We start from the raw sequence: 72089 nt of genomic DNA, 5'->3' as shown, positions 1-72089 counted from the left end.
GTCCTCGCGCGTCTCCTCCTCATCCACAATCTTCTTCTCCATCACATGGACTTCATACTCCACCCCACCACCATCAGTCTCAACGCTCGGCCGAGCTTGATAAACCGAGGAGGGCTGCGTTTCAGCTGCCTCATCGTCCACAACAGCCTTAGAATGCTTCCCGCCATCCACCACATGCTTGTGGTCCCTCTGCACCTCCTTCACCACCTCCTGCTGGTACTCCACGTCTTCCAATTCGGGAATTCCCTCTTCGTCTCTCACCTCCTTCAAGTCCCGACTCGGAGTGTAGGCAGAGTAGTACTTTTCCTGAACCTCGAATGGGTTTAAAAAATCCCAAGCTGAAGCTCTTGGCGGCGAAGGTGGCGGAGGAGGTGGCTTAGACGAGGTCGAAGCCGAAGCCTGTGGCGACGGTGCTCCATATCGGACCGGCGGAGAAGAATTACCGTAATTAGTATACCCACTACTCCCTCCGCCGTAATTATACGCACCACCGTAATTGTTAAACCCACCGCCGTAATCGGCATAAGGATTAGAGACAGCGTCTGGATAACTACTTGAATTTTGATATCCATCATACGAATTCGAAGAAGAAGATTCCCCCAATTGAAACACGTTTTCAGGGCTCACGGGTTTCTGCCGATGCACCACAGATGGCGTCGCTTTGTTCTTCATGTAATTCATGCGCATAAACCCATCTGGGTACGAATTGAAACCCTCCTGCCCGCCGTCCTCCATGTAATCAATATGACCGCCGTAGTGAGTATCGTGCAGTGGCGACGAGTGGCCGGAGTGGTGGAGCGAGCCGGAATCATCGTCGGAAGAGTGAAAGTGGAGATGAGACCCGGAATTTGAATTTGAGTGAGAGTGGCGCAGCGGCGAGGATTTGGTCTCGCCTTTTCTGGCCGGCGGGAGGTTGAGGTGGGGTGAGGACGGCGACCCGGATGAATTGCCCACCTCCTGCTCGATAAATTGATGCAGAGAGCGGCCGATTTCTCTGAGGGAGCTAATATAAGCGATGTGGGCCTCGGCGAGGGCGTAGCGCTGGTGAATCGCCTCGTCGAGGAAGCCGCAGCGCTCCCGGCATAAGGCAACGGCCGGAAGTTCGTCGGGCTTGGAGCTCGTGCAACCCATCAAGCGGGAAGAGAAGGCAACTTTATCAGTCTACGGTGAAAAATAGGTAGTGGGTTAAGGCGAGATCAGCTGAAACATGGCGGGCGGATTGGGATTAGGATTCTAGTAGCTGTTGGGTGTTACTGTCTGTTTGTTTCTCGGGAAAATTTCGAACTTAGGGTTTGTGGGGAGGAAGATAAAAGAAAAGTAAACGGGAACGAAGGACAAAGGAGAGGAAGGAGAAGGGAATCTTTGCCAGCGCGGAGTTTGTCGTCGGCTTGCAGCAGAGAGAGACAGAAAGCAGAGAGAAGAGAGAGGAGAGTGCACAGTGTGTTTGTGTTTATGTGAGAGAGAGTGAGGAGAGGGAGAGGGAGAGGGAGGGAGAGCGAGAGGGAGAATGTATTGTATTGCTTTTAACAAAACTTTCCGTTGAGAAGACCAAATTAATTCTATTAAAAAAATAATTAAAATAAAACACCTTTTTTTTAACAAATATAAAACACCTAATGCTAAATTAATTTCGTTAAAAAATAATTAAAATAAAAGTTATAGACAAAATAGTATATTAAATACAAAATAATAGTAAATTATTTTTTTAAAACCTCAAAAGCAAGAAATCATATCAGTTGTCCATTTTTTTTCAAATTAAATAAATTTTTAGTGATAACTTAATTATTTAAAAATAGTCTCAAAAAATATAAAATTATTTTCATTGACGAAAATTATTTAAAGGTCATCACCAAAAATGAAACACTGTAGTGACTCTTTTATATTTATTTTTACATTATATATTTCAGATTTATAATAAGTGCATGCACAATTAATGGCTAATATTTCAAATTTTTATTGGGTGTACTTTTTAGGGCTATATCTTTTTATTTTAAACATATTTTAAGTTTGGGTAACAACCAGATCAGTGGGGAGATTTTTGAGAAATTGAGATGGTTTATGGTTAGAGACGCACATAATTGGAAATTCAAATTATAAAATTTCTGTTTTGAAATTTGACCAAGAAAAAATAAATTAATTGAATTATTTGGGTTTTGGAAGGTCTTAAAAATAGGACAAAACGAGATTGGGATTTGCTTTGACGGAAAGTTTGACGCTTGTAGCCGCCACCATATTTTCTCGCGGGTTCCATTCCGGAAGTACCCTTGTAATTTTCTTGGGGATTTTCAAGGTGGTTTGAGTTTACCTTTCTTTTCAATTTAGGTAATGATGATGAAGGTTTTCACTTTTCACTGTGGACTAATTTGTGTTTGTTTTTACAGATTTAGATAATGTTACGAGAAATTTTATAAATTTTTTTTGAAAGTGGGATTCTTTATAGATCTTTTATCTTTTCATAATTTAACGTCAATTATTGTGTAAACATTATATAATATTGTGCAAAATACATAAGGTGGCAGAAAATCTATGAAGAGTCTTGCTTTTGCTTTTGAAAGAGCCTCTTTAGAATTTCTCTGACGTTATTGGTGCGTGTGGGATTAATGATTAATTAAGAGGACAATTATTATCATAATCTTAATGGTTTTATTTTAACATAGTTTCAAGTTGGTTGGACTCAAATTTCAGTTATGAATATAAGGTTTAACTAGTTGCAGATGAAGAATTAACTGGCCAATTTTACCAATTATTAGATTTGTGTAATTATGTGATTCTAAAATGCAATTAAATTACCATTGTTTTGCCTAATCATAAAAGAATCGTGACAAATTGGCCATCCTCATTGAACATGGTAAATTGGGTTGTTAGTTTTTCTTCCAATAAGATCTGCACGAGAAGTGGATGGCTGCGTTTGAGCTAAAGCTGTTAACACCCATTCTATGAAATGGGTATCTCACATATAATTCATGTGTCATTCACGTGATATAAGAATTCGAGAGTAGACGTTTGCATTGTGAATTTTAAGGGTCTAGGCTGATTCACACATTCTGCAACGAAAAAAGTTCATAATTGAACATTTTTGCAAAATACGCAGTATGATCGTTCCATATTAATTAGAGGATTGAATGAGTGTGCCAAATACCTCAACCACAATCCAATCTGCAACTCAAAATCAATGAGCATTGCCTCAAAAGAGGTAAAGAGATAGAGAGGAAAGAAAAGGTGAGAAAAAAGAGACAAACATATGAGATGGGTTGGCATTTGGCATTTCAAAGATAGCATATTAGCATCATATGCACACATTAGGGCTATGAAAGGTAGCTAAAGGTGAAGAGAAGGTTGGGACCATATAACAAGAATTCCAATTCCATTCAGGGGTCTTGAACTCCAAAAGAGCATCCATTTTGCAATTTGTAATTTGCAATTTGCAATGCCAGTGTCTAGCAGCAACCAGAAATGTTTTCCTCTTATTTCTTAATCATCTTTGTCCACATTCAATAATGGTACTTGGTGACTATGTCTGTAACTAAACTAGAAGACTAATTTTGTTTAATTTTTAGGTTACAATAAGATGAAGAAAAGGATCGGCGATTTCTCGATTTATGCACTAATCTTGTTCATATCGTTTCAATTTTAGTAGATATCCCCGAAGGAACGTGCCTAATTGCCTCTATATATAAACAGCCTAATCTTTTTTCCATTGTAGGGGAAGTCACAAGAACTAGTAATTTACTGAGATTTCATATATGTCAAGGGAGCATATTTGATGCTTCCATATTCTGAAAGTTATGTCCCTCTCAAAGATATTGAGCACTTAGATTTAATTACCAAAAGAAGTTTGGTGGTTGAAACTTCAAGAGGGTGGTTTGTGTTGCTAATCACTAGCATTTTTTTTTTTTTTAAAGGAGTCTAAAGCTTAAATTTTCTTTTTATCTCATTTATTCCCTTTAATTTTTTGCTACAAAACCATACTTAAAAATCTGTTTTTGCACCTAGATAATCTTTAAGTACTTTGAAGAATCTTCTTTTTTCTGTTTTTAATTCAAAAACCCTGGCAAAAGTTTCCATCAGAATGTTATAATTATTTACCATATGTGCTTCCATATGCATGCTAGGTATGCAATAACAAGGAAAACCCTTTCCAAGAATTAGAAGAGAATAAACTTTTGTAAAATTTGGTTGTACCTAATTGGAACTGGGTGGTGAAAAGTTAAGGTGATCTAGCTGAGAATATTTTTAAACTAATTAATTCCATAATTAATCATCATGATCCTGCATCAAAAAGAAACCGTATCATACGTGCTACGACAAAAGGCACGACTGTGGGAGCCAAAACCCTAATATTTTAATACAAAAGATAAGATTGAATTCGTGATCTCGTGATATTCATATGTGACTTCTTCCTTTTTTTTTCTTTTTTTTCTTTTTTTTAAGTTTATGTTTCGTTATCAACACACAAAAAAAAAAAAAAAAAAGTAGGGGGTAAGGTGGGCATTTTGGCCAAATCAGTGAGCGTAATTTGAAGACTTTAAAGTTAGCAAAAGGGTTTTGGTCTCTCATGATTCTATAGTTTTAAGGATTATTTAGAAAAATATTTGCCAAAAACTTCAATAGTCACAATCAAGCATTGACTACCTTCCTTATTCAATCAAATAAAATAGTGCTCAACCAGACGTGTTAAATTAGGACAATCCTTGACATCCGTCTTGGCTTCTTCTCTCTAAAGCCAGAAGCAACCTCATTTTCTCCAAATGGCTTCACTCGAAACTTCTTTTCCATCATTTTCCTTGTCGTTCCCAACCAATTTTATATATGCTTCAGTCTTTAACAAGAATCCAGAAATTAACAACTTATCTTAAGAAAAAGCGATCAGGGTAGTTACGTTATCAAATTATCAATTCACATCAATAATCATGCAGGTGCTTGTTTTTTGCACATACGTGATTCAAATTAGTAATTTTAGTCTAATTACATATATACCAAATAATTTGACGAGATAACATTTCATTGAAACAATATAAAAAAAGGCACCAGGATTTCCCTTTTGTTTTTAAGTAAGTAGTATTTCTCTTTACTTGGAAGTGAAAGGTCTTAGGTTTGAAGATCGTGAATGGCGAATTCGATACCAAATTAGGCCGCCATTGTGTGGCTTAGCCGAACTCTTATTAGAGTAAATGTAGAAATATAGAGAATAATCCAAATGCTAACTTTGAGGTACGACTTGAATCATTTTCTTAAAGTGTTATTTGCCCCACTCGAATGAGTTTGCTAAGGGGTTCTTGGCAAATCACTTCCAGGATACAACAAAGTATGGAATATTCGATTAGCAAAACCGAATTACATTCCCTTGGAAATAACTAGAAAGAAATTGTATGAATGTGATGGAGAAAGAAGAAAGCAAGAAATGTAGAAACAAATTTTTGAAAATTGAGTGTGAAACATTATGCCACAATAGGTATTTATAGGCATTTAAAAGGTATTTATAGGCATTAAAGCACCCGTTCATCTAGTCATTTCATTTTAGTTGAAGATATACAACACTTCTTAATAGTGTTGACCCAAAAGACATGTCTTCAATTTAAATTTTCAGAAAATAAATATTGACTGATTACATCTTTTAATTCTACTCATACAATTTGTGTAGGGGTGTGCTATCCACACACCCCATTTTACTTCTTACACACCCCTTGTTAAATTCTATCCGTTGATTTTTCTTCAGTTCATCCGATCTGACAGTCGAAAATTAGAAGGGTGTGTGAAATGTAAAATGGGGTGTGTGAGTATCACACCCCTTTGAGTAAGCATCATACCTTTTAACCAAAAGTTGCAACCATTCAACAAAATATACAATCGCAAAAGGTTGAATGAAACCCAACATTTTGTAAAGGATGCCGCCCGTACTCTTGCCGCACACTGCAACACCCTTTATTATACACACACATGTTGCACAATGCAGCATCAAGTCATATATATATATATATATATAATTTATATATTTATTATTGAAATCTCTAACAACTCATCCTTCACATAGTGTAAATATATCGATGTACTAAAAAAAAGTCAGTATAGAATGTACTCAAAAAGTAAATATAGAAAAATTTGTTCAAAAAAAAAAAGTAAATATAGAAAATTAATCGGAAACTATTATTAGCATTCCAAAAATCTTATTTGGCACTCCAAACTTTCTATAATTAGAAAAAAAAATACACTTACGAAAAATGCCAAATAAATTTTTTAAAATACTAATAACAATTCTCAATTAATTAAACAAATCTTATAACTTACTTTTGTTCTCAAATGCCAAAAGATCTTCGATTTGGAATATTCAAATTCCAACCACGAGTGCATGTGGGGAAGAGTTGGTCTAAGGTAGAAACTACACTAAAAACTATAAAATATACAAAGGCCCTGAGATTAGCCTAAAATGCCCATGCTACCATGCACAATATTTATCCCAATTTAATGATGTACATTATGTGATTATATATAATTTGAGTGTTATACATCATTATTCATCTTGAAAGGTGATTCCATGTCAGATTAAGAAGAAAAAAAGGCGATTCATGCATTATATAATTTACAGAATTGAAAAAATAAAAAATTTAATGAGACATCATGTGCCATTTCTTTTCGGTCTATTGTCCTGTCTCTCCCTTTTTATGAATCTATTTTAAATATAATCTTGAAAAATATATAAAATATGTCATCTTGAATCTTGATCTGGTATTTTTTTTCTTGTTGTTTAATGTATACAAATACACACACGCACACATACAGTTCCTAGTTCCTACCCCGTCAGCAATGAACAGGTTAAAAAGGCCAACTAGCCGCGATGATGGAAAGTTGCTCAAAACCTAGCGGCTTGGAATGGTTGTTATCAAAGTTCATCATGAACCCTAAGAAATGATTGCTCAAAACCTAAATGCATGATTGGAAGATTGAGTGTGACCATTTATACTAATAGCACAGCCTGCCTTTTCAGCATTACAGTTTTTTATTTACCCAGAAAATAAAGATTTTATTTTAGTTTTTATTTTATTTTATTTTATTTTATTTTATTTTTTTGTTTGTAATATAGTTAGGAAAGTGATATTTGTCACACTCATCCGTTCATTCACACATGAGAATTGCATACGAGAGAATATCAGCACTTCATGCCATTTGATGTGATAGTATCCCTTGTTTCCCCATTTTTTGCATACCATTTGATGTGAGAGTATTCTTTGGAAAAATGGAACTTTAACGAAAAGTTCTTAGTACTATTTATTTTAATAAAAAATTATATTTTTATACTAAAAAGTCAATCCTAGTACTATTCACTTTACCTGTTATTTTGTCCTTATTGTTAAAACTTAAAATTTTCAAACCTTTTTCATTAGTTTTCATTTGAAAATATGACATTGTTAGAGGTTTAAAAAAGCTACTACCAGAAAGACTAATTATTTAGACTAAATTTTATAAGTTATACGACTTGGTTGGTGATGATTGGATAATACTTCAGTGTCAATTAACGTGTTTATTTCCTATTAATAAGGGGAAGTGTTATTAGCATTCCAAAAATCTCATTCTACATTTCTCATAAGTGTATTTTTCTTTCCAAATATAGAAAATTTGGAGTATATAATGAGATTTTTGAAGTCCAATAACAATTCCCTTAATAAAAATCACATGATTTAGAAATTTAATCTACCTAAATATGTACCACCTGACTCTCTTGGAAAAGGACGACTCATAAACCACCAAACTCTGTTCCCAACCCTCTTTGATGTCTTCCGAACTTAATATTGGTTTAGGGTTGCTTAATTTTCTTTATAACAAAATACAACCTTTTAAAAATTTGGAGTGTTAGATATGTTTGGTAAATGAAAACAAACATTTTTTTTTTTTTCAAAATCCTAGGTCATTGGCTTCATAAAGTAGAAACAACTCTCACCTTAATTATCAATAACAAATGCATGCATGGCACTAATTTTTGGAAAAAATTCTTAAACTCGTTAAAAATTTGTCAGTCTACACTTCAACATGTATTACATGCAGTGGCAAAGCCAGGATTTGCCGAGAGAAGGGGAAAAATTCAAAAGAATGCAAGGTTCAATCGAAGAAGTTGCTTTCACATTGGAGAGTGCAAAATTTTAAGTCAATATTCATAGCAGAAAATAGTCTCTACACGTAAGCAATATTATCAAAGCCAATGGAAGAAGCTTAAATTGGCTAGGATTAGATCCTAAAAAATGTTAGGTGCTAGTCAAACAGCGGACTATGACCTAGCAGCTAGGTGCCTAGGTGAGATCTAGGCATGAGCTTAGGTGGATTTAAATTATCATAAAATAAGCATTAAATAATATTTACATTGTTTTTAAAAAGTAATACAATATTTATAAATAATGTGAGAGTTTGAGATAAATACGGTGGCGTCTTAAAAGAGAAAATAAAAATACATACAAGAATAAAAAAAATAAAAAAATAAAAAAATAAAAAAAAGGAGAGAAATGGGTTAATAAATCCTTTCCGGATCTCTTCCACCAAGGCCACCGGATTAAGTGATCCGGGCCTTCCAAATTTCATCCAATGGCCAAAAATTATTTTAGCTTTTAAGGGGTCAAACAAGTGGGTCGTTGAATGAAGTTCGGAAGGTTCGAATCAATTGATCTGGTGGCCTTGGTGGAAGAGATCCGGAAAGGATCTCTTTCCTTAATAAACCACAAAAAAGGTGGGGTCATAAAAGGAAAAAAAAAAGGTGGGGTCAGAAAAAAAAAATATGGGAAAGGATAATACTTGGGTCCTACCTAGTTAGGACCACAAGTGTACTAACAACTGACAAAACCCAATAATATAAAGACATCTGTAATTTTAAAACACCCATTATTCTAGTAACCAAACATGTTTAAATCCATAACCAAACACCAACCTAAACCCATAACTGAAAACCAAACTCCAGATTCCCAACCCTTTCACCGTCGGTGCCGACCAATACCCAAACCTTTTCACCGCCTTCCCTCCCCTGAATCTCTCTCTCTCTCTCTCTCTCTCTCTCTCTCTCTCTCTTTCTCTCTCTCTCTCTCTCTCTTCAAAGTCTGCAATTCTTTTGAACTTTAAAGTTCCAAATCTCTTGTCTTCCACAAGCTCCAATTTCGTGGATTTCCATAACCCAGTTTCATCGAGCTCAAATCTGGACGTTGGCGAGGGATTGAAATTGAAGTCACCAGAGAAGAGAGGGAATGAGAGTGGTTCGGAGTGAGAGTAGGTCACTAGAGAAGACAGTGTACCGCCCAAAATCAACCAAACTATCGCCCTTCTAACCTCTCTCCTCCGTCTTCATCTTCATCTGCAAATCCAACCAAACTATCGCCATTCCTTTGCAAATTCGACCGAGACAGTGCATTAGCCAAAACCAATTTTTACAGGTGCCATGAATTCCGACAAGAGCAGAAGGGCTGAACCAAAGCTCCTAAGTGTGTTTTCCGGTGAGGGGAGGGGTGGCCGCCACTCTTTGCCCTTACATAGCTTCGCCACTGATTACATGCAAGTCGTGTGACTTAAATTGATGAAAATTTGAATAAAATAGCTTTGAGTCTTGTACAATAAACCTTTATATGGGAATAATGTTGGGATGAAACTAATTTTATCACTATTTCTACTTAATAGAGGTGTAGTTACAAAAATTATTTTTTGACTTAGTTATCCTTTTGAAAGTTCTATGAAACTACATTAAAAGTGGAGCATGTCAATTATCAAAATGTAGACATTAGGGCTGGGCACATGCCGGGTCGAAATTTGGAGGAACCAAACCGCACCCGTTTTAAAATGTAACGGGGCCGGCTAAGCCGGGTAGAAGGATTTTGAGTTTAGGATCCGAACCTAACCTGGTCCATTTCAAACGGGCCGGTTTGGGGATGGTCCATGGGCCTAATTATTATTATTATTATTTTTTTTTTTTTTTTTTTGGTTTTGGTCATAATGAGATTGAAGCAGGAGACTGAAAGCCACCATAAGCACTTTGATAACTTGATCCATGGTTGTTGAATCCAGAAGTTCCTCTTTAAGGCTTGAATCGACAATCTAATCAATTGTTCCATGCTGCTCCACATTGACTTGGCCTATCCTGCAATATTAGTTTTCTCCATAAATGCTGGATCCAATGCCTTCTTTCTAGTTATCAGCTCAAGTAAAACAATCTCATAACTGTACACATCAAATTCCACGCCCTTTGCTGTTCTAAATGCATTTTCTGTCAAAAGCCATGAAAAAAATAACAACTCAACTCAATCTAGAAGCTTTAGATCAGCCGGGATTTCTTCAGTGTTCACTTGGTTTAGAACCTTGTAAAAGTCTCTAACCAGTCTTTGTTGTGTCGTCACCACAACCACAAAGGTCCAGATTAGATAATCATACATTAAACTTACTGACTGAAATCAAAACTTAAATACAAATGCTCACAACCACAAAGAGTCAGATGCTCTAAAGTCTAAACTCCACAACAAATTTAGAAAAAAAAGAAAAAAAAAAACCCCATCTCAAATTTCCACCATACTTGTAGATTAATGAAAACCCAGATAGGCCAAATACCAAATCTTGGAAAAAATTAAGATCTAACAGAGAGTATGGTGGTCGATTTCGATTTGCATGGCACTGATGATGGTGATGTTTGACAATCTTGAGGCGCTGATGATAGGGGTGGTGGAAGAGATGATTGATGGAGAATGATGGTCCCCAGGACACATGTGAGAGAGACATGGGAGATTCAACGAAATCGAAATAGCAAAATCGAGAAGATGGGTGGTGCGGGTGCCTGAGTTCTAAGATGTCGTTAAGGACTCGCAACGACGGTGATGTCGAGGTGGTGGAGGAGATGACTGATAGAGAGTGACGAAGTGTGGGTGGAACCATGAAGGGGAGAAGGTTGTGTACCAAGACAAGCAAACAGTTTCGGAGGTGAACTTAGAGGATCCTAAATCGGAAACCGAGTCGAACTCGGACTCAGACTCGGAGATTACGAAGTAGATTTGGAGGACGAAATCAGAGAAGTTCGGGAAGGAGTGAAAACCGGCGAAGCTACGTAGATCGGAGAGAGAGGCATCTGGAGAGAGAGAAAGACTGTGGGAGAGAGAGATCGAGAGGGATGAGATTGAGAATCGACAAATCTGAAAGGAAGGATTGAGGATATAAGAGTATTCGAGAAGGTGTAAGAAAATAAGAGAAGAATGAGAAAATGTTACAAACGGGTCGGTCCGGGTACCCGTTTTTCTATACTTCTAAACTCGGCCGCCCCTAAAATTTCAAAGCCCCGACCCGCCCCGCCCGGTTTCTCTTTTTTTTAAATTAGGAACCGGCCCGTACCCACGCCAAACCTTGATTACCCGCCCCGAACTACGATTCCTATACCCGCTTGCCCACCCCTGGTAAACATTAGGAAGAAACAAAAAAAGGAAAAATTAGGTTTTCATCCCTATTTTTCATACTTCATTGATTAAAACCTTATTCCTTTTCAATTTTTGATTAAGGTCCTTAGATTTTAATAAACATCATTAATTATTTCAATAATAAAAAATTTTCATTTCTAAATATATTTATTTAGTGTTAGAAAAGTTACATTTGCTATATTTATGTTTATGGCTAATTTTTTTGTCATATATTTTTATTTTTAGTTTGTACCCATTTTTGTTTTTGCAACCCTTTTTTAAATTTGTATAAATTTTCTTTTCAGTTTTAATTTGTACCCATATATTAATTCCTTTTTGTACCCATATTTTTTAAACTTTTATTTTGTATTTGTACCCATATTTTTTATATTTATTTGTACCCATGTTTAATTTTGCTAGATGCACGCATGCTAATTATATGTATTTATTTTATGTTTTAAAAAATATCAATACTTATTTTTTTAAAATAAGTTAATAATTATGGGGGTACATTTTTTATTTTATTTTGCTATAATTTTTTTGACACACCCCGACCTGGAATATCCACTAGGACTCCAAATTGAGTTGTGCTAGCTGACACCTAGAAGGTGACGAAGCCATAAAGTGTAGTGATGTGGAAAATGTGAATAAATTTAAACCTAAAAATGCTTAAATACAAAAGTGTGTGGTGAGCGGGAATGAACCCATTTCAGACGTGATGTTAGAGCATAAGTAAAGTACAGTAAGATAGGATAAGGATTATACCCTCAAAGGTAGCCATCTATACTGAGATTTGCCAAGAATCATTGTCGATACAAAAGTCAGCAGCTAAAACCTGGAGGGGCAAAAAACAAGGGTGAGTGGGCCTGAAAATAAAGTTTTAATAAAAACCTTGCAAAACGTTATAACCACTCGTCGTAAAACTTGTATAGTTTTCAAAATATACATAGTACACATAGTATGAAAATACTCACCGTAGGTTGCAAAATATCAAGATATCAATAAGGCACAATAGTTCATATATAACTGCATGACGTCAGTAATTGTATACTTTCGCATAAGCAAACATATTAAACTAAGTCTCATCAACATATGCTGACACACAAGTCAAAGTTGCCTAATGCAACCTGTACGACAGGACTAACGTCTACTTAGATCCAAGACGAGCGTGCGGTGTGGATGTGAACATACACGTGAAAGACTGGCCCTGGCCCTGGGTGAGCACTAACACCGGGTGCAGCAAATGATGAGTAGATAACACATATATAGTCATGCCACAGTGATTCGATAGTTCTAATCAACATACTAACATTCATAACCGTAGATAAAATTATGGCATCAAAGATTATAAGCATACATGTGCATCCCATAGGATGTAGCATATTCCATAATTTCTAGTCAATATAACATTCATCCAAGCCGTAACTTGGATTAAGGCATCCCGCCGGATCCGGAATAATTTCATAAATTCTGTCATTTCGCTAATGCTTATAAATTTTAGTCTAATCCAGGCATACGTAAGAAATTCTTTTTCATAGGCATAAATGGAAACTATCAATCATATATAGATAGATAGAGATATATATCTATATATATATATATATATATATCTATATATAGATATATACTTGTATCTTATCTGCATTTCTTAATCGTCGGTCCTCAGTTCTTCTTTCTTCCAGCCAAACAGTAAGACGTGGTCCAAACAATAAGTCCTAGGAGAGGCATGAGCGGAGCGCATGAGCTGGGGAAGAGTCTAGACATACGAGGAAGGTGAATCTTTTAAGTCTTGCATATAGTATACTTGTTTTGTGCATATCATGAGTAGATTATTTAGATTAATTCAATGGCCAGCACTAGCTCTAGACCCAACTTAGGAACTATACCTGACATTGTCAATGAAGAACAAAAACTGGATTTTCAAACAGACGAAAGTATTGATTTTTCTGAGTGGAATATTCCAAAGGTTTCAACCCAAGAAATTTACAAGAAAAAATGGTCTTTGACCTCTTTCAAATCAGAACATCACGTCAAAACAGTTGAGAAGGCTTATGCTCTTAGCAAAGAACATGAGACTTGTCAATTATTTTCTCCAGAACAAATCAAAGCGCATCGTAAAAATGGTCATAACTATCTTCATATTGGTTTAGTTCAAATCGCAATTAAACCGTTAACACGAAAAGGTCTTAACACTTCTATCCTTTTATGTCTACGCGACGCTAGATTTACTGATTTCAACGATAGTATACTCGGAATGATCGAATCTAGTCTTTACAACGGACCTATCCATTTATCAAAACCTCCGGGTACCAAGTACTGGAAGGAACACAGCCTTTGGCACTTATTTTTAGAATTTATTACAAAGTCACTGGCACAAACATGAATTTTCAAGCTTTGAACAAAAGTCCTCGAGACCACACTCTTTTGATCCAAACAACCCAAGAAAGCGCAAACATAAGAGTACCAAGGACTATTAGGTGGTCAGACATCAGTCTCCCTTCAGATTGGTGTTTAATTAATGAAAGTAAGCCGGTTTCCGTCCAAAACAGTCTTGTTAATCTTGACAACATTGAACAATATTTTGACGGCACTGTAAAAATCAATTTTGATAGACCAGCAAGAAAATCTTGTGAATCAGTACATTCACATAAATCTTTTACTCCTAGCAGACAGTCTTTTTCTGGATCCACGTCAACCGATAGACTGGGTCGAGATCAAGATTATATCTATATATAGATATATATATATATAGATATATATCTATATCTATCTATATATCTATCTATCTATCTATATATATAGATAGATATATATCTATATATATCTATATATAGATATATATCTATCTATATATATATATATATACACACACACACACTATAAAAAGGAAAAGACTCACTCACCTAAAGTCCACGCTACAACTCCCTAGCATGAATATCGAGGCATCACAGACGATCCCTAGAACAAATATCAAATCACGTCTCAGAATTCTTATCCATAGAACACATAACTTACATGAAACATATCCCCAAGGACATTCTAGAATGATTTGTAACCCATTGACCAAAAGTCAACCGTCAATCAAAGGTTGACGGTAGGGTCCACAACTCTACGTAACTTGGATTTCCAATCTGTAACTTCCCAAGAGTTTCAATAAGCTTCTAGAACAACATCCTAAAGTTTCGGAACGATCCAACGGTCGGATCTTCGCCAATCGGTAAAATTAAGTGGCTGCCAACGTTTAGATTTACAAACTTAGAAAACCCATCCGGGAAGATTCGTATGTCAGATTCCTAATCTATCAATACCTAATATCCTTAAATATTATGTACTATTAGGTAACAAAGTTTGGTGACGATCCAATGGTCGGATCATCGAATCATATAATAGCCAAGTAGCGGTCCTTAACGGAAATATAACCAAACAACGAAATTCCATCAATCGGATGTCTAATATCGAATCAAGGCACCAATTTTAGCCTAGGGGGGTCAAGTGGTGTCTCTGTCCACGCGTCCCTGCCACATGTCACCGTACGCGAAGGCTGGCCGCCTCGACTCGAGGGAAAATTTAACTATTTCCAAAAATTCTCAAAATTTACAGGAATGAAGATCTCAACAAGTAGAACAAGTTTTATACCTGTGGCCAATTCCAATTTGGCTAGGAAAGGCCCAAAATCATCCTCGAACCGCCTGAAACCCTTGAATTTGGTGTTATTGATTCATCGAATCCAAAGCTCCGCCACCTCCAAACTTGTTTGGGGTTTGTTCCTAGGCTCAAGGGAAGGCCAATGGTGGTGGTGGTCGAAGGAATCACCTTTAGAAATGGCGGATCTCCACCGATGTCCCCTTAGCGCCACTGGTACTATCCCCACGAAACCAAGATGAAAAATCATCGAGTTTAGGGTGGAACTTGAAGAAGAAAGGTCGTGGAGTTGGTTTTGGGTAGTGGCGATGATCATTTCGCCAAGAAAATGCTGGAATCAACATCTAGGTGTCTAGGAATCATGTCGAGTCGACGGGGAGAAACTTGGTCAGGGGGATCTGGTACTACCCCACTCTCACCTTTCCCTTCCTTTCTCTTCCTTTCTCTCCTCTCCCATTGGTCATATCCTCACCTCCATCTAATGGTTGGTCCATCCACCCTTATTTTTTCTCCTCGGATTAGGCAACAGCCCCCTCTGCGTTCTCCATTCTTTCCTCTGTCCAATACTCTCCCTTCCATCATTTCTCACAAAATAATTTTAAAATAATAATATAATAATTATGAGAATTATATAAAATAATAAATAGTAATCTTTACAAAAGTACTTTTCGGATTTATAGTTCTATAAAACCACTATCGTAACTCAGGTTTCGATTCGGATTACGCTTACGTGATTGTCCTGTCAAGAACTTCGAGAGTACGATAAAATAATAACTTGTACGCGTCACGAAGGGCAGTCAACGAAAGTCAACAATCTAGCCTCTAGGGCATTTTCGTCAATTCACTCATTTAAAAATTAATAAAAACATAAAATTAAGGATGTGTTGTCACATTTTTGTGAATAACAAGATTACTCTAAAGTTAAATTTTAAGTATTTCTTATATTTTAAAATTTTTATTTTTATTTTTTGTCAAAATTTTATTTGAATTTGTTTAAATTTCACAATTTGTGTGACATTGAATGTATAAATGCATGAGTTAAATCTCTTAAATGAGGCTAAGGACTTCAATCAAAGTATTTAAACAAACAAGGTTTCAATCTAACAATTAGGTATATTAGAAACCGAAACCAAAATGACCCTAAATAAAATGTCTTATAATATGAATAAATTGATAATGTGACCGTTACAACTTAAAAACTTTCATAAATAGCATGTTATATATGAGATAACTTGGCTTTTGATTGTCCAAATAAAGGGTGCATCACGCATGCACCTAGCTGTTACCAAATCTTCTTGCACAGTTTGATGAAATTATTAACATATTAATACATGCACTTAAAAAGCGCTATTATTTGGCACATTATTTTCTCAAATGATAGTTGATAAGAGGAAACATGAAATGAACTAGGGGGTGCTTCAATCTTGTCAACGATACCCCATTTGCCCACTCAAGGTGAGGAAAACCATTGTGTTCTTCACTGTTTCACAAACATAGGGCGGCCGACTTGCCTCAACTTTACGTCCACATCAATCACATGAATGATAAAATGATCCAACTAAGGATCCTCATCGAATTCTTTTTGTGAGGATTCTAAAGTTTCTTAAATCACATCCGTTCATCGTACATTGCGTTTAAAAATCATTGTAAAATTTTTATTTAAAATTAAATATAAACAGTACTTGACAAAAATTAACTGTATGATGCACAATGAATGAATGTGATTGAAAGATCTCTAAGATCCTCATAAAGAGAATCTGGCCAGGATCCTTTCTCAAATGATCCAACCTTAGAACCTGTAGTCATCCAATGTGGGGAATTGACACCGTTAGCTTACATTGTATAACAAAACTTGTAAGCTTAATTTTCACCATCTTTTTGTCCATAGTCATATGTTTAATCGAGATAAGAGAGAAAAATTGCAGAAAGAGAAATCTGTTGTAAATATTAGTGGATGAATGAATGCCTACATAGTAATGAGGACTTGGGGAAAGAATGATGATCGTATTTGTGTGACACTTTCAAAAAATGTGCGCTATGTTTTTCAAGATGTAATTATTATATTTGTTTGGAATTGCTCTATAAATAGAGTGCTCTGTTTGCTATCAAAATACACTGCGAAAAGAAAAGATCAATAACATCAGCATCTCTCCCTCCTTCTTTTATCTGTCATCATCTTGTGTTATTGTTACATTGTGATGTTTTACACCTGCTTCACTCCTGTCACTAGCAAAGGTTATCTATCTCTCTAGCTTTTGCCTATTTATAACACGTTATCAGCACGACTCTCTAACCAGTTCTCATCTCTCTTCATCGAAAAGAAAAAAAAATGCTTCCTCTAAGGATCTTCCTATTCTTCTTCGTCCTCTGCCTCACATGCATGATGTACCGTCGTGATGAACTGCTAGCACCATGCCTGCTTCTTGTTCTCAATTTAACAATTACTTATTTCTTTGATTTCTTGTTTAGTGTAGTTCCTTATTACTAACTCAGTTTTTATTTATGTTAATTTTATTGCAATCAAAGATGGTTCGGTACAATCGCCCATCTTGAAATGCAAATTTAATCTTACTGCAATCCATGATGGTGCGGTATCATCGCCTATCTTGACCTACAAATTTAATTTTATTGCATTTTTAGGTGGTGCGGTATAATCGCTCACCATGCTCTACATATTTAAATTTTCCTGCTGTTTGAGTGGTGCGAAATAATCGTTCATCCTATGCTTGGTTCAATAAGAATGGTGCAGTACAATCACCATCCTCATTAATCATGTAAATCTCGAGCCTGAAGTTTCGAATGCTTATCATTTTGGCCTGAAGATTAAAATGGAAAATTTGTAAGAACCAGAAATTCTAACACTACATCTCTCCAGAATACATATTATTAAAAGTTCTTACACATCTCATTTTTCTTTTAGAAAAGAAAATGGCGAACTTGGCAAAGCTTGATTTTGTTGCCCTGGAAATACTGGGAAGAACTACCTTACCTAGATAGTAGATGCCAAGATTCATCTGAAGGCAGGGAATCTTAGAGAAACAATCAAGGAGGAGAACAATGCATCTTCTCAAGATCAGGCGAAGGCCATGATCTTTATCTGTCGCCACCTTGATGAAGGACTGAAGAGCAAATACCTGACAGTTGAAGATTCATTAACCTCTGCAAGGCATTGAGAAATAGATACAATCACCAGAAAACGATGATTCTTCCAAGGGCTCGTTATGGGTAGACTCACCTGAGGATCCAGGATTTCAAGACAGTGGCTGAGTGCAATTTTACAATGTTCAGAATTAGCTCCCAGATGAAACTCTGTAGGGGAAAACATCACTGAGAAAGAGATGCTAGAAAAGACTTTCAACACCTTTCATGCCTCCAACATGCTCCTATAACAGCAGCATAGAGAGCGAGGCTTCACTGAATACAACCAGCTGATATCTATGCTCCTGGGAGCTGAACAAAATAATGAGCTTCTGATGAAGAATCATTTGTCCCGGCCTACTCGATCTACACCATTCCCAGAAGTGAATGATGTTTCCCTTTAAATGAACAACATATCCTCTCATGGTAATAATTACAAACGAGGACGTGGCTACAGGCAAGGTCGGTGGAACGGGAAAGGCAAGAATCATGGTATTCAGTTTAGATTCTAAGGCATAATTCAAGCCCGAGCTTCAAAAATGTAAATCGCCACAAAGGCAAAACTCATATAAACAATGCTCCTAGAAACTCTGAAGGAGTCTGCCATAGGTGTGGTGGCAATGGGCACTGGGCGTGTACCTGTCGTACCCCAAAACATCTGGTGGATCTGTATCAAACCTCCCTCAAAGGGAAAAGTGTCGAGACCAATTTCCTCGACCAAGCTAGACCAATGGATATACCTGATCCAGTGTGTGACTTATCAGGACAGTTGAACACAACCCACCTAGATGTCTCAGACTTTATTGTGGAAAAAAGGAATAAAGTGTATCGGTCTGATTGCATCATTTCTGTTTAATGTACTTTTATTATTCTCAACTTGTAGTTTAAAACTCGCATTTCAATTCAATAAAAGTGGCATTTCAATTTTATTTTATTGTGAATAAATTTTTTTTTAACCATGATCCCCTTTACTCAGAAAACATGGATAAAAACTATGGTCATTCTCAAAACAAGGGCAATGGCAGAGATATTTGTCTTGCAAACAGCGCAACCACACATACAATACTTCGAGATCAAAAGTATTTCTCAAGCTTGATGCTTACAAAAGTAAAGGTAACAACAATATCAGGCCAATCAGATGTAATTGAAGGCTGAGGAAAAGCCAAGATCATGTTACCAAATGGAACAATATTGTCCATACAAAATGCGTTGTACGCTACTCGATCTACTCGAAATTTGTTGAGTTTTAAAGATATAAGTTTAAATGGATACCACTTTGAAACGAAAAGTGTAGAAAATGTGGAGTATTTATGCATTACCTCCAATGATACCCAGAAACGTATATTGGAAAAGTTGCGCAGTTTGTCGAGTGATTATACATACATAAAGACATTGAATCACATATTGTCATGAACCAGAAGTTCATTGATTAAAAAATTTACATGCTTTGGCATGACCGTCTGGGTCATCCAGGATTCACCATGATGCGCATGATCATCACCAACTCTAATGGACATCCATTATTGAGCAAACACATGGCTATCTCAAATGATAACCCTTGCAAAGCTTGTTCTCAAGGAAAGTTGGTAATTAGACCATCACAACTACAGGTTGATGCTGATTCCCCATCATTTTTGCAAAGAATTCAAAGGGATATTTGTGGGCCTATTCAACCATCTTGTTGATCATTCCGATATTTTATGGTTTTGGTTGATGCATCTACCCAATGGTCACATGTTTGTCTGTTGTCTACTCGAAATGTAGCTTTTGCAAGATTTTTTGCTCAGATAATTAAGTTGTGAGCACAATTCCCAAATTACCCTATTAAGTCAATTCGACTTGATAATGCTAGTGAATTTACATCTCAAACCTTTGATGATTACTGCATAACATTGGGCATTGATGTTGAACACCATATTCCTCATGTCCATACTCAAAATGGTTTAGCAGAAGCATTTATCAAGCGACTTCAATTAATAGCTCGCACTTTGCTCATGAAAACAAAATTGCCAATTTCTATATGGGGACATGCGATCTTGCATGCAACATCATTGGTTCGATTGAGACATGTAGCCAATGACCAATACTCATCAATACAACTCGTGTTTGGGCATCAGCCAAACATTTCACATTTACGAGATTTTGGTTGTGCTATTTATGTGCCTATTGCACTGCCACAACGCACTAAAATGGGACCTCAGTGCAGACTGAGAATTTATGTGGGTTTTGATTCACCATCTATCATTAGATATTTGGAACCTTTGACAGGTGATATGTTTACAGCTTGTTTTGCTGATTGTCACTTTGATGAGACAGTCTTCTCATCGCTAGGGGTAGAAAAGACCATTCCAGAAGAATGACAAGAGCTGACATAGGTTGTACCCACCTTATCTCATTTTGATCCACATAGCACTCAATGTGAAAATGAAGTGAAAACAATCGTTCATCTTCAAAGTATTGCTAATGAAATGCCAGATGCATTAAATGATGCTATGAAAGTGACAAAATCACATATACCAGCTACAAATGCACATGCAAGAATTGATGTCCCTATTAGATAAAATAAAGTGATAGTGAATGATTCATCTGGTGCACGCCTAAAGCGTGGTAGACCTCTAGGTTCAAAAGATCCAGCCCCTTGAAAGAGAAAGACGAAAGACGAAAGCACAACTGAATCCAAATGAAATCATTTAGGAAAACAAAATGAATGACAGATCCACAATTCATGATCCTGAAAAAGAAAATGTCCATGATGATACACATGTCCCCGAAGAGACAAAGGTACATGAAAGCAAAGAAATCTCCATAAATTATGCTTGTACTAATGAATTGTGGGATCAAAATGAAATAATCATTGATGACATATTCGCATTCGTAGTAGCCACTGAAATCATATCAAGTGATGATACTGAGCCCTGCTCTGTTGATGAATGCAAAACAGGGACAAGATTGGCCTAAGTGGAAAGATGCAATCCAGGCAGAATTAAATTCCTTAAAAAAGCGAAGTGTTTTTGGACCAGTTGTCCAAACTCCACTGGATGTAAATCTCGTGGGTTACAAATGGGTATTCACAAGAAAGCGCAATGAGAAAAACGAGATTACGAGATATAAAGCAAGACTCGTTGCACAAGGCTTTTCACAAAGACCTGGAATTGATTATAAGGATACATACTCTCTTATAATGGACGCAATTACGTTATGTTACTTAATAAGTTTAGTGGTTTCAGAAAAACTTGACATGCGACTTATGGATGTCATCACCGCGTATCTATATGGAGAATTAGATATTGACATATACATAAAGGTCCTAGAAGGACTTAAGTTGCCTTAAGCAAATAACAAATCACGAGGTATGCTCTCAATCAAATTAAGGTGATCATTGTATGGGCTGAAACAATTTGGACGAATGTGGTATAATCGTCTCGTGAGTATTTGATCAAAGAAGGATATACCAACAATGTCATTTGCCCCTGTATGTTCCTTAAGAAATTCAATTCTGGATTTGCTATAATGGCAGTATATGTCGATGACATGAACCTAGTTGGAACTCCTAAAGAGCTCAATAAAACTGTTGAATATCTGAAAAGCAAATTTGAAATGAAAGACCTTGGAAAAACAAAATATTGTCTTGGCCTGCAGATCGAGCATTGTGCTAGTGGAATTTTGGTCCACCAATCAGCTTATATTGAAAAAATCCTGAAACGATTTGGCATGGACAAAGCTCATCCACTCATCGCGCCAATGGCTATTTGTTATTTGGACATTAAGAAGGATCCATTCCGTCCAAAAGAAGATGATGAAATGGTCCTTGATCCAGAAGTAACATATATGAGTGCAATAGGTGTTTTATTGTATTTAGCACAATGTACCAGACTTGATATAGGTTTTTCAGTCAACTTGTTAGCAAGGTATAACTCTACTCCAACAATTCGTCAGTGGAAATGAGTCAAAGATGTTTTGCAATACCTTTGTGGGATAACATATATGGGTCTCTTTTTCTAAGAGAAATCCACAAATGACCAGATCCTTGTTGGATATGCAAATGTTGGTCTTCTCTCTGATTCGCATAAAGCCCGCTCACAAACTGGATATGTGTTCATTAATGGAGACACATCAATCTCATGGTGCTCAACAAAGCAAACATTAGTTGTTACATCTTCAAATCTCTCAGAAATACTTGCTTTACATGAAGTAAGTTGTGAATGTTCTTGATTAAGATCAATGATCCATCATATTTGGAATTCATGTGGTCTACCTTCAAAGACAGACACTCCAACTATCATCCATGAAGATAATGCAGCCTTTGTTGCCCAAATGAAGGAATCATCAAGGGCGATAAGACTAAACACATATCTCCAAAGTTTTTCAGTGCACATGAGCTTCAGAAGGCTCAAGTTATTGAAGTCAGACAAATCCGCTCCAATGAAAATCTGGCAGACTTGTTCACCAAATCCCTACCAAAGTGCACGTTTCAGAAGTTAGTGCAGAGTATCGGATTACGTCGACTTACCAATCAATTAAACTTAAAGAATGCGGAATCAGGGGAAGATACAATTCAGGGGGAGCATCCATAATACATGCATGTTGTACTCTTTTTCCTTTGATTAGGATTTTTCCCACTGGGTTTTTCCTACCAAGGTTTTAACGAGGCAACATGAGCATACTTAACACTATATCAACAATCCAGGTAAAGTTATACTCTTTCCTTCGCTATGGTTTTTTCCCACTGGGTTTTTCCGAGCAAGGTTTTAACGAGACAACTGATGTTGATATGTGGGCATCCAAGGGGGAGTGTTGTAAATATTAGTGGATGAATGAATGCCCACATAGTAATGTGGACTTGGGAAAATAATGATGATTGTATTTGTGTGGTACTTTCAAAAAGTGTGTGCTATGTTTTTCAAGATGTAATTATTATGTTTGTTTGGAATTGCTCTATAAATAGAGTGCTCCGTTTACTATCAAAATACACTGCAAAAAGAAAAGATCAATAACATCAACATCTCTTCCTCCCTCTTTTATCTGTCATCCTCTTGTGTTATAGTTATAGTGTGATATTTTACACCTACTTTGCTTTTGTCACTAGCAAAGGTTATCTCTCTAACTTCTTCCTATTTATAACAAGATCCATTATATTCAAAAGTTGTTGAACGTAAAGATTTTTGAAAATTAGAGCAATTTGTTTGAGCTAGCAAGGCTCGTTGCAACTTTTATGGTGGTTTATCTATTGCTTCTATTGCATTCTTTTTTTCTTCTTCAAGTTTTCAAAAGTTAAAAGTACTGCAACGAAACTGAGACAATGTATAGGGTAGAGAAGGGATTGGGAGTACAATATGTGCACCATCATCCATCTACAAATATTACATTTGCTTATTAGAAATTGGGAAAGAATGATTAGCTATACGCTTAGTAAAGGAACAGGGACCAAGAAAAATGCATCTCACTTTTTCCTTCTTCAATAGTACAATCTTTATATTTTAACAAATTTTGTACGTTAAGTTGTTAGATTGTAAATGTATTGTTATTATTTATTTGGTGACTAGCTGATTGAGAATAATGAGCTCGAAAACTCAAATCTAGACAAAAGATTAATGAAGTGCTTGGCTTTACTACCAAAGTGCCTCTGTGGGGACTGTGGTCTACATGTTCATGCATGCAGCAAGTATTTAATTTAATTTCAGCACCTAACTTTCCCATCCCCACTTTGTTCATATTCGATTCGATCGAACACCTAATATTAATTAAAGTAATAATCTTGCTGCTAATGGACCACTAAGTATGTAACAATATTTTTGTTATTTAAATGTTTTTTGGTTAGCTAGCTAGCTAGGCCAAGAAGCAGGATTATGAGGACAGAAGACTAACTAGACCATGTCTTTGGAAATCATCATTTACCATTGAGTTTTTCTTAAATCGACGAATTGTCCAGTCATGTGTCTGTGCAGCAAACATGCATGCATGTGAAGGGGGTGTGAGAGCACGTAGAACACACGCGCTAACAGTTCCTGAATATTGATTTACGTAAAATTCACAATGAATCAACAATTTTAATTTATTCTTGCGTATGTGTAGCTATATAAACGATTAACTGTAGCATTCTTCGAAAGAGATATGAGAAGGGACTAGCATACAAATTCACCCGATTGTTCTGTCATACTTAATTCCCCCTGATGGTATGTTCCAGATGTGTCTTTTGGGGTTAATTTCCTTGGTCCCAAATTACCCTAGTCAGTTAGTTCCCACCACCAACACAAAAATAACAGAGAGGGGTCAAAGGCCACCATTGCAGAATTGTACGTGCCAACCAAGAATTAACAACGCCACATTGTAGCATTACTATGTCGTTTTCACTTACTTGCGCCATAATACCATGTCGTTTTCACTTACGCAATGTTTCATAGCATTACGTACCTAGGGTTTGCTTTTATTTAACAGTCCAGTCATCCATGTTACGATTCTTAATGAGATCTGACCGTTTGCAAGCTTTGCCAATTGCCGTATCTGAACCTCACCTCACCCAACAAACTATATCAGAAAACTCCAAAATCACTTCACCCCAAAACAAAAACCTTGTGATCAGCCATCACACCAAAACCCACAATCCCGACCGTTTTTAACATCCAACCTTTTCACAACGGGAGTATTTCTTTCCTGTCATCCGCTATAACTCTGTTAGATCATTTCTAAAGGAAATGTCAAAAATATCACATAGACATATAACAATGATAAACGATATACTACTACTACTACAAAATAGGCTATCATTGGCAGTGGAAAAACCGACAAGAAACCCCAATTACTGTCGGATTTTTCGTAAAAATCCGACATCAAATTGTGCAATGTCAGATAGGAGAACCGACGCCGTTGCTAGTGTCACGAAAAGGGTATTGATTTCGGTTAGTCCCCTTAATCTGCCACCAAGAAGCAAAGTAATATAAAATAAAAAAGAACAACAACGCTGGTTAAAAGTGACATCTAAACTTACGTCGGTTAGAAGCGACGTTGAATTTTAACATGATGGCAGTCCTAACCGACGTCAAGCAACAACTAAAGAATTAAAATATCAAACCCATTGTCGGTCCTAACTGACATTACATAACATCTAGATACATAAAATAATTATTATGATGTCATCCATAAGCGACACCAAATATATTAATAAAAAAAAAAACTACATTAGTTTTTAATTAATAATAATTTAAAAAATTATATAAAAATAATTCCCACCATATGTCAATGAAAAAACAAACAATTTAAAGCAAACTTCATATTAAAAATAAAATTTCTACCAACTATACATTAAATTTAAAATTAACTACAATTCTTAAAAATGTACAACACATACAAATTATTCCTGAACTCTTGCAAAAGATTTTGAACCGACTGTGTGGTTCATAGTTTTCAACTGCCGATTATGCTTATTTGTTGCCGCAATCTCCTGAAAAAAAAAAATTTATTAGACAAATTTCAAGGTATAATAAAATAAATCATGAAATGTTTACCTTTGTTTTTTCTTTATTCTAGTATGCCACCATCGGAATATTTCTGTAATCTCTAACCTCTGCCACTACATGTTTCGAAAACGCAGTAGAATTATCATGAATGCATTTTCTAGACGAATCAAATGAATAAGGTTGTTCTTTCCAATTCGGAATTGAGGGTACGCGTCTCCGTTGAGTTGATCCTTAAAAATACATAAAAAAACAATTAAAACCAAGAAACAAAAATAAATTTTCAATTTTAGCATAAAACTAGTTAGAATACAAAATAGAAACTAAAATTAATAATCATAATAATTTAAAAATGAACCACCTTCGAGCTCTTCCTCTTCGAATTGGAGTTCCTCATAATGTTGATCTTCAAAATGGTGATCCATAGCAAATGGGGAAGGAGAAGAGGAAAAACTGAAAAGGAGGAAGAAAGGGACACAGGGATGAAGTGGGGAAGGAGAAGAAGAAAGACTGAAATTCGGGGAGAAATGAAAGCACGGATGAAATGGGAAAGAGAGGGGTTTGAATATGGGTAATTAGTTGGCGTCTGTTTAAACCGACATTGATTGACTGACGTCGAATTAAAAGTCATTGGTGTAGAATTAAATGTACATGGTGTCGATTAAAAACGACGCCAACCTGACACACTTTACTGATATTCACTTCGAGTTAAATGAACCAGTCAACTTTCTGACAATCTTTATTGAAAATCACGGCGTCGGTTTAAATTAATGTTCGTGTTGGTCTGAACTGACACCAACTTTTGTCACATATTTTGAAATTCAGGTAGTGTCGGTTTAATGAAACTCGCGTCAAATTAAAAGATGATAGCGTCAGTTAAAACCGACACTAAGTCTAACACTTACGTCTTTTCCATCCATTTCCTCATGCAAAACAAGCGGGAGATTTCCCATCTAATATTTCAAATTATCCGACCAATGCCGTCGACTCACCACCGATTCTACGAGTTCGCAAAAGCTGCACTCACCAGAATCTTCGTCCACCCTTACGCCACGGTCCGTCTCCGCCCTAGAAATATCAATCTCTGCATTTTGAAGGTGTGCGAATTGTACTGCGGCGGAGGAGTCGACGCCGAGAAGTGGGACGATGCTCAAATCGGCCATTACATCGGAATCGGTACCGTTCATTTCCTGTTTCTTGCAACTTCGTATTGTTTCTGTGTATGTTTCTCTGTAATTTGTGAGAATTAACAATGGCGGTGCTTGCCGTTGGAATTGGTAGATATTTCATCTTCGGGAATAAGCCAGAGAAGATAAGCGTGGGACAGCCAGAGGAAGGCTTACACTGCTGACTTCTTTGAGCTTGACCCTTGCATGGTATGGCAGCCTAGCCTCTCTTTCTTTGTTTCTCGCTTTCTTCTTTCTCTTTGTTGGTTTCGCACCGTAAGTCGAAAATTCAGAATCAGGGTTATTTTGGGTTTGTTTTAGCATGAATTCAGGGTTATTTTGGCTTTGTTGGTTTCTTCTAATTGTTGGGGTTTAAAAATGCTTCACTACTTGGAGAGGTTTATCTTACAAAGAAAAATGTAACGCAGCGGAATTGATAGGCAAGGGAAAGAATTCTCAAAGTATTACACAAGGTTTTTATTCACTCACAAACTTAGTACAAAAGGAAACACTCAAACACTCTTAGAAGCTTTGTTGCTTCTTCTTACTTCTTACTTGATACTCTCACTTCTTGCTACTTGCTCTCTTGGTTGTTCCAAATGGTGTGGATGCCTTCTCCTTTTATAGGCATGGATGGAACCTTGGAGAAGCATGAAAACATCATGCTAGAGATATCTAGATAATTCCACTACCTTCCTAAGCTAGAATTATCTACACTAATCTTGTATGTTGGTGGAATCCTCACCATTCTTCTAGACTCTTCCACCAACTTGAACTTTGCTAGAATTCTCTAGCATGTGCATGGATCTTTCTTTGTGTATGGGCCGGATCAATTATCTTTGGGCCAAGACAAGATTACAATTCAACACTAATAACGGTTGTTGAGTGACGTTTATCTAGGATTCATCTAATATGAAATATCTAGACCAGAAATTTATATATTTGGGTGAAACTTTTAGTTGCTTGCTTTGGATAATTTTTGGTCTCTTCAATCCTGCATTCTTTGACCGTGGAATACTTTGACAGGAAGATGTAGAGATGCATTTGAAAGGTAAGGCAAACACGCCTGATTTAGTTTGCTGCTTGCAGAATTTGCAGGTTAATAATTCAAAATATTTTTAAAAATTAAAACCCATGTTGGCTACAACCGACACCGGCTTTGAAAATATTTCTTTTAACCGACGCTAACATTATGTCGGTCACAACCAACACCGGGTTTCAAAATTTTTAATAAAAATTAAAACCTATGTTAGCTACAACCGACACTGTCTTTGAAAATATTTAAAAATTATCATTAGTGTCGGCCAGAAGTGACACCAGTTGTCTTTTAACCAACGCTAACGTTATGTCAGTTAAAAGTGACACAGTTTTTTTTTAATGTGACACCAGTATTAAAAATATTAAAATCAATGTCGGTTATAAGCGACATTAACAGTTTATGCCAGTAATAACCAATAGTAACTCCGACACCATATTAAGTGGGTGTCAAAATGTCTTATCTGCCACTATGTTGTATAAAAGTGACACCACCCACATACACAATAAGGCCCTTTTGTAGTAGTGTACCATTTACTCGAACTGAGATGTCAAAGCTGACATAAAAAAGAAGGCTATGCTGACATGAACAAAGAGATGTCAAATTTGAAGCTGCTTTCAAATATGATTTTGCTATTTCCAAAGCCATTCTACTTGACTTACTTTAAATGCTAGCATATTTAAGTATTATATTCTTATTTTTAAACCAACAACAATTCAACTTTTATTATTTTTGTTTAAAAAAAAAACATAAAGCAATAAATTTTGGCATATCAAATGGAAAGAAAATATTGACAATATGTAAAATTGCCAAATTAGCCGTCAAATTGAAATTTGATGCTTTGAATTTGACTGTCTATTTTGAAGATGCTCTTAAAAACTCTCTTTTTTCGGTCATAAAGTGCTAAATTATATAACAAGAGAGATCAATATATATTTTCATACAACCGGTAAAAACGAATAAAACTTCATGCTGGTGGTGATGTTTTTGATTTGAGTGTTTTCTTTCGGTTATAGCTTTTGGATACATATTAGGTTTGCTCACCCATCTTCCCTACCTTATCACCATGATCGTCCTATAATTAGGCTGCTTAAAAATGTGTCGATTTTTATTGGCCAAATTGCAATGCCTAGATTACTATATAGAGATCTTGCGAGTTTATGGACCAGATCAAAAGTAATGTCACCACTAGTGAAATTATGTCTCTTTGCTTGAATGAAGCACCGAAAGTTGAAGCTAATACAAATTTCTTCTTCATGCACAGTAAAAAAAATGCACATAGACATAGACGTAAGTGGTGAACCTTGAATTGCAAGAAAGAGAGCCTGATTGGCCGCTTTCAGGCAATGTGTTTGCTGGAGCCAGCATCCATTACATATATATGGTCGTTAATTTGGCAATAGATTATTAATCTGGATATGTAAGACATTCCTAAGTTGAAATGCAGAAGCACATTTGCAAAAACATCCTCGAGCTTACCTTGAATAACAATGTAATGGCCATATTTATAGTAAATTTATTGGAGTCGTGACACTAAGCAGTCATCTTCTTGGTTATGTGTACAAAACTGGATGCACCACTATACTATTGGGCACTGACTTAGATTTGTGCACTATAAATTTAGAGACGCAAAAATTTTTCGATGACCTAATTATTATAGTGTATGCTAATTAGGTAACAACCCATTTTCATAGCAATTAAGTATGGGCATCATAGACCTACCGACTAATTAAGATTTGATTACTGATGATTTGGATGAGATCCATTAATCCCCACGTCACAATGATGCTTCAGTTGTACGTAATTTTCCTGTGGATTGGGAGCGTATGTGTGATACCTACTTCTGTATTTTTTTTTTTTTTTTTTTTGTATAAATATTATGTTTTAAAAGTTCACAATTAAGATCACTCACATGATGAGAGAACCTAAGAAAATTAATTTTATATGCAACTCGATGCATGCAAAATTTTCTATCCTAACTCAACTGTAACATCTCATATCGACCAACGGAGAATGGGTGATGTGTCTTATATATACATGCCCACTTCTATATAGCATGAGAATTTTTGGTAGTTCACTGGCTTCGAGTTCCATTGGAACTCCGAAGTTAAGCGAGTTCGGGCGAGAGCAATCCCATGATGGATGACCCACTGGGAAGTTCTCGTGTGAGTTTCCAGAAACAAAACCGTGATGACGTGATCGGTATGTTACGGCGGAGTTGAACCCGGAACGTGGTGGAGCCCGGATTGGGTTGTGACATAAACTCCTCCATAAGACCAAGAAGACATTTGGCAGGAACAAGGCTTATGATACTATTACTTACATCTCATGCATGTTTTGGTTCCAACTTCTGATTAAGATTCTAGCCACACAGTCCTCTCTATTTTCTCTCTCTCTGCACTAAAAGAGAATCATAAGCACAAAAGAATCCAATGTGCTACCACCAGATTGCCTTATTACTCACTCATCTGTAGATTGCATGTGACAAACATATAAGAAAAAGGATTGGTACTTTCTAACACTTACATGCATTTTGTCCTTTAGTCTCATACATGCTTAGTTACAAAGTACCAAATCTCATGAGTGCACCTTTGATAAGTGATGATTTTTTTTTTCTTTTTTTTTTTAATGATTTAGACAATAATCACCTGGCATGAAAATTAATTCTCTAACAATCATGACAATCCAATTCTCATAATGTTATATAATATATATAGTTATGGAGTCATATTTTATTCATATATATATATATAGAGGAAGTCTTTAAGGAAAAAAAATCTTCATTTTTATATGAAAATGGAAATTAGTTATGGGGTTCACACCACATCAAATTTTAATGATCCGAACCGTTCATTTTTCAAGTTGTACTTCATAGATAATCATTGCAAAATATTAGCCAAATCGAAAATATTTAAGATATTTAATTGGGTTAAAAAAAATAAACGAATACTTTATTATATAAGAAACAATGAAATTTGATTTTGATGATTAAATAGGCAAATGATTTTGGATTGAATTGAATTTTTGTAAGGATGATCTATAAATTGAGACTAACAAAATAAATAATTCAAATCGTTAAAATTTGATGTGAAATAAATCTCATAACTAATCTCTATTTTTGAAAAAAATAGAAATCCCTTTACGTGTGCGCGCGTGGATATAGTTTTCATTTGAAAAAGGTTCTGTCTCCAATTCGAGTACTCCAAGCTCCACTAAAATTTTGTGGTATACTTGTTGTACATACCACGTGCCACGAACATGGAAAAAAGTTGGCACTGGCAGAGTAAATTAGGGTTCCCAAAAAAAAAAAAAAAATATATATATATATATATTGCTTACAACGGTCAGATATCTGACCCCATGAACCCCATCCCAGGTACGTTTCAGCACTTGATCGTATTTAAAAGTGTGCTCATCTTTTTTGTCATTTAGTACTATAATTTAGTGGCACTTCTTTTTTTGTCACTTAATACTATAATTTAATGGTATTTCTCTTTACTGGTAAATAAGAGATCTTAGATTCAATTCTCGCCAAATGTGAATTTGAACCATATTATTGCTAGCCTATTGTGCGCTTAGTCCACTCTAACATCGTTAACTTGTGAGCATTGTTCTAAAAATCCCCGCCTAGACGCTAGACGGCTAGTCACCACTCCGATTAATGCCTAGACATTTGAAAATTAAGAAATGACGCCTAGACTAGCTAAGGCGCCCGCCTAGACTGCCTAAGCACCCACCTAGACCTGCTTAGGTTGCGACTCACTTAGACAGAAAATAGATAACTTTCAATTTGCATTTAATTTTTTTTCAATAAATTGTAAGAGACTTGTTGAATACTTAAATGAGCACACACTATATGATTGTTTTCCATGTTTTCATTATGTTCCAATACTTCATAATACATATGTCATTTTATTTTGTAGTTTATGATGAAATTATATATATTTTAAGTATAAACAGACACTTATTTACACGAAATATAATGGATTTACTTAAATCTGCCTAGTCCACCTAGGCACCCACCTAGACCCCGCCTAGCCCGCCGCCTGACTAGCGTCTAATGTCTTTTAGAAACTTGCCTGTGAGATTGATAATCTGAATTAATAATTTTGAACTCTTTCTTAAGCTTAAACACGACCATGCATGGCCATAAGGAAAAAGAGAAAGCAGAAGAGGGAAAAAGAGGAAGAGATGGAAGAGGAGATGGAATTTCTTATTTATCAAATTATTTTAAATCTTTTTCAAAATAGATAGGTATATAAGAACAAAGTTGATTGGTTTAAACCCTAACATATTCTGTTTAACATCCTCTTAGTTAAAAACGTTTGCAAACCCTAGAATTTTTGTACCTGGAGTCAGAACAACATTGCAAACTAGTTAACAAAGTTGGCCAATCTGAAGATTGTTTTGAAACTAGCAAATTGTATCTTGGTTGACATTTGGGACCCTTTCCCACAAAACCCTTCAATATTTCAGTGGGCTATCTGTCCATACATATGTGTGTGTGTGTGTGTGTGTATACAGTTTTACATGTACAGTTTTACAGAGGTAGTGCACTGCCCTCCGTCTGGGTTGTAACCACATGACAAAGTATTATCATTATGTCTTCTTCGTTCAAGTTAAAATCAAGTGAAGGCCATCTGTTTATTCGAGAAAAAGTGACTCAGCTGAGAGAGAGAGAGAGAGAGAGAGTCAACAATCACTTTCACTTTTCTCTCTGTAAATATCTGTGAACTCTGAAATCCCTCACATTCAAGTCGTGGAGGGGGGCAAACTGCCATGAAATCTTGTTAAAAAAAGAATGTTAGGCCATTGTCACTTTTAAGGTCTTCTCTTTTCTTTAATCACCGTTGGTATATAAATGTTTTTTGCCCAAACTAAAAGAGAAACTCTTCTAAGAAGTAGGAACCAAGAAGATTGTGTATGTCACTTTTGTATTTTTTTTTTCAATAGTACATAGCATTGAGCAATGCAGAAAATTAATGGTTGGGATTGAAGATATAAGATCTCTGGAAATCAAATATTATGCTAAAACACTTGTTTCACTTAGTGCTGCATAGTTTTGAAACCGGGCCTATCACATTTATAAATTATTTTTTCAAGTCATGATACATGTTTGTACAATCATTTCACAAATACTAAGTTTCTACTAGAAGAAACTATCCCTCGTTACTTAAAAATTTTAGTTTGACACGTGTGCTGCAATTCTTTTTATGTTTTTAACAAAATATTTATGCATTTGATTAGGTTGTTTTTTCGAAGTAATAATGAGAATTCGAGTAGTGTTGAGATCACATATAATACTGAGATAATTTGGTCTAATGCTTTGAACTAGGGATAAGTGTTAAAATTAATAATTAAAAACAAGTCTTTGAAGTCAAATAAAGGATCATGTGAGAATATACACACTGCCCTAACCATCTTTAAAGCCTAAAGTTTTGGTAACTTTGTGCAGCGGGTTGCTGATTGAGGATCTCCTTTAATTTCTTCCACAAAGCACGCATATATAGTGAGGAACTATGAATCATAATGTTCTTATAGGAATATGGGAAAGCTAATTTTATCAGAACTGTAGAATCAAATCCCCAGATTACATGTAACTACTAAGAGGATGTGTCGGAGGGGATGATAATTTTCATGCCACTACTGGTACGTACTGCACTTAAAATGTGGGTCTCGTTGTAAAGGGGCACACTCATTGGGCTTGGCTGGACCCCTTAGACACATCAAATAAAAGAAGGCAACGGGACCATTTCTGATTCACCGCATCACAATCATACAAATAATGAACTGAAGTAAAAGCAAACTGGTTAATTTGACCTTCATCACATGCTCAACCAGCTAATTTTGCCCGAAATGAAAGAAACTTGTAGACGTGAGTGTAATCGTATTGGTTAAAGGATTGTGCTATCTCTTAGAGCATCTCTAATGGACCCTAAACAGGGACAACTACCGTATAAAATGAGTATAAAACAAATATAACGACAAAAGGACTCTCCAATGAGTCGTATTGGTTAAAGGATTGTGCTATCTCTTAGAGCATCTCTAATGGACCCTAAACAGGGACAACTACTGTATAAAATGAGTATAAAACTAATATAACGACAAAATGACTCTCCAATGAGTCGGAAAGTGAGTCCCTATAAATGAATCGGAAAGTGAGTCCCTAAAATATAAGGACTCACCGGATACTTGGTGCATGCACCCATATATAGGAACTAAAATAGTGGACCTTTGGACAATTTAAGTGGCAAAGCTAGCCCACCCAAATGAGCGTTGCTGTGCAGCATGAACTCCAAAAGGATTTTTGCATAAAGAAAGGGAAATTTTGGATCTTAGGGTAGATATCATTTTTACTCAAAAACGTTTTAGGTTAAAATATATCATCTATGGTTTAGAAAATATTTTAAATGTCTACAGTAGAAAATGAAATGACTATTAATCTAAGCTGAAACATAAAATTATTTATTCACTAGAATCAAATTATTTAAACTAAGTATTAAATTAATGTTTTCTTCATTAGGTATTGAATCAATGTATCTTTTAATTAATAGTAAGCTAATGCCATCTTTTCGTGTCCCTAATTATTCCTTATATTTTCACCATTGACCTAGTTTAATTATAAAAAAAATAAAATAAAATAAAAAATAAAAAGAACGAGGTTAGCACATTACAATATATGAACCTTAGTTTTTTTGTTTTTTTTTTTGTTTTTTTTTGTTCTCTTTTTTTCATTATGTGCCCAACTACGTACCTAATCAATTTGCAAGGGCATAACCTAATAATGAAGCAATTCTAATTATGTTTTTGTGAAGAAAAAATTTGGTATTAGAATTTGAATGTTTTTTAGTTAAAATGTTCACAAAAATATTTTACAAGAACGTAATGTTAAATTAATTCAAAAAAGTTTAACTTAAACCTAAAATGTGCACCTAATCAAATTGTCACATAAAATCATAAAACCCTTAAATTTAGGGATTCTACTATAAGGACTTTCCCATTGGAGACAATATTCCTTTAAAGACAAAGATTCTCTTTAAGTTTTTAAATGAGTACTCAAAGGTGGTGGTGAGAGTCCCTAAATAGGAACTCTCATTGAAGATGCTATTATGCATTTGATTTTGAACTATTTTTTCTCAAATTATATTAGAGTGAAATATCACTTGTACAAAACAAAAAAAGAAAGAAAGAAAGATATCAATGTTTGTGTATTTCCGAAATGCTTAACAAATAGTTGGGATGTCTGTTGTAAAGTGACAGGCCATGTATCTAGGAAATACAATGAAAACTAAGTAAATAATATTTTTTAACTACATCTCAAGTAATAACCTCCTAAAGTTATAAAATTGATTTGATCCCAATTTTATGACTTTATAGAGGTTAGATGAAAAACAAAGTAGGCATAACAAATTAACGAACAAATACTACGAAACTACAACTATTATTTATAACGAAGAATGCCGAGACGACTACAAATTAAGAACTACATCTTGACTGACTTACTTCTCAAACTAAAATTCTAGTTATATTTATAGCAACAGAAACCTAAGAAACCCTATTGCGTAATGCCAAAAATACTTTAATACAAAAACAAATCAAATCAAATCTCTAATTAACTTCCTAAATATACCTAATAAATTCCAAACATTACTGTATTCAAATTGTTGTAAGAATCATTCCTGAGATTTCTGGACCTGCATGTCATATTAATGGACAAAAACAGACAACAATATCGAGCAGGGAATGAGTCCCACGCTAGTGTTATTCGCTCTAAAACTCCAAAAGAGAAAAGAGATCATAAGGAAAACACAGCCTAAAGAAAATGACCCAACTCTATAATTGTACTTGTCCTTTGCTTTATATATACCACTTGAGATTTGAGATTTGAGACTTGAGATTTGATTACCATAGGTAAGACAGAAACGGTAAGAAGTGAAACAAAAAGAAAATATGCGTGTGTAAATTCTACTCATAGTTCATAATTGTATTGATAAGAAGGAAGGTGACTAAGAAAAGTGAGTGCGATCATTTAGAGAATATGACACAAGAACCATATATAAATAGAAAAATGTTTTGTGGCTTTCAAAAATTTTGATTTTTTCGATTTCATGATGATTATTTTGAAATGCAAAAACATTTATATCTATATATTGGTTTTTTATTTGTTTCTCTCAATGGTATGAGAGGTTTTCGGATATGCAACATTATCTTGACTAAAACCCTAATTCTTGAATTTTCCACATAATTTGTATAATGTTGTCACCGATACATATTTAAGGTGGTAAAAAAAAAAAAAAAAAAAATCAATTGGCTAAATCGTACGATTACATCACACTCATTACATAGGTTGTCTAACTGAAAAAAGTCTTATTGCCCTTTATCCTTAGTTCTTTGACCAGTAGATAGGCTGAGATGAAAAACTCAAAAAAAAAAAAAAAAAATCTCAAAAGGACACGAGCACGCACGCTCACATGCAATGCAAAGCAAAAAAGAAGATGAAAACAACACCAGTTAGAAAACAAAACCCCAGAAGCAGAAAAAATTATTAAAATTATTAGAAAATAATTCAAACGCCATTAACTTTTTCACATATAGGAAAGAAAAATTAAATTCCACAGTGCACTGACACAGGTACATTTTGTCTTTTGGACTATTGAGGAAATGATGGTGGGTGATGAGGTGATGGTAGCCCTTCAAAAGTTGGTGCTTTGATGGATTCATGATTGGTCCCTCCAAGCCAGCTAAAACCCTACAGCTCTCACACATGACATATTCGGATATTCCACCAATCTGCTATCCACTTCGCACAAGAAAAAACCCTAATCATCTTTTTTCTCGATCCATATATTTATACTAATGAATTGCCTCCCAGTGGCACCTACATGAAAGAAACCCACTTCTGTCAGCTCCAAAAACTTACAGAATTTAGATTGTTTTGCAGCAACTAGAGAGAAGGGAGCTGTATACTTCCATGCAGCACTGTTTCAATCATTGTATGTTCATCTATGAAATGGGATTTTGAGATAATGACTAAAAGATATATATATATATATATATATATATATTTTTTTTTTTTTTACAAGGAATATTGAAGGACGAGGATTTGAACACAAGACTTTAGGAACGTGTGTAAATGTTCTTAACAACTTAAGCTACACGCACTTTGAAATGAAGTTATACTTATATGGAACATTGTTTCAACCATTGTCTGCTATGTATGAAATGGGATGTTGAGAAAATAACTATAAGGATTTCCTCTTTTTATACAAGCCATACTGAGGGAGGGAGGAGTTGAATCAGTGCATGATTTACTACCAAACACATTGCAAATAGTTATTCATAATACAGTATAATAAGATCTTCATCTTCCTTACTTTTGAGGGCTTAAAACTAAAACCTCATTTGTTTTAATTTTGAACCCCTGTCGTTCATAAAATTTGAACTAAATCTTTTTTGCCCCGAACGAAATGATCTTTGTCTTTAAAATTAAATGTTGTGAGTACTAGGGTAGGGGCAACTAGGTTGGGAAAAAACACATGTTGCATGTAACAAAAGGCAACTTATTTGACCAACCAAGTAGACAAATTGAGGAGGCAAATACAAATCCCCTCCTATGAAAAGTAAATTTGATAATACAAGGATGATTTAGATTGCGGCCCCCCCCCCCCTCCTCCCCACCCGGCTCACCCCCACACTACTTTTAGCCTACCTTCACACCCTCCTCCTATCATCTGATAATTTGACAGAGATAGAAGTAGCAGGGTAAAAATCAGTAAAACAGTCAACCCTAGGCTCAAATCTTCACCAGGGACTTTTCTCAGTTCCCTCAAATTTTGCCATTATTTCACTTTTGGTTACTTTTTCTCCGATCCACAATGTCCCAAACACTTGCAGCCAAAATAACGACTTGCATATGGAAAATAATTTCCGCAATCCTGTTTTCTTCTTATGGACTCTTATCTTTATTTTTATCTCTTGATTATGCTTTTGTTCAATCTAAAGACTAGAAAAGGAGAGCGAACTGTTAGATGAGAAAAATAGAATGCAAAAATCATTTCCCTTTGCATATTTGGGAGGGAAAGGAAAAAAACACCGAAGGATGTGTGAGTTGAGTTCCACACAAGGGTCTATTTTCAACTGTTGCAGCTTCAGTTGGAACCCATAAAATCTTGGTCGTGGTTCTTGGGCCATTGTGTGATATTTATCAAAAACAAAAGAAAAAATGGGGCCTTGCATATATTTCATTGGGGCTTGAAAGTTGCAATCTATGAACATATATAGGAGGCAATAACAGCAGCGCAAGTAGTGCCATTTGTATTTAACTTGGCCAAGAAAAAAAGTTAACATCTTGAATATCACCGCAATTTTTCACGGGATAGTATCAACAGAAATGGATGTTCATAAAAAGTAGGCAACAGATCTTATGAACACAGAAAGTTGAAAGCATTGCTCCAAAATTTTTCTAGGGAGATGCTATAGAAAACTACGAGTACCCAATCGAAGTGTAATACCTCTGCATGAGTTAATAGGTATCATCGGACTTTTCGATACATACATCGCTTCATTTACAATTATACAATACTCTTTGTATCAGAAGTAAATATCAGATTGCTTTGATTGTGCTTTGATATCTTTCAATTTCTTCAATATGTTGGTAAAGTAGTCCTGCAAATATTTCTCCAGTGTAACTATATCTTTTCCGTCAACCCCAAGAAGACCATATGTTTCGCTCATTGGAACAGAGAAAACAGTATCGCTTGAAAGAACCTACAAATGCCAAAACACAGGGCATTAGCCCTCTCAGTTAGAACAAACAGTGTGTATAAGAACTTGTAGAATTGTAAGTAATGAGCTGATGAGTAAATAAGAAGTCCTTTAATGTTAATTGTGTATGCACTTAGTCTTCAAAATGACAAGTGTAAGGCTCAAATGTATAAGGCTAAATTAGCCATGTGTAGTGATCCTAAAAGTTAGCTAGATGTGTGGCTGAGATCAAATGTGTTGTTTTTGGATCCAGCTTAAGGCAAAACGGTTGTAAAAGAGTGCGTGTGTGTGTGCTCATTTGAAATATAAGAAATACTTTCTCTCTGCAACTTTAGCAAAGAAGAAGAACTTTCGCATTCCTCAATCCTTTTTCTTATTGTTATCCTGCATAACTTAGCAAAATACTTGACATTAACATGGTATCAAAGCCAGGTTGGATCAACTGAGTATGGGTGTGAATTTGTGAGGTCACTAAGCTAAATTGAAGCTCACTCGAAGCTCGGTGAAGGTTGCCGGAGTTTCATTATCATTCAGGTCAAAGATGTCTGGATCTGGAAGCTCGGAGGTGAGAACTCCCATTTTCTCCAGTGAGAACTACGAGTTCTGGAGGTTTAAGATGGTTACAGTTTTCAAATCTCTTGGGTTATGGAATCTGGTAGAAAAGGGGATTACAACTCCCGATTCGAAGAAGAAGAAGAAGGAAACTGAAGAGTCATCGGAAGATGCAGTCGATGAAGAAATGAATGTTGTGTTCATGAAGGATGCGAAGGCTCTAGGAATCATACAAAATGCAATCTCTGACCAGATCTTCCCTCGGATTGCCAATGCCGATTCAGCTAAGATGGCATGGGATCTGTTGTATGGAGAATACCATGGTGGTGATCAGGTTAGATCGGTAAAACTTCAAAATCTTAGACGAGAATTTGAATATGCTAGGATGCGAGATGATGAATCTCTATCTGGTTATCTTACAAGGCTGAATGAATTGATTAATCAGATGAAAACATTCGGTGAATCTCTTTCTAATGAAAGACTTGGGCAAAAGGTTCTGATTAGTCTAAGTAAACCATATGATCCTATCTGTTTGGTTATAGAAAATACAAAAATGTTTGGAGATTGTAGAATTGCAGGAGGTAATTGCAAAAAGCCAAGAACAACGGTTTGATTTGCATGCTGTTGATACTACTGGGAAGGCATTTACATCTCTCTCAATGAGTCCAAAGGGACAAAATAGAAGTGGAGCTCAATCTGGTCCATCTCAGTTCCAGAAGAATTGGAATTCTAAGGGCAAGAAATGGGATTCAAAACCCAAGTTCCAGCAGAAATTTCATGCTAGTCCTGCACAAAATGCACAGTTAATGGGTCAAGCAGTCACAAAACCACAGTGGAAGGTATGTTCTAAATTCCACTTTGGTGAGTGTAGGTATAAGGGAAAGCCTAAATGCTATAACTGTGAAAGGTTTGGACACTGGGCTCGAGAGTGTACTATAGGCAAATCAGTTCAAAAGGCAAATAGTGCTAATCAAATAGAGGTGACAGGAAACTTGTTCTATGCAAATAGCACTATCTCTGAATCTGTTGTCAATGGCGAATGGTATGTTGTCAGTGGTTGCAGCAACCACATGACTGGAAATGAGAAATTGTTGGTTGATATAAGGACAAATGTAGTAGGCTACAGAGTGGTATTAAAGTAAAATGCCTGAGAAGTGATTGAGGGGGTGAATTCACTTCTTGTGAGTTTAACAAGTCGTGTGAAGATGAAGGTATTCAAAGACAACTCTCTATGGCTTATACTCCACAACATAATGGAGTTGTAGAGAGAGAACAAAACTGTAGTTGAAATGGCAAAAGCCATGCTTCATGATAAAGGATTACCTTACTATTTGTGGGCAGAATCTGTACACACAGCTATCTACATACTGAATAGGTAAAAGCTCTCGGAGATATAACTCCATTTGAAGCATTCAGTGGTCGAAAACCAGGGATTGCACATCTTAGAATCTTTGGTTGTTTGTGCTATGTACATATATCAAGTGAGTTGAGACAGAAACTAGATGCAAAGAGTGTCAAGGGCATATTTGTAGGTTATGCCACTTGTGAAAAGGGGTACAGAGTGTATGATCCTCTTACTAAGAAACTTATACTCTCGAGAGATGTGTTTGATGAAAAAGCAGCCTGGGAGTGGAAGATCTCTGAGAATTATGTAACTATGATTAATCATGATGAGCTACCTGATATGCCTAAGGGTACATCACTTGAAACAACTCCTGAAGGTCAGAACTATGTCCAAACACCAAGTTTATTATCTTCTCATGAATCAGCAAGTGATGTGAATAGCAGTATGAGAAAATCTCAAGTTTTTGATCATACTCCATTGAGGTGGAGGAACCTGGATGATGTTCTAGCTCAATGCAATCTCTGCATTGTGGAACCTGAAAAGTGTGATGAGGCAGCTGAGGATGAATCATGGATGATAGCTATGAAAGATGAATTGCAGATGATTGAAAAGAATGCAACATGGAAGCTAGTGGACAGACCCACTGATAAACCTATAATTGGGGTTAAGTGGGTGTTCAAAACCAAGCTTAATCTTGATGGATCAGTGTAGAAAAATAAAGCAAGGCTAGTAGCCAAGGGATATGCTCAGAAACCAGGTGTTGACTATAATGAGACCTTTGCACCTGTGGCTAGACTTGATACAATTCAAACATTAGTTGCATTGGCAGCACAGAAAAGTTGGAAACTATACCAACTTGATGTCAAGTTTGCTTTTCTGAATGGAGTACTCAAAGAGGAGGTTTATGTAGAACAGCCAGATGGTTTTGTGGTCAAGGGGAGTGAAGACAAAGTCTACAAGCTTCATAAAGCTTTGTATGACTTAAAACAGGCACCAAGGGCCCGGTATAGTGAAATTGACTCTTATTTCACTCAATGTGGGTTTGAGAAGAGTCAAAGTGAGGCCACTCTATACACTAAAACCAGAGGTGAAGCAGAAATCTTAATTGTGTCTCTATATGTAGATGATATTGTGTACACGGATAATAGTCAACAAATGTTGGAAGAATTCAAAAGGGATATGATGACAAAGTATGAAATGACAGATTTGGGGCTTTTGCATCATTTTCTGGGAATGGGAGTCATCCAAACACACACAAGCATTTTTCTTCATCAAAGAAAGTATGCTATATCTTTGTTGGACAAATTTGGCTTGAGTGAGTGTAAATCTGTTGCTACACCTTTGGTTACCACTGAGAAGCTTAGCAAAGATGATGGCAGTGGTCCAGTAAATGAAGAACAATATAGGAAAATTGTGGGAAGCCTATTGTATCTCACAGCTACAAGACCCGATGTGATGTATGCAGCTAGTTTACTTGCAAGGTTCATGCACTGCCCTACCAACAAACATTATGGTACAGCCAAAAGGGTTCTCAGGTATATCAAAGGAACACTTGACTATGGCTTGGAGTATGTGAAGGGAAGAAATGCAATTCTAATCGGTTACTGTGATAGTGACTGGGGTGGTTCAGTGGATGACAGTAAAAGCACCACAGGGTATGCTTTCTCTTTTGGTAGTGGAATTTTCTCTTGGGCTTCAGTCAAACAGAATTGTGTAGCACTCTCTACTGCTGAAGCAGAGTATATTAGTGCATCAGAGGCAACTGCACAAGCAATTTGGCTCAGATTTGTGTTAGAGGACTTTGGTGAATATCAAACTAAGGCTACTCCACTTCAGTGCGACAATACTGCTGTAATTGCTATCACAAAGAATCCTGTGTTTCACCAGAAAACTAAGCACATTGATCGAAGATATCACTTCATCAAGGATGCTTTACAAGAAGGGATCATTGATCTTGTCTACTGTCCTACAAATGAGCAACTAGCAGATATCTTCACAAAGTCATTGGCTAAGGATCAGTTTTGCTATCTCAGGGATAAACTTGGAGTGAAATCAGCTCAAAACTTAAAGGGGAGTGTAGAACTGTAAGTAATGAGCTGATGAGTAAATAAGAAGTCCTCTAATGTTAATTGTGTATGCACTTAGTCTTCAAAATGACAAGTGTAAGGCTAAATTAGCGATGTGTAGTGATCCTAAAAGTTAGCTAGATGTGTGGCTGAGATCAAATGTGTTGTTTTTGGATCCAACTTAAGGCAAAACGGTTGTAAAAGAGTGCGTGTGTGTGCGTGCTCATTTGAAATATAAGAAATACTTTTTCTCTCTGCAACTTTAGCAGAGAAGAACTTTCGCATTCCTCAATCCTTTTTCTTATTGTTATCCTGCATAACTTAGCAAAATACTTGACACTAACAGAACTTTTCAGAATGCAAATGTTGTAAAACAACAATTACAATGCAAATTACAATTTTTCAAAAATATAATAACTTGTTTTACGTAAATGACTGTCAAAACCATATTAAGAACTTACCTCTGAAAATGCCAATCTATCAGCAACATCATTTGTCCACTCAAACAGCCTAGTTAGCTGACGGGTTACTCTCAGGACAGAAACTGGGACTGTAGTTATATTTGCCTCTTGGCCCGCAAACCTTTCACACAACGTGATTACCTAAAAGAAAAAGGCATGTTCACAAGAACGTGACAATGGGGGTGAGGCACAGTGAGAAGATTTAAGAACAATGAAGGGCTTCTGGTGGTAAACTATTCTCATTCACCTCTTGGGTTGTCCATGCGCGAGGTCCAGCAAATGTGAGAAGCTTCCCATTGACTTTCTCATTTCTTAAAGCTATAAAGGTCAGGCGAGCTACATCCTAATACACACACAAAAAAAAAGTGTTCAGATACCATGACGACATGAAAAAAAAAAAAAAGTAATCCTTAGATCAACCAGGTAAATGATCAATGCATAGTTAACCTGGGTGTCCATGTATGCAATCCTTGTGGGGGCGTCTGTTCCCCATACCGATTTCTCTTCTAATATAGGCACTGCATACTGTCCAATAATCCCCTGAGAAAGTAAAAACGCAAAGATAAGCTTTTTTCACTTAGTATTTAGTACTACATTAACAAGGCAAGGATAACTAGCATACATAAATATTGATTGTTGTATGAAATCACGTCTTTGGAAAGATTCCCTTCTGAGCTATAAACAATTCTCCAGGTATATGCATATAACCTTTTCAGGGTGTGTGCTTGGTTGCATGCCTGTTTTTGTCAAGTGAATGATATTTATACATGCTACTTTTATAACTCTATCCAGTTTAATTGGTCTTTCTGATAAAGAAATGATAGGGGTTGGACGAGTGCTATATGAGAACAAGAACATTAAGAAGATACGGAAATTAATTTGAAACATCAAGCTGGCAGGGAAAGCACAAATTTGGATACGCCAGTAACAATATAATAAAAGAGGAAGTTTAAGTGAAACTTACTTGCATGAATCCACATAAACGAATTATGACGTGATTTATGCCTGAATCTTGGAGAAACTTTTCAGTGCAATACTTGATCTCCATAAGTGGAACTTCGGGATGCTGGTCACAGTTGTGGATGGAATAGAATACAAATTTTTGGATCCCCATTGCTTTTGCACATTGTATAAGAGCAACTTTTCCTTCCCAATCTACCTAAATAGAACAAATGGGTAGATAAGACCAAAAGAGAGGGACACAGAAGTAAGTCTGGTATGTTTACTGCAACATATAAAATAACTTCAGGATCTCTGAAGACCTGAAGATGGATACACGAATCTCTTAACAACTCTCTAAATTCAGCCGGAGCATTTATTTAAAGGATGAACACAGACCTTTTCTAATTTCTTTGAGTTTCTTTGTTGAACAAGGAATAACATAAATACACAAAAAGCTTCCTTTTTGACAATGCCACAATACTGTAATGCAAGTAGGAAAGGAAAAGTAGACAATGATATTCTTTGATCTACATATGCAATGAATGAACCGAATCAGTGGTAGCTTCAAAAGATGATCCACACATGGGAATTAATTTCTAGGCTGATTACAAAAACTATTAATGTACAGAAACTCACCTTTTTTATGGGCTCTTCGGGACGACCCGTCGCACAATCGATGATTGTGTGAATCCCTACCAATGTAGCAGGTATGGTCTCTGGTTTGCTAAGGTCTGCCTGCTCACCACACATTCATTCATCAACCACTTGACATTTCCAAAATAAAAAAAAATAATAAAAAAATATAAAAAATAAAAAAAGCAAACAAAATGTCTCCAACTTCTAAATACTTACTATATAAATAACAAGAACCCAAGTAGGATTAAGCCAATTTACATATAAGAAATACTGAATCATAGTGAAAATTTCGAGATTTATATAAGATTATAAGAGTTGGTGAATTGGAATTACATTGACAACAGTAGCACCCCAATCTCTGAGGAAATCAGCAGGGGCTGGTCTCGGCCTAACCAAGCACCTAACATCATAGCCTTCATCAAGTGCTCTCCTCACAATCTGCCTCCCCAGAGTCCCGGTGCCGCCGACCACCAGTATGCTGGTGGGTCTGACGGGTGTCCCCGGAGCAAGATTCACAGCCCCAGCTCCCGCCCTGGCCCTACAGTTCATGAAACGCCGCGTATTGGTCCCTGCACACATAAATCAACAATTAAAAATGGGTTCTTTTCAAATTTGAAAATAAATAATGGGCGCTTTTCAAATTTGTGAAATAAAGTGGAAAAAGTAAAGCTTTCCAGTTGAAGCGAGAAGGAGACGAACCAGTGGCGGTGGAGGTGGAAGAAGATGACGAAGGAAGGAGATGGTCCGGAGCTAAAGTCCGGCACCATGAGAGTGAGGCTGGGAACGACAGCGTTTTGGAGTCATAGTGATGGAGGTTTCCGGGTGTTGGCAGCTGGGTAGGAAGCCTCCAAGCCATTGCCATTATCAAGCTCTCCCTTTGTCTGTCACTGACTGGACGGACGCTTTCCATTTTACAGATAGGGAGAGATGGAACAATGGAGCTCAGTGTTGCCACGTCGTTCGCCAAAGTGGATTAGGATTTCTGCCACTTGTCATTTTGGGCCGACTTCTAAATGAAGCCCAATTAGTCGAGACAACGAGTGTCTATGTGAGAGTTGAGTTGATTTGATCAAATTCAAATGCTATGCATCGTTAATTTTGCTCCTTCTCTTTTTGGAGAAATTTTTTTAGAGAATTTTAACGAAAAATCTACGCTACTGTTTATTTTAACGAAAAACTACATTTTTACACTAAAAAGTCAAACATGATACTATTCACTTTACCCTTTATTTTGTCCTTATCATTAAAACTCAAAATTTTCAAGTCATTTTCATTAGTTTTTCTAATTTTGTATTGTGCCGTAACCCAAATAGTATATATTATTATATAAGTTACAAATTTGAATCAAATTATTATTAGCACATTGTGAGGATAAGCATATTCCTTCTTATTTACTGTATATAATATCATTTGTTAAGAAAAAAATAGTGGCAATATGATCATTGAATTTAGGGAAATAGAAAAAAATCACCCATTTTCTTAATCTTTGGACTCAAATAGGACAAACCAACTATGCATAGTATGCACAAAAGATAAATGACGAAAATACCCACATATAAATTGTAAAAACTCACGTCATTTTTTCGAAAAAAAAAGCTGTGAGCTTTAGGTTTTTTCCTTTAATTCAGAGACAACCCCTTCAAATATAAAGAAAGCGAACGAGTTCACGAAACAATTTCTTTTGATTTAATTGGATTCCTTCATGTCCATTCAAACTACAATTTCCAAATCTTTGAAATATTTGAACCCCAATCATATTTGGTACCAAATTCAAATTAAGGAACTGCACCACAACGGGGAACTTTCGGAACCTTAACGTTGTTGAAATTCATATTCACTCTCGCTGTGAAAACATAAAGAATTGAAAAAATACCCAAAAAAAAAAGAACAAAAATGTAGATTTGGGAACGAAAAATGTCAAGCAGCAAAATAGTCCATTAAAAAAAAGTTAAAAATAGTCAAGCAGCAAAAATGTCGATCTTTGCATCTTCCGAACAATCCTATTTTAGTCCAAAAATTAAGAAAGTGATCCCTTTTTTATTATTTCCCCTGAATTTAATTATTGCATATTCACTATGTTGAATGTTGGCTGGCTGACTTTAAAGATACATCAATGTATGATGTACATTATCAAATTTAACAGTTGAATATAGATGTGCACCTAAGAATGGAAGTATTTTTGCTCACCAACATAAATTATAGTGTGTGTTTACCATAAACCTAATCAATTGACACGTGTCATTTCATTTAATCTTGGTTATTTTTTTTCTAAATTAAAAAAGTAACATTTAGTATAAAAGTTAACTAGGATTATATGAAAGAACACATGTCAATGATTAGATGTATACATTATAATTATGATAGTGAGCAAAAGTGCTCCCCTAAGAATTTGAGAGAATTCAACGTTTTCAAAAAACAATGTTTTACATTGTTGTTTAGAGTGGGACTCGGCTGACTGTCCTGCACTAGCACTCGCACTAGGAAGCTACCTCGCATCAGAGGAGCTGGATTCATTCTTTATTTATTTCACCTCTCTTTCTTTTGAGTCCTCCATTAGGGATGTATATATTACAAGGAAACTAACGAAAAAAAAAAAAATAGTTTTAATGAAAAATAAAGATGTAGTGACTAGTACTAGAGAAATGTAAATATATAATTTTTCGTTAAAAATGAATAGCACCAGAGTGTTTCGTTAAAACTCTCATTATTATAACCTTTTCTTCCGTTTGAACAAAGACAATTTCTGTGACGAAATTGCTTGAGCAATTTCGTCTTTATATTTTATGTCTATTTTTGTCTAATCTCTGATGATTTTTCTTGGATAGTCGTCGTTTGTCTGTACGTATCTCTATATATAAAGCCAAGCTTAAAGTGAATAGTATTTTTGGGGTCACAAGCTTCACCAAAATTAAGTGGACAAAGATGCCCCAAAAAAAAAAAAAAGTTCAAAAGCAATCCAAAATAATGTATCAAATGTGGTAGGGGTCTTTTCGTCATTTTAACAGTATTTTTTTAAGAATTAATTTTTTTGTACAAATTTTTATTTTTTTTTCAAATAATTAGTATCTCACAATAGGCTAGCAATAATATGATTCAATCAGTTGTTCATTAAATATTATTTTCTCTATTTTTAAAAACGTTCAAAACATCTTAAGAGGCTATAATGTTGGTTATAAAAAATATCTTTCACACGTGGATAATAATGTGATTAAATTAGTTGTCAAATGATATTTTTTTTTTTGAACAAACGATATTATCTACATTAAGGAGGAGGGGGTGGGCTTAGCCTCACAATGGGCTAGTAATAATGTGATTCAATCAGCTGTGTAATTGTTTTTTTTTTTTTTTTTTGAACAAACAATATTATCTACACTAAGTTAGAGGGGGATGAGCTTAGTCTCACAATGGGTTAGTAATAATGTGATTCAATCAATTGTTTATTAAATATTATTTTCTCTATTCTTAATATAAATTCAATAGAGACTGATTTTATTATGTGGATTCAGCTACTTTAATTGATTTATGAGGGGTTTCTTCTAGCATAATCTAAGATTATTCATTTACTTCAAATAGTTAACTTTTCTTTTGTCAATTATGCATATAAATACATTTAAAACGTGTAAGTCACGCGTAGCATGGCGTGATTCAAAAAATACATTCTGCACGAGCGTGAGTGCGTGCATGAAGGCTAGTATTTTATAAAAAAATGCTTTGGTCAAATTTGCTATGGACAAATTTTTCTTTTAATTAAGTGTATATTTAAAAGAAAAGATTAAAGTAGCATTATCAATTATGAAATTGATTTTTTTAAGTATGTGAAAGTGACTACTCCTTGTCCCTCCTAATTTTTTAATTTTGTACTCGCTGGAGCGGTTCTGACTTCTAAATACGCATACCAACTACTATGATTCCAATTCTTCTATGGTAAACTCTGATCTAGTCTCAGGTGCAACCATAGTTCAGGTAGAGAGACAGAATTGATTGAGTTCATTCAAGTTTTCAACATCATCATCATCGCCATCAGGACTCTCTTTTACATGTGCTGCAGATCTTTAACATTTTCTTCTTCGTATTCTTCTTCTGGTGGTGCTGCTTCTGCTGTTGATGATGATAACGCTCCTGATGATGCCCCAACTCTTCAAGAAAAGTATGATGTGTTTATTAGTTTCAGAGGTGAAGACATCCGCCCTACTTTTACCAGCCATCTTCATGCTGCCTTACTGCGCAAGAAAATTGATACATACATAGATTACAGACTTGAGAGAGGAGAAAAATGGGAACTGCCCTGGTAAAAGCAATCAAGAAGTCAAGGCTTTCGATCATCATTTTCTCCAAAAACTATGCGTCTTCCACATGGTGTCTGATTGAACTTGAGCATATACTCAAATGCAAGAGAAAAAAGGGCCAGATAGTTTTACCCATTTTTTACAACACCAATCCATCAGATGTACAAAAACAACAAGGGAGTTATGCAGACGCGTTTTTGCAGCTTGAAAAACGTTTCAAGGGCTGTTTGGATAAGGTGAAAAAATGGAGGGATGCTTTGTTGGAAGCAACCAATTTATCTGGGTTTGATAATTCGAAATATAAAGGGTACGTAACTGACTCTGTAACTTGTATCAATTTATTCTTGTGACTAATTGATTCAAATTTACTTCATAAGCTAGTTGAAGGCATTACTTACTATATAATATATATTGCTTGTCACTCATTGTCCTATTCTACAGTACTGAGGCCGATTTCACTGAGGAGGTTGTGGAAGATATTTCAGCCAAATTGAAACGTGAAACATACTACTATTTTAAGGGCCTGGTTGGAATTGAAAGCCACATCGAAAGAATTGAATCGCTACTACGTATTAAGGATTCATTAAGTTTTTTCTCTGCAGGGATTTGGGGTATGGGTGGCATTGGTAAGACCACCCTTGCTAAGGCTGTAGTTAAGAAAGCCTCTTCTAACTTCGAATCTTGTTGTTTTCTTAAAGATGTCAGGGAGAAATCAGAGCAAACAGGTGGAGTCGACTGATTGCAAGAGACACTTCTTAGAGAGATACAAAAGGAAGAACATTTCTCCTTAGAGTCAACTTCTGTTCGAGACCGGCTCAGCCGCACAAAGCCTCTCATTGTTTTTGATGATGTGAATGATCCAAGGCAAATAAAAGATCTGGCTGGAGATCATATTCAGTATGGTCCAGGAAGTAGAATCATAATAACAAGTAGACGTCAGAGCGTGTTTATGAAAACTGTTAAAGACAATGAAAGTATATATCAGGTTGGGGTATTAGAAACTGATGACGCTCTTCGGCTCTTTCATATGCATGCTTTTAACGATAGCTCTCCTAGAGCAGATTACGCGAAGTTGTCGGAAAGGGTAGTAGATTATGCCGGCGCATTCCATTAGCTCTAGAAATTTTGGGTTCGTTATTCTTCCCATGTAAGAGTAAAGAAGAGTGGGAAGATTTATTGAAAAAACTGAAAAAATATCCCAACAAAGACATTCAAAATGCGTTCAGAGTAAGCTATGACAGACTAGAAAAAAATGAGCAGGAAATATTTCTTGATATAGCATGCTGTTATAAAGGGCAGGGTAAGGAACATGTAAAAAGAATGTTATGTATTCGTGGTTTCTTTGACGCAACTGGAATTAGAGTTCTCATTGATAGGTCTCTCATATCAATTGATTCAGCACGGAAAACCATAGAGATGCATGATATTATACAAGAGATGGGTTGGTCAATTGTTCGGAAAACCAGCATTTGTAGGTTGGAGTTTCTTAAGGAACTTGATCTCACTGGTTGCTCTAAACTTGAAAAATTCCCTGAAATCTTGGAGCCAATGAAACACTTGGAATTTCTTGGTTTACAAGGAACAGCGGTTAAAGAGCTACACTCATCAATCAAGTTTCTCTCTGCTCTAAAAAAAATTCAACTGGAGTATTGCCAAGACCTTCAAAATCTCCCCGCAAGTATTTGTAAGTTGAAATATCTTGAGGGACTTAATCTCAATGATTGCTTTAGATTCTACAGATTCCCTGAAGTTTTCGAGCAAATGGAGCATCTGGAGTTTCTTCGTTTAGAAGGGACCAGACTTAAAGAGCTTCCCCAGTCAACTGGAAATCTAATTGGGCTTCAAACATTAGATCTTTGTGAATGCCAAAAACTTAAGGTTGTCCTAAAGAGCATCTACAATTTAAAAAATCTTAAAACGCTAAGCTTCCACTCATGTTGGAAACTTAAAAAGTTGCCTCTCGCAGCCATCGTAGTTGGTTTGTTCTCCTTGGAAGTTCTAAACCTTGGTTACAGCGGTATATTAGAAATCCCTGACGGCCTCGTTTGCTCTAACTCGTTACAATATGTAGATCTGAGCGGAACCAAAATTAAGAGCATACCTTCAAGCATCAAAGAAGCTTCTCAGCTGTCTCGCCTGTGCTTAGTCGAGTGCAAGAAGCTTCAGTCTTTACCAGAGCTCCCAGCGGTAAGTCGTCTTGAAATCATAATGCAAGGAGTAATATAATGTCTGATGCACACTTAGAATTATGCGAGTGGCAACTGCGTCATCCAAGTTTAGATCAGAACAAAAAGATCAAGTAACTCTGTGTGTGTGTGTGTGTGTGTTATTAAAGAATAATTTGATGTCCATCATTGTTACAGGTAATGTCCTCTTATCAGCCTCTAGTTACAGTTGTATGTCCAGGAAGTGAAATTCCGAATTGGTTCACCCATCAAAATGATGGAACTTCAACAAAGGTCAAGCTTCCCACAAATTGGTTTCGTGAAGGTTTCTTGGGTTTCGCTCTTTCTGTTGTTGTTGCATTCGACAACTGGCCAGTCCAACAGGGTTTGAAGTTTGGATGCAAGTACAATTTCAAAGCTGATGAGGGTGAAAGCCATGAAATCAGTTGCCATTTCTTTGTTGCATGTCGGAATGGAGGAATTAAACGCTTATTTTTAGATTCAGATCACATGTTCAAGGCCCTGAATTTAAAGAAGGAGCAAAATGGTCCTCTGCTTTTTTCGAACTTGTCACTGAGGTATCTGTTTACTTCTTCCCACCGAGTGATAGGCCCGACCCTGTTTCCAGTGAGCCCTTTATAAAGGTGGAAAAGTGTGGGATACACCTGTAGTACTCCGAAGAAGCTGAGAAACTAAAATTTGATGTCATATCCAGGGAACTGCAAGCAGAAGAAGAAGATGAGGCTGAAGCAAGTGGAATTGATGAGCCTGAAACCACTGAAAGTGATGAGTCTGAAGCGAGTGGAGGTGCTGAGTTTGAAGAAGCAAGTGAAAGTGATGAGTGCGTTGCTGGTTTGGACCTCTCCAATTTGTTTTCAACTTCAATCTAAAAAATCAAGTTCATCCCACATTTGACTACAATAACCATGTAAGGTACGTAGTTGCAAATTACAAACCGTGCAAAACTTAGAAGACGATTCGGGACAAGATGAGTCTGAAGCAAGTGGAAGTGATGAGGCTGAAGACAGTGGAAGCGAGCAGCCTTTTCGTTTTGCCGGAATGACATTGACACAAAAGAGAGGCAAATACGAGGAAGCGCTGAGTCTAAAGCCAGTGGAAGTGATGAGCCTCAAGCCAGTGTAAGTGATGAGTTCGAAGTTCATTTGAGTATTTCAAAACACAATGAACTCGTTGCTTTTCTAATAAATTGTTGTGTTTTCTTTTCTTTGAAAGAACAGATAATTATTGAATTACGTTTTTTTTAGTTTTATTAGTCTTTCTTTTTAGTTCTATTAGTGAAAAATTAGGTTTGTAATGTGCATATTAATTGTAGATAGAGATAATTTACAGAGGCAAGTATCATATAAAATCTTTAGAGTTCGGAGGGAAACAGAGGAATAGCACAGTGGAGCTCAGTGATGCCACGTCATTCTCCGAAGTGGATTCTGATGTCTAAGCCTCGACCTCACCCGACCCGACCCGACTCATGAATAAGGTATAAAACATTATAAATTTATTAGAGTTTTAACGAAACACTTCTGTTATTGTTCACTTCAAACGAAAAATCACATTTTTACCTTTATCTGGTACTATTTACTACACATTTATTTGTCATTTTTACTAAAACTAAATTATTATTTTTTTACTTTTCGTTTGTTTTCCTTAAAATTTTGAGTAACTAGATATAAGTCCAATTTTGTAAGCGATTGTTAGATATAGTTTAATTTTACTTAAAAACATCTTTAAAAGAGATGTTAAAATGTCCACATAAGATATAACAATAAAAAAAATGTCATACTAATGTTCTCCAACTGAAATGTTAATTCCTATATGGCGATGACATGGATTGACAACACAAAATGTTATTGTCAAATTTGGCAGCAGCTTCAAAATTAATCATTAATTTTTTTATTAATTTAATCATTATTATTATGAATGCTAGTGTTGACTATTTGTTGACTGGTGCATTAATGCTTCTTTGGTGCATTTGATGAATGGTTCGATTTAATAACTATTAATTGTCTTTAATTAATTTTTTATTGGTTTAATAATTTATTTTATAATATAATTAAATAATAATTTAATTTGATATATTGAGTAGAGATTAAAATTTTAAAAAATGTCAAAATGCTACCTATGCTGTCAAATATAAATTTTATGTTCAAAATTTGACATCTCCTTTAAGAAATGCTCTAAGAATGCTGATAAAGCTGGGTAGATGTCTTATTTCCCCATCCACGAATAAAAAACTTTAATGACATATTTAACCATTTATCAAATTAAAAACCCTATTTAAAACTAATTTAATATATTTCTGGCAAAAAAAAAAAAAAAAAAAAAAAAAAAAGCTAAAAAATGGGATGAAGAACCCAGTCCGTTTTTCCCTCTTCCTCCTCCCCCTCCTCCTTCTGTCTTCCTACCCCATCCCTAATTCTCTCTTCCCCCTTCTCTCTCATTCTCTCCCATTTATCTCTCCTTCGTCCCCCTCTCTCCCCTATACTCTCTCCATCATTTTTCTCTTTCTAATTTTCAAATACAATAGGAAATCTGGTAAGAAATTTTTCAGTTTTAATGTTTATTGTGTTAAATATAGATTTGGTGTAGGGAGACAGATAGAGGGAGAGGAAGACAAAGGGGAAATAAAAGAGAGGAAGAAAACAAGGGCAGGATATAAAAGAAAAGGAGGTGTCGCCAGTAGGGGTTGTGCCTGATTTTTTATCGCCGGCTGGGGTAGGTGGTGCTGTGGCCGTTGGTTTGTATTTTTAGTTTGTTAGTCTTTTTGTGTTTACATTTTACGACTTAAAGATAGTAGGCATAGTTAAGGGTAATGGTGGGTGAGAAGATAGTTTTAGATTTTTTGTAAATTTTATGGTGGGTGAAAATATAATGTGAGTGGGAAAATAAGACAATGGAGTAGGTCTACTAGCATTCTTACTTAATCATTGGGTTAGGTGACTCATTGTACACGTCATCTTATTTTCATTTTTCTGTCAAAATTACCCCTTAGTTACATTATTGCTTATTCTAGATTTACTTGTATTATGAGATTAATTATAATTGATTATTTTCTTGTGGCCTATATTTAACTGACAGGGGAGAGGGGGCTGACGGCATAGAGAAAATATAGAGAGAGATGTGTTTGTAATGTTGTGTAGAGGACGTTGTTATTCCCCCTATGCAGTACCTTTATTTATAGTAATAAGGGAGGGAAGAAATCCTTATTCTTTAAAGAATACAAGACCTAATAGGGAAGAATAACTAGAATCTAATCTAATCTAAGATTTGCACAATCACACTTAAATAAGAAGTTTATAACACTCTCCTTTGAGTGTGTACGTACTCAAGTAGATTCGACATCATGTAGAGTTAAGGAAGTCGACTCGTCGACATTGATTCCGGGAACACGTTATTCTCAAATAAGGTAAGAACTTGCATATGGAACTAAGTCTCACAAAAAAACCCTAGGGAGTTTTAACGAATAGCCCACGGTACTGTTCACTTTAACGAAAAACCACATTTTTACACTAAAAAGTCAATCCTAGTACTATTCACTTTACCCTTTATTTTCTCCTTATCGTTAAAACTCAAAGTTTTCAAGCCATTTTCATTAGTTTTCCTAAAACCCTATGGCTATGGTAAAAACCCAAGTAAAGACAAAATCCATAGTCTAAGGAAAAATACGTGGGTAATGTAAAGTCAAATAAAACGTTTACGGGACGTCAACAACGACATGATCAACCCAAGGTGGGTGCCTCGTCAAAACCTCGTTAGGCAACAAAAACCTAGTGGAAAAAATGCTCATAATCGTAGGGAAAATGAGTACATTAAGATCAAGCAAGTATACTTCAGGATATTCTCCTGAATTTGACATAATTCCAAAGAGAACAAACAATGTTACAACTCATAAAGTTTACGCATGCCAATTCCTTAAACAAACTTCTGAAACGTCGCCTTCGGTAATGATGTGGTGAAGAGGTCGGCCAGACTCTCTTGTGAATGGATTTGCGTGACTTCAATCTTCTAATGCTCTTGTTGTTGATGTGAGAAGAAGAACTTCAGCGCAATGTGCTTGGTGTTGTCTCCTTTGATGTAACCCTTCGTGAGCTATTCGATGTATGCTGCATTGTCTTCATAGATCGTCGTCGGGACATCAACTACGGGGTAAAGATTGCAGGAGCTTAGAATATAGCCCACAACTACTCTCAACCAAATAAGGGTGTCACTCGTGTGCAATACAGACACGGATACACCAGCACAGCGACTGGGATCCAGTGTGGTAGGAACACCATGGCTAATAGGCCGATGTTGGGCTAAGAGAAGCACCTAAGCCCAAAGGGCTAGTGCTTGTCGAGAGACAGACCAAGCCCAAATGGGCTTGGGTTTTTGATCCAGACACCCCAACATGAGCTGGGTAAGCTCACCGGAGAAGAAAACCAGTGCCACCGCTTCAGGCAATCATGTCGTGGTGCCAAAAATCATGGTGAAGGCCATGGGTTCAACGATAACCCAAAATTTTGAACGGAAAGTAAAAACTTTCAACATTGTGTTTAGGAACCCTAAAAATTAAATCCGGATTTCAAAAGAAAAACCGATGAGATTCAAACAAATATCGGTCAAGACTCATCAATGACAACTTCAGGTTGTCTAGGAGGGTAGCCATGGTGGCTAGGCATGGCTGCAGGCCAAGCTACTCGACGGTGTAGGAGATGCGACACCGTCTGGGCGTCTGGTTTAGGGTTTGGGTTTCTCAGCTCAGGGAAGAGGATGGCCCATGGGACATGGTTGGGTTTCAACTAAACCCTAAAATAATTTTTTTTTAAAATTCTATTCCAGATTATAAAATTAATGAAATTTGATGCATATTCAACATATAATTCAATGCATGAGAAAATATATAATGCAATTCATGGAAATATCAATTCATATAATTCAACAATTATCGATATAATGCATGCACAATTTATGTAGAATCTAAAATTCGAAAAATGTAAAGTTGAGTCATGCATTATGGTGAATGATCATGCTATCAGGGCTGCAAAAATATCGAGATAAAAATCGTTGTTTTGAAAGAACCTGATTGCGTGATGATATTGATGAACTGGTTTGATGCATAAAAGCTTCCACGTCAAATTCCTAAGAGCAGCGGTAGGAGCGTGCTGATAATGCATTGTGGCCCATATTTAACTGACATGGGAGAAAGGGCCGGCGGCACAGAGAAAATATAAAGAGAGATGTGTTTGTAGGGTTGTGTAGAGGATGTTGTTATTCCCCTACATAGTACCTTTATTTATAGTAATAAGGGAGGGAAGAAATCCTTCTCCTCCAAAGAATACAAGTCCTAATAGGAAAGAATAACTAGAATCAAATATAATCTAGAATTTATACAATCACACTTAAATAAGAAGTTTATAACATATTTATCATTTATCCTTAATCATAGAATTAGTTTTAAACAATACTCTCTCTTCTTCCAAATAACTCCCGTACAACCAGTCTTATGTGTGGTCTTCTTCTTCCTCTGTTCCTTTTTTTTTTTTTCCTCCTCCTTCACAAAATCACTTCTTTCTTCCATGAATTGCAGACATTTATGATTTTCGTGTATTCATATCTTTAAAAAAAAAATTGTTAGGTGAATTTATCATATTACGCTTATTTTGTTTGCTTATATGTGTGTGTGTGTGTGTGTGTGTGTGTGTGTGTGTGTTTCTTTCTTTCGTACCCATTACTGTGGTCGTTCGAGTGCATATATAATTGTAAGCTCTCACTATTAATTTCTGCAACAATTTTTTGTATGTATTAGGTACATGAATGTTACAATAGGTAGGTGGAAAATAATCTTGGTGTTGTAGGGCCTATTTACTGAGGAGGTGTTCCATGCATAGAGAGAATTGAGAGAATTATGAGGTGTGATTTCTCACCACATTGTGCCTTTATTATTTATAGTAGTAGGGAAGGTAAATTCATTACCCCAATAGTATTACAACTCTAAGAGGATAATAGGTAAAGATAAAATATTGTAGAATCCCATATGAATTTTTTAGGATTTACACAATCACATTCCTAACCTAATTAGAATTGCAACACTCCCCCTTGAGTGTGTAAATACTCAAGTAAATGATGCATCAGGTCTTCAGCAACGAAGTAAGTTCAGTTGATGAAATTGTTAGCACAATGAGTGAATGCGAGTCTCAAATTAAGGAAGAATGCATAAAAAGGTAAAACTTACAAAACCTTGCTATGGTAAAACTCAAGGTGCGATAAAAAGAAACCCATAATCTAAGGAGAAAAGTGAGAAGAAATTGCATTAAGTAAAAACTAAACGTCTTTTGGACGCAAGTAGAAAAGCTCACAAGGGTATAACCAACCCAGAATGGGTGGTTTGTTAAAGCCTAGTTAGGTAGAAAAAAAAACTTAGTGAGAAAAATACTTATAATAGTAGGAAAAATAGTACATTAAGATAAAGTGAGTATACTTTTAGATACTCTGGGATCAAATTGCTTGACTTCAATCTCTTGATGCTTTGCTAATGTGATGTAGACACAATATTCCTTGTCGCGACTTCGTTGATGTATCATGTCTTGGTCTGGTTGATACATAAGACATAGTCTTTATGGATCATCGTTGGGACTCAACGAAAATAGCAAGTACTTCAAATATGCTCACAAGAGTTCTCAACCATGTCTCACATGTGGTGTAGTGAAGTGTGGTAAGTCTTGGACGATCCAAAGATTTTACAACTAATGTCAGATCGTGGATCTCCAAGGTATTGCAATATCCCTATGGATATGCCTTATGCAATTACGTGGGTTTCATAATTGACATGCGTCATCATAACAAACAAGGCAAGCATCATTTCGAGGATTAGGGGATTGGATCCCTCTAGATGCTTAGGGATAAGCTCAAATCCATATTACCTTCAGCATAATGGAAAAACATCTTTAATACCAATTAAGTGGTTGCGTGTAGGCAAAGTGTTGCATCTGTACTAATAGATCAATATCGAAGTAGATGTCATGTCTAACACAATGAGCTAATTACAACAAAGCTCAAAGTTAAGCTTAAATATGGAACTTCATATTTCATAACCTTTTCAAATGTCTCATTTGCATATAGCATATGGAAGATCATAAGTATACTAAAAGGTAACACCTTCAGAATGTATTTTTCTTTCTAAATATAGAAAGTTTTGAGTGCTGGAGTGCTAATAATACTTCTATATAATATATATATATATATATATATTTAGTACAACGATATATTTTACATTAAGGGATGAGGGAGTTCGGCTAAGCCATAGAATGACCAATCTAATTTAGTATTGAATTCACCATCTACGAGATTGGAACCTAAGACTTCTCATTTACAAGTGAAGATGAATCCCACTAGACCGTAGTACTAAATGGCCTATAATTAAAATATAATTAATTGTCAAAAGATTTACTTGGTCATAGGGCTTTATTATTAAATTAAAAAATTAATTTATTAATTATGGATTAAATTTTTAATTTTTGGTTATTTCAACAGACTCATCCTTTAGGAAGAAGAAAGAACCCTTATTTTCAAACAGATGATCCCCAAATTCATACATGTTGCAAATAGGTATATATGTATGTTATATATACATGGATAATGCTAGGAAGACCAAATTTTTGGTTATTTCAATAGACTCATCCTTTCGGGAAGTGGCCTGATAATGCCTCGAAGGGGTCAGCTGGCCGAAAATTAGAGAACCTTGCCATTCCCTCGTCGAAGGTCCAATGACTGAGATTCTTGTCGGGTTTTACTCGTGAAAGGAAGAGCTACCATCCCCATGTGGTGTGCCATAGTGTTCAATACTGAAAGAGAAGAAATTTGGGTTAGGGTTTTCGACAAACCGAGGTTTCTCAAGCTCACTTCGTCAATTATAGATACCCATAAGTACAATTGAGACTAGGGTTTAACTGGGTTCAAAGAGAGGATCAATTTGACACCGGTCCCGTTGTCAACGGTGGTAGGATTAAGAAGATGAGGCTAGGTCGGGTCAACGGGTCGAAGAGGGTCTGGGTTTGGCCGGTTCCTCCTTCCCCTATTTTCTCTCCATTCTTCATTTTCTGATTGGTTGTCCCTTTTTTTTTTTTTCCTTTTTGATTGGCTATACCCCCTTCTTTTCAAACCACAACCACCACGTGGCTTTTCTACACCAAGACAAAGCTCCAACAAATTTGAAGCACTCCAGATTCACGCTAAAATGACTATTTTGCCCTTATCTTCGTTCGTTTCTATTTCATTCATTATAACTCCATTTGGCGAACAGTTTTCGCCTACACGCTTGTGGGACTGAGCTCTATCCAAACATGTCAATAAATGGTTTAAAATATATGAGGATAAAATACATCCTCATATAATTACGTTAAACCAACTAGGGGCATTTTCGTCTTTTCACCGATCAAACAAATATACACCTAAAATATAAATACGTGGTAACTCCGAATACGAATGAAAAATACTTAAATTAATAATCAAAACCAGGAACGGAATTTGACATTTTCCCATTGAAATTTCTTAACCATTTATTGTTTTATTTCCCTATTTCCTCCACATATTCATAAATATAAATATCGTATTTATATAATTACAAATTTTCAAGATATTACACGCACTGGATCATGAATTGCCGATCTATAGGGTGGTGATTATGAGGGTAAGTGGGGTGGAGGGCAAGGAAAGGCGGGGATGGGGTAGCGTTGTTGCAGTTGGGAAAATAAAACCTTCAGGATGAAATGGGAGGTGTGGGGAAGACATACATGGGGGTTTGGGGTGGTGTTTTGGGGGGGGGGGTGTGGAATGGAAATAACCATCTTCTAACAAAAAGAAACCTCCTTAATTATTTTTAAATACATAAATTTTGGTATATAAAATTTAGTTTGATTAATCAGTATAAAAATAATTAATTTATATAAGGGTAATTTAGTAATCAAGCTAGTTTTAATTCCGATTCCAGTGAATTAGTAAACAACTTATATGTAACCAACATCATTCCTCTCCGATTCCACACAATTTTAGTAAACAACATCAACGTGAATCTAATTATGTTTACACCTTATTCCAATTCCTCTGTTTACACCTTATTCCAATTCCTTCTTAGTTCAATTCCCCTTCAATTCAATTCCTCTAAATCGGATTACGGTTTAATAAATGAACCATTGATTTCTGGATTTCTCAGTTCAAGTTGATCTTTATTTTTGTCTTGGTTGTAATAGACGGCTCGGATTGAACGTTTGCAATCGATGAATGTATGACAGCTGTCATAGCATCTGATCTGTTTAAGTTGTTCGTGTTGTAGGCTAGCAACAGCTATATTCCACACACACTTTGTGTGATAGTGTACCTGAATTCAATCGAATCCATCGTAGATCAGAGAAACGTTTTAGTTTTTGCTTCTTTCCTTCTTCTCCATGCAACTTGGTAAATAAATTAACTTTAATTTCCAGTGGCTAAAAACCTCTCAAATTTGAAATATACAGTCTGCAAAACATTAACACGGCCCCATAGCTTGGTTGGACTTGAATCAAGGGGCGTGAATATGAGATTCAGTCTTTGGATTTTCAATGAAGAACTCAATTGAATCGAAGGAAGAAATGGCCGAATCTCGAGCTGAGCTTCGAGTTCCGAGCTTCATTGGAGTCAACTATAAACACACACCCTACCCATTTTTATGATTAATGTGTGTTGTCTATTGAGATATGTTTTACACATTTAATGACATAAATATCTTGTTATCAAGAGGAATATGACATACTATTCTTAATTAATTTCACCTATATAAGAGTAAATCATCGCATTTGTGAGACTTGAGACGACTAAATTCTCTAAAGCTTCCACAAAACTAGGATATGTTCAGGGCCAAGATAAACACAAGCGTATAAGTTGGTGTGACATGATAGATGTGTAGGACAGTGTCTCAATTTACTGCCACGATGAATAATTCAAGATCTTCCATATCCACTACGTCTCTAAGTAAAGCCAATATGCTTTCATTAGGGTAAGTTCAAGTCCAAAAGACACTTCTCTTGATGCACATCATGTCTATTCTCTCTCAACTTTGATAGGCAACTAATCTACATGTTTGATATAAATGTGAGGTGTTGTTGGATTTTGAGTAGAATTTCCCTTCCATCTCATTGTCCCACTTTGATCAAGTTGAAAAGTTTTTCACATTTTATAACACCTAGTCACTTTTCATAAGTAATTCGAAAGATGTACAATGGAAAACAAACAAAGGGTTTGAACCTTGGGTTTTGGCTCTATGTGTGATTATATAAATAATTAAGGAACTATTGTTGGTACTAAAAAAATTCGTTTTGCACTCCTCACGAGTATATTTTTGTTTTTAAATGTATAAAATTTGGAGTGCAAAATGTAGCAATCCTCTAAATTTAAAATATATTTAATTGTCAAATGATGGACTTGGGCTTTGGGCTTTATTATTAAATACAAATTTTTTATTAATTATGAGTTTATTTTTTGGTTATTTCAACAGACTTGTCCTTTAGGAGGAGGAACACCCTCTTCTGTTCGAACAGATGCTCCCCAAATTCGTATCTGTTGCAAACAAGTATATGTATGTTATATAGACATTCATCTGCATCTCATTTAGTACAGAGAAAAATCATCTTCCTACTAGAATTACTAAAACCTATCCTACTGAAAGGACCGCAAAGATAAACCAAGTGATTCCGAAGTTGGGATCTTGGTTTAGATCGTTGAATGCTGGTGAAGGAGACGCCATTCAACTACAAGCACAAAATAGGGGCAAAATTTCGTTCCAAGAATATTGCGGTACATAAGCCTCGATCTTTGTTTTATTCGTTTAATTTGAATTTTGTTTCATTGGAATTGTATCAGTACATATAATTGCAATTTATTCGTTGATTAACATATAATTTATATGTATTTCAAATTTATTCATGTTAATCCTTTGGTTTCATCTTTTGTAGCATTAATTTCATGTTGCATTTCAGATAATGTGGGTTCTTTCTTAGCTATTTTCTCAGCTATTCTATCAACAATTGTTTTGAAGCTGTGAGTAGGGATGGGCAAAATACCCGCGGTTACCTGCCCATTTAAACTTAACGGTTAAGGCTATGGGTAACCGTTTAGATAAATAAACGGTAACGATTATGGATATAACTATTTACCCATGAAATTTAAATGGGTGGTTATGGGTATTAACCGTGATTATAAATGGTAACCGTTTACCCATTTATTTTATATATGTAAAATTAACACAAATCATGTTCTCTATCGGACAAAACTTAGATCAATGCTATTGACTATAGTGCATGGTTTATATAGCTAATTATAATATAATGTAGCTCATTATATATATTATGTTAATACTTTACATTATGGGTTAAATAAACCAAGAATACTGTCTTCTAAACAGTTTTCGTAACCCAAGAATACTTAGCAAATATTATATTACCTTCATTGGTAACAATTAAAAATATCGTCTGTAAACTATTATTTCAATTATTGGAAAGGTATAAGGACTTAAAAAATTAAAATACGGAAATGTATGATGAATGTACCTATAACGGTGTTTAATTGTCAAAAAAAAAAAAAAAATTATGACAATTTTTTTTTTTTTTTAAATTTTCAAGTTGTTAAAAAACATGCAGACGGATGAAAAATGGGTAATGGTAAAAGAAAAACAAAAGATAAGCGGGTTAAAAAGAGTAAATGGGTAAACGGGTATTAAACGATTACGGTTAAATAGGTATGTGGTTATGGGTATGGTTAACCGTTTATTAAACGGTTACGGTGAAATAGGTATGCGGTTATGGGTATGGTTAACCGTTTACAAACGGTTATGGGTATGGATATAACCGTTTAGGCAATTACCCAACGGGTAAACGATTATGCGGGTATGAGCATAAACGGTTATGGGTAAATAACCGCGGTTACCCGCCCATCATAACCATTACCCATCCCTAGCTATGAGCTTCAACTGGTTGTTTTTTAATGGATTTCGGCTTTTCTTTGTCTTTAGCCAAATCTAAATCTTTTCTAGCACTTCTATCTTTTCTAGAGGGTCTTCTAGCCTATCGATTAAGTCTAAAATTAGACTTTCTTCTTTAATGATAACACATAGATTTAGTTTGGAAGCACATTCTTCTTCTGACTCCGTGCTACTAGCATCCATTGCTGATAAACAATTCTTTATCTTCAAGAACTGCAACTTCATTTTCACTTTCTTCAAAATCAGGCGAAATTAGCATTAGCTGGCATAATTGCTTCTTTAGACCTTCATCGAGATTGAGATTGTTAATCTTTACTTTCATTCGGCATTGAGGTCTTATATGTCTAACTTTTCCACACTTATAGCAAACAAGGGGTTTTCGATCCGATCCTTCCTTCCCCCCTGTTTGTTTGCGAGACTGGAATTTTCGCTTACGAAATGACCTATAAGGTTTTGAAGGCCTATGTGGACTATCTTCTGATTGTTTTCTGTGAAATCGTTTGGTTTTCCTAAAAGGCTTTCTCGAGGATGAATAGCTTTTAGGTTCAAACACAAATTGTTCACAAAAATCTCCCATCTCTTTGATTGTAATGATCTTTGCTTATTAAGTTGCCTTTTCAGCTTCATATCATTACAAAGTTCTAAACCTTCAACACAAATTTCAGAGGTAAGCTCTCTATAAGTATATAGTTCATAAGATGTGATTCCTCCAAATTTTGTTCTTATTCGATTTCATAATTTCTCAGCAAATAAAGAAGATAATCCAGAAAGAAACTTTTCTTTCCAGAAATCGGCATTACAATCAAATCTAATGAAAACCTTGGCATAAAAAACATCTTTATACCACCTAAAATGAGACAGAATCGAACATTTTAGGTTCATTAGGAGTTCTCTAGAAGGATCAAGTTGGAGCTCAATAGGCCCAATGGAATGAAGGGTAATGGTATAGATTCAGTTTTTGTGATTGATTGTTGATTCCGTTCCAACACAACTATCATCCATTTCAAGAAATCACTTGAAATTGTTAATTACTATTATTTGGTAATCAAGCTAGAGTTTTGCATATAGTCACAAAAGTCGATTGTAAACCAATTGCCATACAACAACCAAATTTATCCTACTATCAACAATATAAATCAGAGAATGCCATTGTGATTGATTTTACACCAAGTCTTTATTTAGCTTCAAGTACTCCATGTTCTAAACCAATTCCCATAACAGCACTTCCATCAGGGGTGGGATAGGTCGCCACATAGCCAAAAAAATGGCCCGGCACCTACGGAACTCTCTCCAGCCCAGCAGATTGCCTCGCACCCAGCCCAAGCTGGTCTCCAGGCCAGCCCAAAATTGACAGACCTTGGGACCAGCCCATTTGACACCATGCTGACGTTAGTCACTTTTTTTTGCGCCTGAAAGTGATGGCCCGAGTTCATCGGAAAATCTGAAAAAAAATGCATCGACAACATGTTTGCATCAACGCAAAGGTTTCCAACACGATTTATAAGTTAGAAACCATAAGAATAGGATTGAGAACTTACCCAGGTGAAATGCAAGAGATTTCACCGAGAATTGGACCTTGAACTCGTTGGAGTTTGTCCGTTTTCCTTTGTCGGGATCACATGCAGGGAGTTAAGCTCTCAAATTAACCGCAAAATTGCAACACAATAGGATTTAAAGCTCAAGAACACAATACAGTGATAGAAACATCACCTAGGTTAGAGATTGAGAGCTCAAGCTCTCGGCTTCAATGGTAGGACCTCGCACCATGCACCGATGCTGCATCCAAGGCCATGGTTGGGTTCCTTGAGCTCCAGGGATTACAAAAATAATATTTTGTGTTTGATATGTTGAAGGGTTTGAAGTGGAAGGAGAAGGAGAGCTCACGGGAGTGAGCTGGAGAAGAGAGAGAGAGAGAGAGAGAGAACCGATGGGAAAAAGGGAAAAAGTGATAGAAATGTTCGATGGATGGGTAAGGAAATTGGTTTTTAAAACCTATTAAAATCATTATTTTAAAGGTCTAATTGAAGATGCATTTTATTTAATCATATTTTAATAAAATGGACTAGGTTATTTTTTCTTAGGGATGGAGATGCATTTAGCCTATTACTATTTATTGAGGTTTATCACTGTTTACTGAGTGAAAAAATATGTTGGATGCTGGCACATTTTTGCTAAGGGTGAAACTGCTTTAAAGAAATTAAAAAAAATTGTAAACCCCTAATTTCTTATTCTGTTAGGCTTTAGTTGGAGCAAGACTTTGTATTGTTTTCTTGGTGGGTGAGAAATTAGAAGAGAGAGAAGATGAGTGAGACGAAGAAGAAGCAGCTGCACCAGCAGCTAAGTAATAAAGATTTTATTGACTTTTTCGTATGAAAGTGTAACCTATCAAAGAAAATACTAGCATAGTTGATAGCCTACGATTTAAGACTTTTTAGTTTTTTATTTATTTATTTTTATTAAATGACAAATTTGTTAGATTAGACAGCTGATCAAATTTGAACTCACGTTGTAATGCAAAGACAATAATTCTCTTAAGGAAACGGATTCTCTCCGGATTCATTATGTGGAGATCCTAGGAATCCTCATATCTCAACCTTTCATCGTATATTGTGCTGTTAATTTTCGTCAGATACTATTTGTATTTAATTTTAAATAATAAAAGTTAAATGATTTTTTAACACACGATACACGATAAAAGACTAAGATGTGAGAATCCCTATGATCCACATGTAATGGATCCGGAGGGATCCGTTTCCTTCCCTTAACTACTGTGGTAGGGCCACTTGCGCCTATAATTCATGACTTGTTCCACCCTTATTTTTTTCTTGGACCACATGGACAAGGGTCTGCTCTGCTGTGCCCATTTTTCCAACGCCCACCATCAGCCTGGATCCTCGTTTCGACACCTGTATTCTGATTTAATGCCGTATAGCACAGGAGTTTGACTGCATTCAATGTTCCAACTTCTGCAAGTTTTCTTACGTATTTTTATGTCTCTGAAACTTGTTTGTTGATCTTTCTCTGCCGGTAATCCCACCGAGTTTCCCTTGGAGAATTCTGTATCAGAAACACCATAGGCGGTACTGCCTCCAGACTCTAACTCATTAGTTAACTACGCATAATCCCGATCTCTTGCATCTCTAAGATTGTTTATTTATGAGCAAGCCACATAACCCATATGCATATATATGTTTTGACTTGTGGGTTTGTACAGGTTATGGATATAGCTGCTTCTGCTTCTGCTGGTGGCGGCGGCGGCGGTGGTGGTGGACCTGGTGGTGCTGCTGATGTCCACCCTTCTCGAGAAAAGTATGATGTGTTTATTAGTTTCAGAGGTGAGGACACCCGAAATACTTTTACTAGCCATCTTCACGATGCCTTACTCCAGAAGAAAATTGAAATCTACATAGATTACAGACTTGTGAGAGGGAGTGAAATTGCACCTGCCCTTCTAGAAGCCATCGAGAAATCTACGCTTTCCTTGGTCATTTTCTCACAAAACTATGCATCTTCCACCTGGTGCTTGGATGAACTTGCGCACATACTAAACTGCAGGGAGACAGTTGATCAGATGGTCATACCTATTTTTTACGACATCAGTCCATCAGATGTACGAAAACAACAGGGGACTTATGCAGATGCATTTGCTCAACTTGAAATCCGTTTCAAGGACGGTATCGACAAGGTGCACAAGTGGAGGGCTGCTTTGACGACTGTTGCTAATCTATCTGGCTTCGATTACTCAAACAAAACTGGGTAACTAATTCTACGACTTCTTGTGATTTATACTCTTGAACATTTAATGCATACAGGAACAGTTAAGGAATACCTATTTACTAACTATTAGTTGTACATCATATAATTGCCAGGACGGAGGCCGATTTAGTTAAGAAAGTTGTCAACGAAATTTGGGGCAAATTGAATCAACAATCGTCAAGCAATTTAAAGGGCCTGGTGGGAATGGAAAGACGCATTGACCAAGTTGAGTCAACATTATGCATTGATTCACTTGATGTATACACTGTAGGTATTTGGGGCATGGGTGGCATTGGCAAGACCACCCTTGCTGATGCTGTGTTTCACCGACTCTCTTCTAAATTCGAAGCTTCTTGTTTTCTTAAAAATGTCAGGGAGAAATCAGAACAAACAGGTGGACTAGATCACTTGCGAAACACACTTGTTAGTGAGATATTAAAGGAGAAAGATCTAAATATCGGCACTCTGACTATAGGATCATATCTTGTTAGAAAGAGAATGGGAGGTACGAAGGTCCTCGTTGTTCTTGATGATGTAAATGATTCAAACCAATTAAATTTTCTAGCCGGAGATCCTGCTCTATTTGGCCCTGGAAGTAGAATCATTATAACGACTAGAGATAAGAGCCTACTTCAGAAAAGTGTTGATCATGATAAGATATGCAAGGTTCAGGAATTAAATTCTGATGAAGCTCTTCAACTCTTTCGTTTGTGTGCTTTCGAAAATAACATTTCTAGAGTCGATTGTACAGAGTTGTCAAAAATTGTGGTTGATTATTGTGGAGGCATTCCATTAGCTCTTCAAATTTTGGGTTCCTCATTCCTTCACTGTGAGAGCAAAGAAGATTGGCAGGATGAATGGAAAGAATTTCCAAGAGAAAAGATCTGGAAAGTGTTCAGATCAAGTTATGATGGATTAAAAGAAATTGAGAAGGAGGTATTTCTTGATATAGCATGTTTTTATCAAGGGAAAGATGAGTACATTGTAAAAGAAATGCTAGATATATGTGGTTTTCGTGAGGCAGGAATCAAAGTTCTGATTGATAAGTCTCTCATATCAATTTCAACAAATAACTGCTTGGAGATGCATAACTTGTTACAAGAAATGGGTAGGGCGATTGTTCACGAACAATGTATTGAAGAGCCCATAAAATGCAATAGATTATTCTTTGATGAGGATGTCAATCGGGATTTGAAAACTAATACGGTAAGATCTTCAAATGCATTCAGTTTCATGCAAATTTTTTGTATATTGTATTGTAACCACATTGATACTTTGTTCTTGATTCTCAGGGAAGTGCAACGGTACAAGCCATATTCCTTAACAGGTCTGAGATTATAGGGATACTCTTGAATCATGCAGACTTCGAAAAGATGTATGATCTAAGGTTGCTATACATTTATAATTCTAGCTGTAACAAGTACTGCAAAGTAAAAGTTTCTCTTCCCCATTCTCTTACTTATCTTGGCTGGGAGGGATACCCTTTCAAATCTTTGCCAACGAAACTTTGTCCGGAAAATCTTGTTGAGCTTCAAATGCGCAACAGCCAAGTTGAGCAACTTTGGAATGAGGGCCAGGTATGTATTGCTTATTATTAAATAAATGCGGTGTAGAGATCAGTTTATGTTATTAATTATTTCCAATTATCATTGATTTGTTACAGAATCTTAAGAACTTAAAAGTGATGGATCTCCATTTGTCCGTGCATCTGATTAAAGTTCCAGATCTCTCTCAAAGTCCAAACATTGAGCATATAGATCTTTACGGGTGTAAAAGTTTGGTTGAAATTCCTTCGTATTTTCCATGTCTTGACAAGCTTAGTTATCTTAACCTGACAGACTGCGCAAAACTCAAATATCTTTCGGAGATGCCAAGCAGTATTGAATACTTATATTTAGATAGCACTGCAATAGAGGAATTGCCTTCATCAGTTTGGTCTCTTGAAAAAATTCGGTGCTTAGAGCTTCCCAAGAACATACCAATATTAGACTTGAGTGGGAATGCGACTAATTGCAAAAATCTTGTGAGTCTCCTAGAGAGCATTTGCAAATTAAAGTCTCTGAAGAGCCTTGATCTGAGTGGAACCACAATTAGAAGCCTACCTGCAATCATTGGTAACTTAGAATCTCTTGAGAAACTTGATTTGAGTGGAACTGCAATTAGAAGCCTACCTGCAAGCATTGGTAATTTGGAATCTCTTGAGAAACTTGATCTGAGTGGAACCGCAGTTAAAAGCCTACCAGCAAGCATTGGTAATTTGGAATCTCTTGAGAAACTTGATCTGAGTGGAACCGCAATTAAAAGCCTACCTGCAAGCATTGGTAATTTGAAATCTCTTGTGAAACTTGATCTGAGTGGAACCGCAATAGAAGGGCTACCTGCAAGCATTGGCAATTTGAAATCTCTTAAGAAACTTGATCTGAGTGAAACCGCAATTGAAAGTCTACCTGCAAACATTGGTAATTTGGAATCTCTTGAGAACCTTGATCTGAGTGGAACCGCAATTAAGAGTCTACATGCAAGCATTGGTAAATTGGAATATCTTCAGAAATTTTATCTGAGTGGGACCGCAATTGAAAGCCTACCTGCAAGCATTGGTAATTTGAAATCTGTGGATAAACTTGATCTGAGTGAAAGCGCAATTAAAAGCCTACCTGCAAGCATTGGTAATTTGAAATCTCTTGAGAAACTTGATCTGAGTGGAACAGCAATTGAAAGCCTACCTGCAAGTATTGGTAGTTTGAAATCTCTTGAGAACCTAGATCTGAGTGGTACCGCAATTGAAAGCCTACCTGCAAGCTTTGACAATTTGAAATCGCTTGTGAAGCTTGATCTGAGTGGAACTGCATTTAAAAGCTTACCTACAATCATTGGTAATTTGAAATCTCTTGAGAAACTTGATCTGAGTGGAACCGCAATTGAAAGCCTACCTGCAAGCATTGGTAATTTGAAATCTCTTGAAAAACTTGATCTAAGTGGAACCGCTGTTGAAAGCCTACCTGCAAGCATAGGTAATTTGGAATCTCTTGAGAAACTTGACCTAAGTGGAACAGCAATTAAAAGCCTACCTACAAGCATTGGTAATTTGGAATCTCTTGAGAAACTTGATCTGAGTGGAACCACAATTGAAAGCCTACCTGCAAGCATTGGTAATTTGGAATCTCTTAAGAAACTTGATCTGAGTGGAACTGCAATTCAAAGCCTACCTGCAAGCATTGGTAATTTGAAATCTCTTGAGAAACTTGATCTGAGTGGAACCGCAATTAAAAGCCTACCTGCACGCATTGGTAATTTGAAATCCCTTGAGAAACTTGATCTGAGTGGAACTGCAATCAAGTGCCTACCTGCAAGCACCAAGGAAGCTTCTCGGCTGATTTCACTGGGGTTAACCAATTGCAGGAGCCTTGAATCTTTACCAGATCTCCCAGGGGTACGTTGGCTTGAAGCACATGGATGCACATCACTCAACAAAGTGCTGAGCTCAAAGACTGCACTTTCACTAGGTTGGGATGAATATAAACATTCTCAAGGGCTTCAAGAGCAACTTACATTTTCAAATTGCATAGGAATGGGAGGGGATGCTTGGCGTGATATATTGACTGATTCGCAGATAAGAATTATGCGAATGGCAACTGCGTTATCAAAGTATTTTACACAAGAAGAAATTGAAGTGGCATTTCATCTTGAATTTGAAGAAGAAAGTAATGTATGTCTCTCTGTCTCTGTCTCTCTCTTTCTGTGTTGTTAAATTGAATAACTCAGGTTCTCTGCTCTCTAACACATTTATTGATGAACAGGAATATGTTTTTAGATCTCCAGTTTGCATTGTATGTCCGGGAAGTACAATTCCAAGATGGTTTCCGAACGAAGTTGACAATTCTGCACTGACAATCAACCTTGGTTCAAACTTCTTTAACACTAGTTTTTTGGGTTTTGCTTATTCTGTTGTTGTTGCATTCGAGAATTATAATGTTGGAGGGAGTTTGAGGCTTGGGTGTAAAATCAATTTCAAAGGCTGTGGTGATCCTTTTATCTATCATCGGAGTTGCATGGTTGCCGAATATGCGGAAATCAATGACTGCAAGTTTGATACGCCTCACGTGTTCGTCTGGTTTAGTACCTTTGACCATGTAAAGCGAGGAAGCTACAATGGCGTTACCGAGGCCATATTTGACTTCTACCCAATAATAGAGGATCGTCCTGACGACGGAGCGGTTGATTGTTCCAATATTAAGGTGACGAAGTGTGGGATCTTCCCAATGTATGCTCCAATTGATTCTGCATTGAAATAAAAATGAAACAGGTGAGGTTGCTAAACAGGTCAGACGTGATCTAATTCTGTGAATTATATTGTAATTTTCATGCTGTTACTTTATTTGTGCTTCTGAGATACGGTATTCTGTTTATTATTGCAATTTTCAGGACTGAGGTTGATTTCATTGAGAGCGTTGTTGAATCGCACATCATGCATCAAGTAAGTTAGAGGGCCTTTGTTTGATTTAATGAAAGTCAAGGTGAGCAAATGTAGGCATTTTGGAGCAGGAAAGTCTAGTTTGCTGCTCTGTTTTTGGCTGAATGTTGTTGCTAGAGAGATTTTTTTTTTTCTTTTAATTATGCTTGCCATGTTCATTTACACTCAAATGTGAGGTTTATATACAAACCTCTAACCAGTTACAACCACATCTTCTTACCCGCATTTCGTCATTGCTTGGACGTATTTGCAGAAACTAAAAGTAGAAGAAGATACGACAACAAAGAGGCGTGGTGATGAGTTGAAGCAAGTTGGAGCTAAATTTTGAGCCCTTGTAAGGAGCAAGAAGAGCTACGTCCTCAGAGAAGGAATGCGAAAGAAAAAAAAATGAAGTTGCATATCAGTCGTGTTTATAGATCCCAAAATGCGGCAGCTGACGCTCTTGTAGATTCGTGTCTCTCTCTCACTCTTGTTGTGGATTTTTTTCGTATCAGCTCTTGGAATGGAACCCTAGAAATAATTCCTAATTCTGTCATTCTAGTACATGATTGTTACTGCTCATATATCTCCAATATAATGCGAAGATAGGTATGTGTTTCTACATGGTTTGGGTGTGAAAGAAGAATTTTCAACTTCAGTCTCCTAAAATATTGTCTACCTAATCCATTAAAGAATAAAGAGGCAAAACAGCATGAACATGGAGTTGGGACATCTCTATGAACCCATTATTTCAGCTTGAAAAGCTGCATGAACTAATAGTATAGGAATAAAGAAATAATATAGACGATAAACAAATTAGAAAAACGAAATAA

At 36.1% G+C, this 72089-nt stretch overlaps 2 protein-coding genes and 2 pseudogenes across 2 annotated transcripts in view; 2 read left to right on the top strand and 2 right to left on the bottom strand.

The window, feature by feature from the left end:
• LOC137727151 (protein ALTERED PHOSPHATE STARVATION RESPONSE 1-like) overlaps nt 1-1490 on the bottom strand; it is a 5413-nt gene extending 3923 nt beyond the window's left edge. Inside the window, exon 1 of the mRNA XM_068466088.1 lies at nt 1-1490. This exon is cut by the window's left edge and continues 160 nt beyond it. Within this exon, the coding sequence (XP_068322189.1) occupies nt 1-1131 (1131 nt within the window). The 5' untranslated portion in view covers nt 1132-1490.
• Nucleotides 1491-38127: 36637 nt separating this feature from the next.
• On the bottom strand, nt 38128-45519 carry LOC137726834 (protein HIGH CHLOROPHYLL FLUORESCENCE PHENOTYPE 244, chloroplastic). Its single transcript, XM_068465791.1, has 8 exons — nt 45298-45519; nt 44932-45167; nt 44599-44697; nt 43985-44179; nt 43468-43560; nt 43268-43363; nt 43021-43161; nt 38128-38599 (listed from the first exon to the last, which is right to left on the bottom strand). Exons 1-8 carry the CDS (start codon nt 45506-45508, stop codon nt 38423-38425), a joined length of 1248 nt encoding a protein of 415 aa, XP_068321892.1. The 5' UTR covers nt 45509-45519; the 3' UTR covers nt 38128-38422.
• A 2483-nt stretch (nt 45520-48002) lies between these two features.
• On the top strand, nt 48003-52070 carry LOC137724854 (disease resistance protein Roq1-like; annotated as a pseudogene).
• Nucleotides 52071-66023: 13953 nt separating this feature from the next.
• Nucleotides 66024-71836, top strand: LOC137727150 (disease resistance protein RPV1-like; annotated as a pseudogene).
• The last annotated feature ends 253 nt before the right edge of the window (nt 71837-72089 follow it).

The sequence above is a fragment of the Pyrus communis genome, chromosome 2, assembly GCF_963583255.1.
Source record: "Pyrus communis chromosome 2, drPyrComm1.1, whole genome shotgun sequence".
NCBI classification, from domain to species: Eukaryota; Viridiplantae; Streptophyta; class Magnoliopsida; order Rosales; family Rosaceae; genus Pyrus; species Pyrus communis.
This window is presented reverse-complemented; position numbering and strand designations above follow the sequence as displayed.

Coding starts and splice junctions, on each gene's coding strand:
- LOC137726834 (XM_068465791.1), bottom strand. CDS start 45,508: ATGGAAAGCGTCCGTCCAGTCAGTGACAGACAAAGGGAGAGCTTGATA. Junction 44,180..44,598: donor CCGAAGAGCCCATAAAAAAG/GTGAGTTTCTGT, acceptor TGTTCTATTTAG/GTAGATTGGGAAGGAAAAGT. Junction 43,561..43,984: donor GTTTATGTGGATTCATGCAA/GTAAGTTTCACT, acceptor TTACTTTCTCAG/GGGATTATTGGACAGTATGC.